Here is a 72,089-nt window from a genome sequence, read left to right as displayed (position 1 = left end):
GTGAACTGAAACTGAAACAAAACGAAGCCTATCATTAGGAATACTGACTTTTTACAACTTCAGTTCTTTTTTCACTCAGTAGGTGGCAGCAAACTACAAACAATGGTTGCATTTTACACTCATCCGTTTTCATTAGAGGCAGAACCCAGAAGCACATCCAGGTTTAGGTCTACTGCTTGGTGCTACACAGAAACAGGCTGAACAGACTGGAACTCACATGAATTTGGACGAATCGAAGTAAGAACGTCACTTCTGCTCAATTGAATTGATTATCATGACCCTCACTAATAGCCACCTTAATAAGTTAAGAGCAATGTGCCAAAGTAGTATAAATATTTTAACTTTTGGCAAATCCAGCAGGTTGATTAAGTGATTTCACATCATGTGTTCAAACGGCTTGTCAGTTTTTAATATATCCCATGTGCGCATACTTAAGCTTTAAAAAAATACAGTCCAATGACCTGATAGATGTTTGCTGAACATTGTGGTTTACATCAGCACTTAAATTAAATCATAAAGAACCTGTTTTGTGTGGGCTGTTCGATACCATGAAGCAAGACCTCTGAACATCTCACTTTTTACACACAAACACACACATCCAAGCAAACAGTGTTTTATGTGCTGTGAAATTTATAATATTATTTTATGCCATGTTAGACCCCTAATTAAAGATTGTGAATTATTATGTAGTTTTAGTTTGCATTATTCTCCTGAATTAGGAGAGGGTGATAACTATTGCATTTGTTAAACTGATTTGCATTACACTGCTGATTTATTGTGAATGGATGATATTGTTTCATGATGCATTATACTGCTGAGTTATAAGAAATACTGTTTGCAGAAAAGTCATCGCCTTATTTGTCTGATTAGAAGAGAACGGAACATGCTGGAGTTTTCTGCCCCATCTCAGCAGGAGCAGATAAACAGGGAGCCAAGGTCGTAGCTTAGGCGCCGTGTGAGAGAAAGCATGTGAATGTTTAGGCTTTTATGATAAGGTGGGGGCACCAGAGGCTATAAGAGTTTGATCAATGCTCCACCATTTTGAGATCTGAGGCTGTCTGCATACAGTGTCCATCTCCCACGCGTGTGATCATTAAAATCATCGTTTGACTTAACCCGGCCGGACCAGTGTTGTTATTGTGGTTTTTCCTCTTGTCTCCATCCCCAATTTTTGAACTCGTAACAGTGCTGTCGTCTAAAATATTATAAATTTGCCTAAAATAGAAGTGTTTAAAACTTCTATACAGATCCTGTGCAGCTGCAAAGCAAAAATAAAAAACTCCCTCCAGGCAGAAGCGGCCATTTTCGTATGTGGGGAAGACCCCCACAAAAACAGAGGGGACAGGCTGGCACCAGAACACCACGGATGTGCCCCGAGATGAGTGTGAAAATGTGATTATCAACAAGCCCACCTGGGCTTCAGGTAGGCCACACGCTTGTCCAGAGTTCACTTTGTCTTCAAGCTTTTTAATTTAAAACATAAACTGAGGCCTACCCCAAGCTGAAAGAAGGCAGATTATGTCCTCAGATAAAGCAAGCAATGAGGGCGAAGCAGAGAAAGTACCTGCACAATACATTCACATAAATCTAAATGGAATTTCTTTGAGGACACAAACATCTGGGGAGTAAACAGCTGTTTCAATACCTAATCACAGATGATGAGGACGAAGTCGAAGTCCTGCAAGGACTGCTGGAAACAGCAAAAGAAAAGGTGGTACGTCAGGAATTTCACAACAGCCAAGTTGTTGAATTATTATTGAAACGCCACAAAGAGGAAAAAAATAAGATGCAGCAATTTTACGAGGAAAATACTAAAAAAACTCGAAGACAAAGCTAATGCTGCAGACAGAAAGTTAGAAAAGCTCATAGAAATGTATGATTCCAAAATAGAAAAGCTTGAGAGAACAGTAAAAAATAGTAGAGGTGTGGCCGTCAATGCGGTTAAAGAACGCGAGGAACAACATCAATCCTCGCAGTGTTGGATTGACGGTGTTTTGTCGCGTAATACAAAGTTACAGGACCAAAATGAATTGATGGATAAAACCGTGAAAGAATTAACAGATGAGAAAGATCAAATGGGCAAAGTAATAGACAACCAAAAGGGTCAATGAGGTTCTCAGGTGGAAGAAAAGAGATTTGCTGACTTCGACGTCTTCCTCATGTTTTTCTTTAAGTTCAGCCAGAGTTTTCTCCGTCTCTGCGCGGAACTTTATGAGAGCTTCGTGGTCATCTTTTATTGAGTTTAACCTGTCTGAGATATTTGTCCTGTCATCAAAGACCGAACCCAGCATCTTATTATTCTGCAAAAGTTCATTGTTTTCTTTTGTTAGATCCTCGATCCATTTCTTATTGACTGTATGGAGTTTTTTGAAGTAGTCAAGCTCAGTTTTAAGCTTTTCAACCTCATCGATCATTGGATGCAGTCTGTGGTCGAACTGTCTGGCATATGTTTCAATACCTAATCACAGATGATGAGGACGAAGTCGAAGTCCTGCAAGGACTGCTGGAAACAGCAAAAGAAAAGGTGGTACGTCAGGAATTTCACAACAGCCAAGTTGTTGAATTATTATTGAAACGCCACAAAGAGGAAAAAAATAAGATGCAGCAATTTTACGAGGAAAATACTAAAAAAACTCGAAGACAAAGCCAATGCTGCAGACAGAAAGTTAGAAAAGCTCATAGAAATGTATGATTCCAAAATAGAAAAGCTTGAGAGAACAGTAAAAAATAGTAGAGGTGTGGCCGTCAATGCGGTTAAAGAACGCGAGGAACAACATCAATCCTCGCAGTGTTGGATTGAGGGTCTTTTGTCGCGTAATACAAAGTTACAGGACCAAAATGAATTGATGGATAAAACCGTGAAAGAATTAACAGATGAGAAAGATCAAATGGGCAAAGTAATAGACAACCAAAAGGGTCAATGAGGTTCTCAGGTGGAAGAAAAGAGATTTGCTGACTTCGACGTCTTCCTCATGTTTTTCTTTAAGTTCAGCCAGAGTTTTCTCCGTCTCTGCGCGGAACTTTATGAGAGCTTCGTGGTCATCTTTTATTGAGTTTAACCTGTCTGAGATATTTGTCCTGTCATCAAAGACCGAACCCAGCATCTTATTATTCTGCAAAAGTTCATTGTTTTCTTTTGTTAGATCCTCGATCCATTTCTTATTGACTGTATGGAGTTTTTTGAAGTAGTCAAGCTCAGTTTTAAGCTTTTCAACCTCATCGATCATTGGATGCAGTCTGTGGTCGAACTGTCTGGCATATGTTTCAATACCTAATCACAGATGATGAGGACGAAGTCGAAGTCCTGCAAGGACTGCTGGAAACAGCAAAAGAAAAGGTGGTACGTCAGGAATTTCACAACAGCCAAGTTGTTGAATTATTATTGAAACGCCACAAAGAGGAAAAAAATAAGATGCAGCAATTTTACGAGGAAAATACTAAAAAAACTCGAAGACAAAGCCAATGCTGCAGACAGAAAGTTAGAAAAGCTCATAGAAATGTATGATTCCAAAATAGAAAAGCTTGAGAGAACAGTAAAAAATAGTAGAGGTGTGGCCGTCAATGCGGTTAAAGAACGCGAGGAACAACATCAATCCTCGCAGTGTTGGATTGAGGGTCTTTTGTCGCGTAATACAAAGTTACAGGACCAAAATGAATTGATGGATAAAACCGTGAAAGAATTAACAGATGAGAAAGATCAAATGGGCAAAGTAATAGACAACCAAAAGGGTCAATGAGGTTCTCAGGTGGAAGAAAAGAGATTTGCTGACTTCGACGTCTTCCTCATGTTTTTCTTTAAGTTCAGCCAGAGTTTTCTCCGTCTCTGCGCGGAACTTTATGAGAGCTTCGTGGTCATCTTTTATTGAGTTTAACCTGTCTGAGATATTTGTCCTGTCATCAAAGACCGAACCCAGCATCTTATTATTCTGCAAAAGTTCATTGTTTTCTTTTGTTAGATCCTCGATCCATTTCTTATTGACTGTATGGAGTTTTTTGAAGTAGTCAAGCTCAGTTTTAAGCTTTTCAACCTCATCAATCATTGGATGCAGTCTGTGGTCGAACTGTCTGGCATATGTTTCAATACCTAATCACAGATGATGAGGACGAAGTCGAAGTCCTGCAAGGACTGCTGGAAACAGCAAAAGAAAAGGTGGTACGTCAGGAATTTCACAACAGCCAAGTTGTTGAATTATTATTGAAACGCCACAAAGAGGAAAAAAATAAGATGCAGCAATTTTACGAGGAAAATACTAAAAAAAACTCGAAGACAAAGCCAATGCTGCAGACAGAAAGTTAGAAAAGCTCATAGAAATGTATGATTCCAAAATAGAAAAGCTTCAGAGAACAGTAAAAAATAGTAGAGGTGTGGCCGTCAATGCGGTTAAAGAACGCGAGGAACAACATCAATCCTCGCAGTGTTGGATTGAGGGTCTTTTGTCGCGTAATACAAAGTTACAGGACCAAAATGAATTGATGGATAAAACCGTGAAAGAATTAACAGATGAGAAAGATCAAATGGGCAAAGTAATAGACAACCAAAAGGCCCAGAATATGGAGATCAAACGGAAATGTCAGAGTAATATTAGAGCTCTGGCCTTGGAAAAGAAAATGAAGGCTATGGTCGAAGATGAAGTTGATTCTTTGAAAAAGAAAAATGAAGACCTAAGAAAGGCCCTAAGCACAGAGCAGGAAAACCACAGAAAGACAGCAGAATATGCATCTTCTTTTTGTTTTCATATTTTAATCTATATTTAATTGTTTTGTGGTTTGCAGTGTTTTGTGTTGTTTCACTTTAAATTTGTAAAAGGAAAAAGCTGAAAATTTAAATAGTTAAAACTTGAAATGTGAATAGTTGATTTTTGTATTATATGATTTATTTATTACATTTTATGTGAAGTGAATAAAAAGTATATTTACGGTGGCCCCTACAGACAAAGCACATACAAACTTCAAATCACGTATGAACTCTGAAGCACGTACAAACCCTGAAGCACGTACAAACTCCAAAACACGTAAAAACTCTGAAGCACGTAAAAACTCAAAACACGTACAAAAGACAACAGAAGTGCTCCAGGATGCTAGGCGCAGTGTTGAGCTTTTGTTACCTAGTGGCTACACAAGCCAGCAAGTACCAACGACCGGATTTGGTGTGTGGTAGTAACAGGTAAATGAACTTTTTTTTTAAATTATTTGAATATATATGAGTGCGTGTGTATAAATACACAAACAATACACACATGCTTTTAATTGTGTAATTTAAGTGATCTAGTAGCTCTGCTTTGGAAGTTCAGTTCATGCTAGAAATGTGTTTTGAAGTTTGTACGTGTTTTGTCTCTAGGGGCCACCGCATATATTTATATATAAACATATATGAATAAAACCACTTTTTTTTACGCTAGTAATTCCTTTTGTGCATAATTTTATATTATTGTTAATAATAATTTAATTAAAGCAACAAAACAACCCGAAGAGCCGGTTTGGAGCTGAAAGAGCCAGCTCTTTTTAGTGAGCCCAACCAAAAGAGCCGGATCTCTAAAAAGAGCCGGAAATCCCATCACTATTAGGGTGGGTTAGGTTAGGGGAATGGAAATTCCTCCCTGCACAAGGAGGGCAGGAGTAGGTGCACGCTCCGCACCATGACCCTTCCCGAGACCCGCCATCCCATCTACCGTATCCGGCAATCCCCAGGTCCGAATTGAGGTAAGTACCGTCCTTTTCTTTTTCAGGTTCAGGTAAGTACCAAATTATGTTTAATTTTACCAAAGTTGTGTTTTATTTGTCCTGTTTTTTTAGGTTTCTAACTGTGTTTTAATAAAATTTGTCTTTGCTCAATGAATTTAGTCTCTGTGTCATTTTTAATTCCAATTTTTAGGCTTTTAAACTGTTTTTATCCATAAATTATCCAATTTTTAGGTTATAAATTTATGATATTCCAATTTTTAGGCCAGTAAATCAATATGTAAATGAAAAAACATCAAAAGAACCCCCCCCCCCCCAAAAAAAACAAAAACAAACTAAAACAACAAACAAAAACACTTTTTAGCGCTGACGCATGGCTGTAGCTACGTTTCGGCTGGGCTGTGCCTTCTTCAGGCTGTGCACATGCGTCGCTGGCCAAATTAAAATGAAGAAACTCTTCTCTGCCCCTCCTTTTATAGTGTGCTGTGTCTCCTCCCACTCTTGGGATTTCTGTTTTATTGGGGGTTTTTTTGTTCAGTATCTTTAATGTTTGTCCTGTGTTAGCTTAGGCTTTTTTTGTTTTTATTATTTTTCTGGCACCTCCTTCTGTAATGTCCTTTCCATTATCCATCCTTATTTTTCTATTGTTATGGCACCCCCTTCTTATTTGTCCTTTCCGTTAATTTTTTCGTGATTTTGTTCCTTTCCTGTGATTGTCCTATTCGTCCTGCTCTGTCCTTGTTATGAGATCCTCCGTGACCTTTTGTGCTATGTTGCGTTTTATTGTGTTGTCAAGTGGAATTTGTGCACACTTTCCCGAGGTTTCTTCCCATCATCTGGCACCTGGGAGTTTTTCCTTGTCTTCCTAGAGAGCCAGCTTGGCCTGGGTCAGGAGCTCTATCACAGCAAAACAACAACAAAAAAAAAAGACTTTTATGAAAGAACGACTTGAATTTTGTGTTATTTAAAAACACGTATTTAATTATTATTCAGTGTTGTGTGTGATAGCAAACTGCCAGCCTTAAACCTGAAAAAAACTCACGATTTTATAGAACTAGACAATGCATTTCCTGAAGAAAATGTCAATGTAATGATTATTTATTAATACGTTTTGTATTCAGTATTTAGTTTTATAAAGTAAATGCTGACCACACAAGTTTCCTTCTGGATTAATAAAGTTTTAAAAAAATATCTGTAAAGTGTTATGAAATATAAAAATGTTTTTGTTGAGAATATGTCCACACAAAATAATTAAATAGGGCATTTTCTGTTATTTAACAGAGGTTTTCTGTTTTATAATTACACTGCAGTTTGGACGATGAGCTTCTGGAACGTTTTTAGGCATTTGTTCACATTTTGCAATTTAAGCCCCAAGAAACAAAGATTTTCTTCTTTTATTCCAGCAGCACTCCATTATCATGTACACTGTAAAATCTAACATTGTGTTTAATTAAAAAATGTAAGGATATACTAAACTCAATTTTTATCAGTTTGTTTAAATAAGTTACCAGTAGTTTTTATTCAAAAAGCTGATCAACCCAGTTTGAGTTGTCTTGAATTGGAAAAACTAAGTAAGCTAGAAATTTTGCTTCTCAGTGCAGGCTTTTAAAAGATATGGTTTGAAAATGCCATGTCACTGCTATCCTCCTCACTTTGCACAGATCAGTCTGCATGTTCATGGCACCCACATTTTTTTATTGCATTAGTTTGAGCAAACCTGGGTTCAGATGGAGCAGCTTGAGCTCAAGAGATAATTTCTGTGATTTTTTGCGTGATACTCTGGCTTGGAAGTAAACTGTTTTTGTACCTTCTTTCAGTTTAGAACCACGTTTTGAACTTGCTAGCTAGCCAGCTTGTTAGCCTAGCATTAGCCTAGCGTTGCTGCTGCTTCTCAGCTCATGTTACGTAAAAAATTAACCCCACAACTTTAAAATTCATTAAAAAATTGATATATATGTTCGCTTCCGTGACTTTTTGATGGGTGAAGCAATGTAAGGGAAATTATGTCTTTTCTGTTTTTCTAATTTAAGCTTGAGTTGAATGTCTTTCACTCTAGATTTTAGATGACCTATCTCTTATACTTCATTGCCAGCCTTTTCGATAATTTGGTTCACTGGTCCAATGAGCTCCTGTCTTTGTTTGAATAAAGCAAAAGACTTTACCATACCATTGTACTTCTTTTGAAACTATTCCAGCTCCCGTTTTTTATCTAGTAAAGCTGTCTCTAGATATTTGCATCTGGTACATAGACAGTTCAGCTGTTTTTCAAGAAACTCCTTTGTTATTCCAACAAAGGGGATGCCTTCCACACCGTCTATGCATTTCTTTTTCAAGTTGAGGAACATATCCCTAAATTTCACCTTTTCTTTTCCCTGAAGTGAACTGCATGTGGAAATGCCTTTCCAAAGGACAAAATGCACTTTACAGTTCTTCTTGGAAGTAGTGCTCTTTCTTCTCCAGCCAATTAGCTTTGTGTATAAATTTTTCTCTTTGCTTTATTGTGGAGCGCAGTTTCTCTTCCAGCGCCACCTTTTCAGCCAGTGCTTGATTGTGTGCCTTTTTTACTTTATACCTGTCCACTGCTGTCTTTCTGTGGTTTTCCTGCTCTGTGCTTAGGGCCTTTTTGACGTCTTCAATTTTCTTTTTCAAAGAATCAACTTCGTCTTCAAGCATAGCCTTCATTTTCTTTTCCAAGGCCAGAGCTCTAATATTACTCTGGCATTTCTGCTTGATCGCCATATTCTGGGCCTTTTGGTCGTCTATCACTTTGCCCATTTGACCTTTCTCCTCTGTTAATTCTTTCATGTTTTTAACCATAAATTCATTTTCGTCTTGTACCTGTGTATTACGCGACAAAACACCGTCAATCCAACACTGCGAGGATTGACGTTCTTCCTCGCGTTCCTTAACCGCATTGACGGTCACACCTCTACTATTTTTTACTGCCGTCTGCAGCTTTTCTATTTTGGAGTCATACATGTTGATCACCTCTTCTAACTTCCTGTCTGCAGCATTTGCTTTGTTTTCCAGTTTTTTAGTATTTTCCTGGTAAAACTGCTGCATCTTATTTTTTTCCTCTTTGTGGCGTTTCAATAATAATTCAACAACTTGGCTGTTGTGAAATTGCTGACGTGCCACCTGTTTCCAGCAGTCCTTGCAGGACTTGGACTTCGTCCTCGTGTTTTTCTTTAAGCTCAGCCAGAGTTTTCTCCGTCTCTGCGCGGAACTTTACCAGAGCTTCGTGGTCATCTTTTATCGAGTCCAACCTGTCTGCGATGTTTGTCCTGTCATCCAAGACCGAACCCAGCAGCTTATTATTCTGCAAAAGTTCATTGTTTTCTTTTGTTAGATCCTCGATCCGTTTCTTATTGACTGTATGCAGGTTTTTGAAGTAGTCAAGCTCAGTTTTGAGCTTTTCAACCTCGTCGATCATTGGCTGCAGTCTTTGCTCGAACTGTCTGGCATATGTTTCTTTTTCTTTTTCACTTTTTTTAACCATTGTTTTCGAGAAATTAACATTTCTGTCTTTGTTAGGTTTCGAAGTCATTTCTGCTTTTTTATGTGCTGTATCACTCCAACAAAACGATAGCTTAATGAATTCCCTTTGACAGCTGTCCTCTATTTATAGACTTGAACATCAAAGGATGAAAGGACTGTCACTATGACATCACCACGTTCTGTGACGTAACAGGGCTTTGGAGCGTGATGTCACGGGGGTGGGCGTGGAAAGGATTTTGGGGGTCTAAACAAAGCGTGTCTTTTTTTAAAAACTTTATTTAACAAACAATGAGTATACAACATACGAACAGATGAAGTATACAACAGAACATGAACACAAAAAGCCAAGGGTGAAAGAAAAAGGTAACAATTATAAGAATACACGCAAAAATTCACATACATATATTGTTGTGAGAGCCTTTTTGTTGGTGCAGTCTGATATTGATTGTATGTGCATGTGCACATCCTTAAAATAATGACAGAAATATGGTGTTTTGTTAGTAAACTTACATTTATGGATAAAAAATTTAGCTAAAAGTATTAAGAAATTTATCATAAAAAACATTTCTCATACTTCTTGGGGAACTTAAAGAAACAGAATAAAACATTTTCCCATCGTAAAGAAAACTCCCTTAAAATATGGACAATAACAAAGCTGCTAAATTCCTTCCAGAATCTCTGTGTAAAAGAACAGTACCAAAAAAGATGTGTCACCGTTTCTGGATGATCCCCACAGAAAGTACAATTAGTATTTATGTCCCTTTTAAATTTGACCATGTAGTGACTGGCTGGATAACATGTATGTCGAATTTTAAAAGAGACTTCTTTCACCTTATTTACAATCAAATATTTATGGGGGACCATCCAGACTGTCTTCCGCTTGATATCTGGAACACTGATTGGAAAATTATATAGTGCAATAAAGTCGTTGTAAGTAAGTAGTTGTCCCTCTTTACTAACCAGCTGAGCCACCAATAGGATCCCATTTTGGAGCCAAGTTTCCAGGAAAAGTGATTTATTTTTCTATAAAATATCTCTGTTGTTCCAGATAAGGTATTTGTGAGGTGAGAAGTTGTGTTTATAAATGAGGGTCCACGCTAAGAGGACCTGCTTATGGAAGGATGAAAGCTTTACAGGGACTTTCTCAACATTGTAATTACAATTTCAAATAAAAGTAAAGCCACCAAAACGAGAGAAAATGTGGTATGGTATAAAGTTCCAGATAGAGGTAGGGTTTTAAGAAAATGTTTGGCCCAATTAATTTTGAAAGTGTTATTTAAAGTAGAAAAGTCTAAGACGTTAAGCCCACCTGATTCGTACTTATTCATCACAACAGTTTTTCTAATATAGTGCGTACGGTTTTTCCATATAAAATTAAAGAGCATACGGTCAATATCTTTACTACTTTTCTTATCCAGATGTAAGGAGAGAGCAGCATATGTTCATCAGGATATCCCTTCAGCTTTAGTAATTAACACTCTACCTTTCAAAGACAAGTCCCTTGTTCCAAGATGGCGCCGCCGCGTATGGATGCCCCGGTGCTTCAGTGCGTTACTTCTGTTTTGTTTTTGTGCATAACTTCTGTGTCTGGGCACTCCTCTGGATATTCTTACACTAGAGAAGAGCTTCTTAACTACAGGACTACAACACCTGTGGATTTACTTCCAATATTTGTCGCATCTGCGGCAGATTTACTGCAGACTCTGATCAGGAAAGTGAGACGCCGAAAGCGAGGAAAGCGAGCCGGCGCACTCGTGCGTCTGAGGAGTGCTGCGAACTGCTCTTCCTGGGATCTTCCTTTCCGACGTACGCTCACTCAGGAATGAGATGGACGAGCTGGCCCTGATGAGAAGCATGAACAGAGACGTTGCCTCCTCCTGTGTCTTGTGTTTTACGGAGTCGTGGCTCTGTGAGGACATCCCGGACAGCGCGCTCAAGCTGGAGGGCTTTCATCTGCTGCGCGCGGACCGGCAGGCCTCTCTCTCTGGTAAGACCACAGGTGGACGTGTCTGCTTCTACATTAATAGTGGCTGGTGCACAGATGTAACAGTGATTGCTCAGCACTGCTCTTCCTCTCTGGAATACCTTTTTATTCACTGCAAACCGTTTTATTCTCCGCGGGAGTTTGCTTCATTCATCTTGGCCGCTGTTTACATCCCGCCAGATGCGGATGCGCAGGCAGCTCAGTGCGCACTCGCGGAGCAGATACTGCACATGGAGCGGACATTCCCGGACTCTCTCATCATTGCTCTTGGGGACTTTTACAACACCCCCCTCCTCACCCCACACAAAAGAGGATTTCACACCACCTCCTCCCACCACAACCCTTCATATTCATGAAGCAGATGCGAGGAAGCAGTTTAAGAGTCTGAATGCTCGGAAAGCTCCCGGCCCAGACGGTGTGTCTCGTCTACTGGACGCAGCCGGAGGGTTCACTTGGTTGTTTGCTCTCAATAGAAGCTGAGCGCGTCTCCGTGTCTGTGCTGGTAAACGATACTGAGTCCCAGTGCTCAGTAAACTGTACACCTGACCGTTATTCTCCCACTGAATCCGGTGTGTCCACGGTCCAACACGTGCTCAACACGATGGTGCTGACCGGTGCCCAAACACACCAGAACACCAAATAAGTAAAATAACACAAACACGAACTTCTCCATGGCTCGTCGGGATGGCAACTGCTCCAAAAGTGACACATGAAATAGGCTGACATTTGAGTTTGACACGGGAGGTGAGGGGGTGTTTTGAATATGCTTGACTCCGTCACGAGGTTGCGCACAGCATCACCGGCAAGGGGGCTTGGTTTGAGAGGTTTTTGGCATCTGTGATGTGATTTACAACCATCCACCCATGTACAGCAAGAAGCCGCACTCACAACCGTGGGCATCAGCAAGTTGGTGAAATTTAAACAAAACAAAACAGCATTCCATCTGAAACTCTCTTATTGTACCCAAAATACAAATTTTAGTGATTACATGTGGCTTCATTAATTATGTTCAAACGGATGAATACATAACGCAAGTAATAACTTTATGATCAGTCAGTGAATGAAGGAGCTCAAGAGTGCAAATATAGTTGCAATAAAGTGACAAATATGCCCTTTTATGTCAAACAAAGACCGAAATAAGTGGCATCAGTGTGAGGATGAGAATGAGCGATCCAACCTCACACTGCAGATATCAGGGCAAAGCACAGTGGGGGGGTTGCAGTCTTCTTGGCTGGACCTTCTTCTGCAGTGTGTGATCTTCTAGGAGAGTCTTCATGCAGCATGCCTGCCAGTGTGGTCCACACTGCTTCTCTGTCAGTCTTGGGCACACTGCGTAGGTCTTTAAAACGTGGGTCCAGTGCAGTTGCGATCTGGAGCCATGCATAGTTGGTATGTTCCTGGCGGGAAGCAAGGTCTTCCTTAAACTTCTCTTTAAACCTCACCACATATGCAGGGTCCTCATCAGTTACTTCCATGACACGGCGCAGGTGGCAGAAGGCTGGTAGAACTACAGAGCAGGAGACGTAGGCCTCTCCTCCCAGCAGTTCAGTCACATATCTGCAGTGGAATACACACACACACACACACACACACACACAGAGAGATAAGACAGCAAATTAAAAAAAGCTTTTTAATACTAGGTAATATTAATAAAATATTTGATTTCATTTATTTTTTAAATAAGACATTTTCATAATAACAAAACTGATTTAAGATGTATGTTTGATACATTTAATCTAAACCTACAATTATGGTCACAATGACAGGCTCACCTGCAGGGCTCTAGAAGTGTCTCCAGTCTCTGGAGTTTGTCCCACTCTGGAGGCGTCAGGAGGACAAGTTTATGCTTTTGTTTATCCAGAGTCGCGGTTACTGCAGTTTGGTTGCGGATCAAGCGCTTCACCATCTCCAGCGTGGAGTTCCAGCGCGTAGGCACGTCCTGGGCCAACGGCTCCTGCTTGCGCTCCAGTGACACCTGCTCTGCGTTCAGCTCTGCTGTGTTTGCTGGGCTGTGCTTAAAATGGCCAACAATTTTGCGGCATTTGGCCAGCGCAGTGACAAAGCCACTGTCTGCGAGACTCACTGTGATGCATCTCTGTAGAATGTGCGCGGTACACGGCATGTGATTGAATGGCATGATGCGAGCCGCGGCGATCATATTGCGCGCACTGTCCGTGCCTACTGTTGTCACCTTCTCCTCAATTCTCCACCTGCGAGCAACAGTCTGGAACTGCTCTGCACAAGCCTCCGCAAAGTGCCGCTCTTCCGTTTTCATTATAGTCAGCGCAAAGGATGTCAGACCCCAGGCTTCAGTGATTAAATGCGCAGTAACTCCCAGGTAATTGTCATTACTCAATGATGTCCAGTGGTCTCCTGTCAGAGCCACGCATTCTGTGTGAACTAAAGCCTCTTCTTTTTTCTTTTTCTCCGTTTCATACAGTTCGTGGATTCGAATTGTTATTGTGCTTCTCGCTGGGGGCTTGTAGGACGCGTCCTGAGATGCAACCTTTAAAACATCCGCAAAGCCCTTGTCCTCCACAATGCTTAGCGGTCTGCAGTCCTTTGCTATCCATTTGGCTATATTGTCGGTCAGTTTGTCCAAAGAAGACTTACCGAGTGGCCTGCGTTCACTAAGAGTGGTCTGACGCAGGCCGGGTGAAGCTGCTGCCCCGACAAACGCGTGTTTGGCATTAAGGTGGTATTTTAAGGTCGAATTTGAACGGTGAAATTGAAACTCTTTACTACAGTGAGTGCAAATTACAACGCGTTTGTTTATTGTCCCATCTATGTTCTTCTTGTATTTAAATTCCCCATCCAGAAGGCCATCCGCTTCCTGCTTCTCCATTTTCAGTGGCGCGGTAAACAAATCAAGTGGAATTATGGGAGCGACTTATCTGCGTGTTGCGCTAAATAGTTAAATATTCTAACGTAATTAATTCCAAAATTTAATTATCGCAATTAACGCGTTAATTTCGACAGCTATAAATATAATATAATATAATATAATATAATATAATATAATATATCATGTTGCTATTTAATGTTTTTTGTTCGTGTTGCAGCTGCTCTGTGAGCCAAGCTTTCGTTGTCTAAATTCAATGGCAATATATCTCTGCACCACACGATGGCGATAGATTCTCACAGACAGTCTGTGCTCTGCTTCCGCCACCAGTCATCTTTAAATCTTTTTTTTAATTCAATGAAACCTTTATTTAACTGTCCATCTCGCGGCATTACTTAAAAAAAATCATATTTAAATACAAAGAAGATTAAATACATGAACGACAGTAAATTGATAAAATAAGAGCAAATAAATATATTTACAAATGATAGCAACATCAATGGAATAAAAGCATGAACAGCAGCAGAAGGAGAAAGAGGCCTGTATCTACATTATTACTCTGGCAGCTCTCAGTCTCCATACAGACAGGACACGTTGCAGCGTAATTGCAGACAGGTGCGTGGGCCTGAGCTCCACCCAGGCAGAATGACGAGTGGAAGAAAGCAGCAACACAATAAACATATGTAGCCTTGCGGAGCCGGCCGGGCAGACACCGAGACAGAGTGCAAAGATTTTATACGTGACAACACACACAAAAAAACACACACAACAAAAATCAGAATGTGTTTGTGATTTGGATTTTTATTTAAAGGTGAAACCTTTTTTCTTTTCTTGTTTTGCCAGATTAGACATTTTGATTCATTTCATTTAGTTTTTTTGTTTTACTTTGATGCTATAATAGATGTTTTTAAAATGTAGTCATATTTAATACTATATTGCATCATGGCAAAAAAACAGTCTCCTCAAGCTGCTTTATACTGTAAGGTCAAAACACTACAGAAAAAGCCAGAAAACCCCAACAATCCAAAGATCCCCTTTGAGCAAGCACTGGGCGACAGTGGGGAGGAAAAACTCCCTTTAGGAAGAAACCTCCAGCAGAACCAGGCTCAAGAAGGGGCGGCCATCTGCTGCGACCGGTTGGGGGTGATGGAAAGAGAATAGAGGGAGACAAGATGAAGTATACTTCTAATGGCCTATTCCAATTGGTGGTAATACATCATAAGAATTGAGGAAAGGTGGTGTTGATGGAGACTCTGGGGAAGGCCTTCGTCTGCCAGGGTGTTTTGGAGCCACTTGAATAAATTTAGTTTGCACTGGAGGTGGACGAGGTTTAATCTGTGGAAAGATCTGAGACGGAGTCGGAGTCTCCCCATAACATCTCCCCATCACGCCTCTATGGACCAACGGTGCGAGCTTTTGTCCTTTCTGTTTTTCTAATTTAAGCTGGAGTTGAACGTCTTTCACTCTAGATTTTAGATGACCTATCTCTTTTTCTTCATTGCCAGCTTTTCTGATCATCTGGTTCACTGGTCCAATGAGCTCCTGTTTTTGTTTGAATAAAGCGTATTCGGAAGACTTTACCATATCATTGTACTGCTTTTTAAATGATTCCAGCTCCCGTGTTTTATCTAGTAAAGCTGCATCTAGATCCTTGCATCTGATACGTAGACAGTTCAGCTGTTTTTCAAGAAACTCCTTCGTTGTTCCAACAAAGGGGATGCCTTCCACACCGTCTACGTATTTCTTTTTCAAGTTGTGGAATATATCCCTAAATTCCACCTTTTCTTTTTCTCTGAAGTGACCTGCATGTGGAAATGCCTTTTCAAAGGACAAAACGCACTGGTACAATTCCTCTTGGAAGTGGCGCTTTTTCTTTTCCAGGCAATTCGTTTTTTGTGTGAATATTTCTGTTTGCTTTTTTGTGGCGCGCAGTTGCTCTTCCAGTGAGATCTTTTCAGCCAGTGCCTGATTGTGTGCCGTTTTTACTTTATACCTGTCCACTGCTGTCTTTCTGTGGTTTTCCTGCTCTGTGCTTAGGGCCTTTTTTAGGTCTTCATTTTTCTTTTTCAAAGAATCAACTTCATCTTCGACCATAGCCTTCATTTTCTTTTCAAAGGCCAGAGCCCTAATATTTCTCTGACATTTCTGTTTGATCTCCATATTCTGGGCCTTTTGGTTGTCTATTACTTTGCCCATTTGATCTTTCTCGTCTGTTAATTCTTTCACGGTTTTATCCATCAATTCATTTTCGTCCTGTAACTTTGTATTACGTGTCAGAAGACCCTCAATCCAACACTGCGAGGATTGATGTTGTTCCTCGCGTTCTTTAACCGCATTGACGGCCACACCTCTACTATTTTTTACTGTTCTCTCAAGCTTTTCTATTTTGGAATCATACATTTCCATGACCTCTTCTAACTTTCTGTCTGCAGCATTGGCTTTGTCTTCGAGTTTTTTTTAGTATTTTCCTCGTAAAATTGCTGCATCTTATTTTTTTCCTCTTTGTGGCGTTTCAATAATAATTCAACAACTTGGCTGTTGTGAAATTCCTGACGTACCACCTTTTCTTTTGCTGTTTCCAGCAGTCCTTGCAGGACTTCGACTTCGTCCTCATCATCTGTGATTAGGTATTGAAACAGCTGTTTACTCCCCAGATGTTTGTGTCCTCAAAGAAATTCCATTTTGATTTATGTGAATGTATTGTGCAGGTACTTTCTCTGCTTCGCCCTCATTGCTTGCTTTATCTGAGAACGTAATCTGCCTTCTTTTAGCTTGGGGTAGGCCAACCCCACGACTCTCCACTGCTTCCACAAAGTAACCTCCGATAACCTTTGGGTCACTGTTAGTGTGTGCGGCCCGCAGCCAAATGATGTTGCGTGAGAAACCGTCGATGCATCCATTAATACATATCCCATATGGCTTTAGTTTGTCATAAGAGTCTATGTGCCACACAAAGTTAGGCCCCTGAGCAAAATATTGCCTCCTTCTGAGACGTGTGGTCTGGCGAACCTGGGAACCTAATGGGTCCAGTAAAGAGATGAGGATCCTGACGTCTTCTTTCCTGATCGCAGTGCCGTGTTGTTTGCACTTTGTAAACATCCACCGATAACCGTGATCCTTCCCAGGCCCTTGCAGTTGGTTCACAATAAAATCTATCCCGGCGTCCAGGTCGTACTTACGTCTGTAAAGCGACTTGGCTCTCAATATCCGGTTTAAATGTCTCTCTGTAATGATGGTTCCTTGCATTGCCAGGCTTTTCAAAATGCGTTTGTAGCTCATTCCCAGCCTAAAATAAAACTCAATCAGACTGTCTCTGTCCATGGTGTATAGGTTTAGCTTCTTTTAGCTTGGGGTAAGCCTCAGTTTATGTTTTAAATTAAAACGCTTGAAGACAAAGTGAACTCTGGACAAGCGTGCGGCCTACCTGAAGCCCAGGTGGGCTTGTTGATAATCACATTTTCACACTCATCTCGGGGCACATCCGTGGTGTTCTGGTGCCAGCCTGAAAACGGGTCTCACAGACCCGAACACCATACAAGGGTTAAAACAAAATATTAACCGACAAATAAACCCCAAAATATAAGTAAACTAACAACAAACTTTAACTAATTTAAAAATAAATAAATAAAGAACAAATAGCTCCAACAATAACAAAAATGTAATGAGTCATAAATCATGTAATACGTAAATCCTTAAGAGCTGACGACAAATCTGTAAAGAAATTCCATTTTGACTTTCATTCTATCGACAATTACTATTGATTGATTTTCATTACAAAAAAGATTTAATAGGTTCCTTTAAATAACAATAATAATAATAATAATAATAAAGAAGGAAAGAAGTCAAAAGTTATCTCGATGAATTATCAGATGAGTGCGTCATAAACTTTAACTCACCAAACTAGCAGCATAAATTATGAAACCAGATAAGGTTTTATCAAACTTAATTTAAATCTCTTCTTTCAGCCAATTGGAAACTGTCAATCACATGCTAGCTTTCTAAATTGCCACTCAGCCACCAAAACAAAAATGTTGTAAAAGGGCAGGGAGATGCAGAACTCAAGAGAAAAACTTTATCGCTCTGTTTCTTTTGAAGCTGATATAAAATTGTATCAAAAACTCACACAGATGCAAAAGATTTGGACGTTTTTGGAATTCTAGCAAGTGTGAAATGACTTGCTATTGTTGGGATTTCTGGTTTATATATTGGGGATTTTACCTTGCAATATAAGTCCTTTCATACAACACAATAAAACACAACAGAAATCAGAAGGTTTTTGTGATTTGGATTTTTATTTATTTATTCATTTTTTCTCTTCTTTTTTGGTCAGGTTAGTACGGTGGCCCTCAGAGGCCAAACGGACTGCAACTTTAGAAAACACCAGCGATAAGAAAAATGCTGTTTTGTTTTTCCTATTTCCGTTGTGTTTTGTGTGCTTTTGCAGCATTTTTCTTACTGCTGGTGTCCGTTTGGCCTCTCAGGGCCACCGTAGGGTTAGACATTTTGATTAATTTCATTGAAGTATACTTTAGTTTTATTGTTTTACTTTGATGCTATAATAGATGTTTATAAAATTCAGTTATATTTAAGATTATATAGCATCATGGCAAAACAACAGTCTCCTCAAGCTGCGTTATACTGTAAGGTGAAAACACTACAGAAAAATCCAGAAAACCCCAACAATCCAAAGATCCCCTTTGAGCAAGCACTGGGCGACAGTGGGGAGGAAAAACTCCCTTTAGGAAGAAACCTCCGGCAGAACCAGGCTCAAGAAGGGGCGGCCATCTGCTGCGACCGGTTGGGGGTGATGGAAAAAGAATAGAGGGAGACAAGATGAAGTATACTTCTAATGGCCTATTCCTATTGGTGGTAATACATCATAAGAATTGAGGAAAGGTGGTGTTGATGGAGACTCTGGGGAAGGCCTTCGTCTGCCAGGGTGTTTTGGAGCCACTTGAATAAATTTAGTTTGCACTGGAGGTGGACGAGGTTTAATCTGTGGAAAGATCTGAGACGGAGTCTCCCCATAACATCTCCCCATCACGCCTCTATGGACCAACGGTGCGAGCTTTTGTCCTTTCTGTTTTTCTAATTTAAGCTGGAGTTGAACGTCTTTCACTCTAGATTTTAGATGACCTATCTCTTTTTCTTCATTGCCAGCCTTTCTGATCATCTGGTTCACTGGTCCAATGAGCTCCTGTTTTTGTTTGAATAAAGCGTATTCGGAAGACTTTACCATATCATTGTACTGCTTTTTAAATGATTCCAGCTCCCGTGTTTTATCTAGTAAAGCTGCATCTAGATCCTTGCATCTGGTACGTAGACAGTTCAGCTGTTTTTCAAGAAACTCCTTCGTTGTTCCAACAAAGGGGATGCCTTCCACACCGTCTACGTATTTCTTTTTCAAGTTGTGGAATATATCCCTAAATTCCACCTTTTCTTTTTCTCTGAAGTGACCTGCATGTGGAAATGCCTTTTCAAAGGACAAAACGCACTGGTACAATTCCTCTTGGAAGTGGCGCTTTTTCTTTTCCAGGCAATTCGTTTTGTGTGTGAATATTTCTGTTTGCTTTTTTGTGGCGCGCAGTTGCTCTTCCAGTGAGATCTTTTCAGCCAGTGCCTGATTGTGTGCCGTTTTTACTTTATGCCTGTCCACTGCTGTCTTTCTGTGTTCTTCCTTCTCTTTACTTAGGGCCTTTTTTATGTCTTCATTTTTCTTTTTCAGAGAATCATTTTCATCTTCGACCCCAGCCTTCATTTTCTTTTCAAAGGCCAGAGCCCTAATATTTCTCTGACATTTTTGTTTCATCTCCATTTGCTGGGCCGTTTTTTCGTTGATGGTCTTCCCCATTTGAGCTTTCTCATCTGTTAAATCTTTCACCGTTTTGCCTATTAATTTGTTTTGGTCCTGCAGCTTTGCATTATGCGTCAAAAGGCCCTCGATCCAAAACTTCGAGGATTTATGTTCCTCCTCACGTTCTTTGACTGCATTGATGCTCACACTTTTACCAATTTCCATTTTCTTCTCAAGCTTTGCAATATATTTATCATAAATGCCTATGACGATTTTTAACTTTGTTTCTGCAGCATATGCTTTGTCTGTGAGTTTTGATGTATTTTCGTCATAAAATTGCTGCATCCGATTTTTCTCCTCTTTGTGGCGTTTCACCAGTAAGTCGACGACTTGGCTGTTGTGAAACTGCTGACGCGCAACTTTTTCTTTTTCCGTTTCCAGCAATGCTTGCAGCACTTCAACATCTTCTTCATGTTTCCTATTAAGTTCAGCCAGCGTTTTCTCCGTCTCTGCGCGGAACTTTATGAGAGCTTCGTTGTCATCTTTTCTCGAGTCCAACCTGTCTGAGATACTGGTCCTGTCGTCCACAACAGAAGACAGCATCTCATTATTCTGCCAAAGTTCTTTGTTTTCTTTAGTTAGATCCTCGATCCGTTTGTTCTTGATTGTGTCCTGTTTTTTGAAGTAGTCAAGCTCAGTTTTAAGCTTTTCAACTTCATCAATCATTGGCTGCAGTCTTTGGTCGAACTGTCTGGCATATGTTTCTTTTTCTTTTTCACTTTTTTTAACCATTGCTTTCAAGAAATTAACATTTCTGTCTTTGTTAGGTTTCGAAGTCATTTCTGCTTTTTTATGTGCTGTATCACTCCAACAAAACGATAGCTCAATGAATTCCCTTTGACAGCTTTCCTCTATTTATAGACTTGAACATCAAAGGATGAAACGACTGTCACTATGACATCACCACGTTCTGTGACGTAATGTCATTAAACGGCACCACGTTCTGTGGTAATAGGGCTTTGGAGCGTGATGTCACGGGGGTGGGCGTGGAAAGGATTTTGGGGGTCTAAACAAAGTGTGTCTTTTTTTTTTTTAAACTTTATTTATCAAACAATGAGTATACAATATACGAACAGATGAAGTATACAAAACAACAGAACATGAACACAAAAAGCCAAGGGTAAAAGAAAAAGGTAACAATTATAAGAATACACGCAACAATTCACATACATATATTGTTTTGAGAGCCTTTTTGTTGCTGGAGTCTGATATTGATTGTATGTACATTTCCACATCCTTAAAATAATGACAGAAATATGGTGTTTTGTTAGTAAACTTACATTTATGGATCAAAAATTTAGCTAAAAGTATTAAGAAATTTATCATAAAAATTTTTTTCTCATACTTCTTGGGGAACTTAAAGAAACAGAATAAAACATTTTCCCATCGTAAAGAAAACTCCCTTAAAATATGGACAATAACAAACCTGCTAAATTCCTTCCAGAATCTCTGTGTAAAAGAACAGTACCAAAAAAGATGTGTCACAGTTTCTGGATGATCCCCACAGAAAGTACAATTAGTATTTATGTCCCTTTTAAATTTGACCATGTAGTGACTGGCTGGATAACATTTATGTAGAATTTTAAAAGAGACTTATTTCACCTTATTTACAATCAAATATTTATGGGGGACCACCCAGACTGTCTTCCACTTGATATCTGGAACATATCGGTTCCAATAAGATGTTATATATGGGAGAGAGACGATATCTTCTTGGAATAAACTACGTATTCTCTTATTGCTGTTACCAAGTTCCTATGAAAAGCAGATTTTTCCTATTGGTGACTCAGCTGGATCGGGGAGAGTGACTGAGGTAGATATTGAGCTGTCAGTGTTTTTATATAACATTAAAGTCCCTGAGGGTATGGCACCAAGCACCATTGAGAATTCCTGAACACTGATTGGAAAATTATATAGTGCAATAAAGTCGTTGTAAGTAAGTAGTTGTCCCTCTTTATTAACCAGCTGAGCCACCAATAGGATCCCATTTTGGACCCAAGTTTCCAGGAAAAGTGATTTATTTTTCTATAAAATATCTCTGTTGTTCCAGATAAGGTATTTGTGAGGTGAGAAGTTGTGTTTATAAATGAGGGTCCACGCTAAGAGGACCTGCTTATGGAAGGATGAAAGCTTTACAGGGAGTTTCTCACCATTGTAATTACAATTTAAAATAAAATTAAAGCCACCAAAATGAGAGAAAATATAATATGGTATAAAGTTCCAGATAGAGGTAGTTTTTAAGAAAATGTTTAGCCCAATTAATTTTGAAAGTGTTATTTAAAGTAGAAAAGTCTAAGACGTTAAGCCCACCTGATTCGTACTTATTCATCACAACAGTTTTTCTAATATAGTGTGTACGGTTTTTCCATATAAAATTAAAGAGCATACGGTCAATATCTTTACTAATTTTCTTATCCAGATGTAAGGAGAGAGCAGCATATGTTAATCGGGATATCCCTTCTGCTTTAGTAATTAACACTCTACCTTTCAAAGACAAGTCCCTTTGCAGCCACTGGTTGAACTTTTTTAGGGTTTTCTGTATAATTGGAGTGAAGTTTGAAGAGCATCTTGATTTTTGGTCTTTGGATATTAACAGTCCCAAGTATGTGACTTCTTGTTTAACAGAGATATTACAGATAGTATTTGCAGGGCAGTCTTTAATTGCTAGTAACTCACACTTTTTTAGATTTAGGCATAAACCAGAGGCCTCAGAGAAATCACTAATCACAGTAAGGGCTGCAGGGATTTGGTTTGCATTCTTCAAGAAGAGTGTGGTGTCATTGGCTAACTGGCTGATGACGAGCTCCTTATCAGCTATGGTGATTCCTTGTACAACACTGTTTGAACTATTAGTTGCAAGAATTTGTGTACAAAGTAAAAATAAATATGGTGAAATAGGACATCCTTGGCGAATAGCACGTTTCAGGTCAAATCTCGGGGTGGAGCCGTTAATTATTTTAATAGAACTATTGCCATTGGCTTATCATTTTAACTGTAACACTGTTCAATCTCAACTTTGCACCTACCGTTTTCATCATTTATGTCACAAGCATTTGTAAGTGCAATTTGTTTGGAGGCACAATCGTCTAATTTTTGTGTGTGTGACAACATTTCTGCATCTCAAGAACGGTTTAGTTTGGACTACTTGCACAATTTTGCGCTTTAAACTGACCTGCAATTTCGTTTGACTAAAAACTTCACAGCAGACATTTGCCCAAATTTCTGGAAGCTTTCTGGGGTGAACACAGCCTCTCATCAGTTTAATATATGAAGTGCCAGATCTTTATTGCATGTCCACATCTCCACTCATGTGACTGAGGCCTGGTATCAGCTTGGCATCCTTTCATCTCTCTAGCCTTTTAGTTAATTATGCCTTACTAAAAACATGTACAACAGAGAGCACAATCTGTGATTAGGTATTGAAACAGCTGTTTACTCCCCAGATGTTTGTGTCCTCAAAGAAATTCCATTTTGATTTATGTGAATGTATTGTGCAGGTACTTTCTCTGCTTCGCCCTCATTGCTTGCTTTATCTGAGAACATAATCTGCCTTCTTTTAGCTTGGGGTAGGCCTCACTTTATGTTTTAAATTAAAAAGCTTGAAGACAAAGTGAACTCTGGACAAGCGTGCGGCCTACCTGAAGCCCAGGTGGGCTTGTTGATAATCACATTTTCACACTCATCTCGGGGCACATCCATGGTGTTCTGGTGCCAGCCTGTCCCCTCTGTTTTTGTGGGGGTTTTCCCCACATACGAAAATGGCCGCTTCTGCCTGGAGGGAGTTTTTTATTTTTGCTTTGCAGCTGCACAGGATCTGTTTTAAACACTTCTATTTTAGGCAATTTTATAATATTTTAGACGACAGCACATAAAACACTGTTTGCTTGGACTGAAAACTGACTCACAAACAGGTTAGAGGCTCCACCCATAGAAGACCTGCAGGGAAAGATTTAATTAAAGATGCATCAACAACTATAACAAAAAAAGAATCCTATTAGACATGATTTTAAAAAAACAAAACAGTTATAGTCCCTGTTTACAACACCACACAGGTTGGAAACTAATTCTTGCAAAAATAATGCTTTCTACACAATTGCCCCAAGGGATCAATAAACTATTCTGATTCTGAAAGTCCAGATCACAATCCACACAACGGTGTATTCTTGGTATCCTTGGGAAATGTGTTGGATAGGTCTCAAATGTGGCCGGAACTCACATCTACATCAGAAGTCACATGAGATGATAAACCGTACCTTGATTTGATTTATAAATCGGAGTGTTATGGTCAGACGAAGCAAAGATTGACCTGTTTGGCCACAATGACAAGAGGTAAGTTCAGGGCAGTAATGTTGAGTCTTTAAAACTTAGTAACAGTGTTAACCAGGGTGGTAGCATCAATAGCTACAAAAAGCATCTGGTTGAAGTACAACTTACTAAAGGACATTTAACCAAATATTACTGGGGGTGTATGTATATATTTGGGCCTATATATACTTTTGACCCTGTGTGGATTAGAGAAAATCCAAAATAAAGAAGTCTTTTTTTAAAAGTCATTAAAGATGTACGCTGTATAATCATCCCTTGAAAAAAACGTTACATTAAAATCGTTTATAATTATATTTATAAAGCACAAATTTTAACTTGCAACAGCCTTAGAGGTACATACGTTTGACCTCGTGTAACCTTGGATTAGAGAAAGTTCAAAACCAGTTCAAACTTGTTTACCTAATTTTTGTTCATTTTAAAGAAATTAAAAATGTGTGCTGTACAATCATTTCACCCAGGACAATTCAAAGAGATCATGAAATTAAAGTCCATAGTGAGTCCCTGTAAACTTCTGACCTCAGCTGTATTTATTCACACTCAGGATGTCTGCATGACTCTGAGTCAACTTCCTGTGTTTGTGATGCAATTTCCATTCTGAACTTCTGAAGGGCAGCACGGTGGCACGGTGGTTAGCACTGTTGCCGCACAGCAAGAATGTCCTGAGTTCAATTCCAACATCAGGCCGGGGTCTTTCTGTGTGGAGTTTGCATGTTCTCCCCGTGTCTGCGTGGGTTCCCTCCGGGTACTCCGGCTTCCTCCCACCGTCCAAAGACATGAAGCTTGTGGGGATAGGTTAATTGGATAACCCAAATTGTCACTAGGTGTGAATGTGCAAATGTATGTGAGTGCGAATGGTTGTTTGTCCTTGTGTGTTAGCCTTGCGACAGACTGGCGACCTGTCCAGGGTGTACCCCGCCTCTCGCCCTATGACAGCTGGGATAGGCTCCAGCGCCCCCCGCGACCCTGAAAAGGATAAGCGGAAGTGAATGGATGGATGGATGGACTTCTGAAGAATATGAACCTGACAAATACCCTACAATTTGTAATAAATAATAAAAAATAAAGTAAACTAAGAATTTTTAAATAATTAAAAAGAAAAACTGAAATGAGATGTAGAGCACACTTCTAATGGATCATGTAGCAATGAAGAAGATAGCAGCTGATTAAATAGGCACTAGTGGTTTAAAAAGACCTCTAAATATAAATGTAAAGCATTAATATAGCAAATTATCAAATTATGAGCTTTACGAGAAATAATAGCTTATTTCCTTATTTGTTAATCATTTGAAAGAGCGCATTTTGTTAAGTGCATACTCCAGATCAGACGGTGGCGCTAAAGCGACCAAAAGCTGTTTTTCTAACCGTCAATAAAGACAAAACAGAAGGAAGAAGATCAGCTAAAAGAAGAGGAGACACATTGACACATTACTGCTGCTCTGCTCAGCAGCTCGGCTCAGGTGAGACCTGTAAAAAACAGAACTACAAACCAACACTTGTTAGTATTTGCTAGAGATGCTAGCTGTTGTTAGCTTTAGCCTCAGTAGCCGTTATTTTGACACTGCCTGCGCAGAACAAGCTAGTGCTAAACCCAGTGTGTGCATGTGCAAGGTGTTCACCTGGCATACTGAACTGTACTTTTTAACCATGCGAATATTAATGTGCTAAGTGATGCATGTATTTAGTTAACATTTGCTTAATAAGATTGTCCGAAGTCTGGTGATATCAAGTTATTGGTTGTTGCTAGCAGGTGGGGCTTAAGTGGTTAAGAAGATAAAGGAAGATCCATAACTCCTACTGTTCTTATTACAATGAATTACCATTTAATTCCCCCGCTTTTTTGGCTGTATGTGTGTTTATTATTGTCATGTTGGTAGTTGCATTCAGATGGACTTTAAAGGTACAGTAAATAATTTCTTATAAGGTATTTACTGATTATTTTTTACCTGCAGGTAGCTGGTGATTGCCAAGTAATGGAGCGTGTGATGGGAGGAGGAATGCTACCGGTGGTTTTAACCGGTTTGGGAGTCGTATTGTTGTACCGGATACTTGTACGTCTCAGAAAAGGGGCTTCAGTCCAAGGTGCTGTAGTGGTCATAACTGGGGCCAGCTCTGGACTCGGGAAAGGTCAGCCTCCATTCATTCATTTCAGCTTACATGTGCAAACTCTCTAAACCATACTGCTTTAGTGCTAGTAGGCTTTTATTTAGATAATGTGCAATCTCATTCTTCAGTGTTGTTGTGCAGATGCCAACATGTAGTTGTAGTTCTTTATCAGATTTGGACATTGTACTGCCCGTTGGTTGTCTCGGACCAGTCTGCGTGCGATCAATGGGAAATTAGGATTTAAACATATATACGTATACATGAATCATTTTGTCCCATTTCAGACACCAAACACTCTTTGATAAATTCCTGGTCAGAGAGTGGATTCCTGATTTTTGTAGGAAACCACATTACAAATTTGTCACTTCTATTTTGAACATGAATGCTATTTTTTTACTTTACAAACACATGTTTGTGAGCGAATGCATCTCCTCTGTAAGTGTGCCTGATCTTTTGTTTCTGAGAGTTTCTAGCCCCGAAAGATGTCAGCTGACCTTTAAAAACAGGAAAGATTGATACGGAGTGTAGAGTTTTTAACAGGACGTAGACTTCTCAATATTTAATTACTGAAGTCAGAGGTAAAGCCATGTGTTTAGTTTGTGGAGAGCAGAGTGCTCTGTTTATGGATTACAGATTGAATCCCCTTTGTGAGACTAAACAGAGAGAGAAAAGAGCTGGACTGTTGCTAGCAAATCTGCGAAAAGCAACAGGACTTTTCACTAAGCCTCACACATCCAGGGATGGAGCAGGCAAGACCAGCTTTGTGATTTCAAACAAGCCATCCTCTGAGGAGTTTATCAAAGAGTGCTTGGTGGCTGTGGATGACAGTTGTGATGACCCAGCCCTGTTAATGAATTTTTTACATGGGACAACGAAAAGAGTTTAGCAGCCACAGGCTCAGTAAAAGGGACTACCAAGGTTTGTTTGTTTGTAAACAACTTACACCTGTCAAAATCTGACAGGGAAAAATGTGGGACTTTTAAAGCAGATGCAAGATAAAGTGACTGAAATGAAGCCAGAAGTAAAATTGCTTTTTTTCCCCGCTGAATCGTACAGCAGAAGGTGTTGTGCAAGTCAGTGAACCATGCTGTTGGTGTTGTAACTAAAACCGTTAACTTCAGTTTGTTGCACTGTTGATTCACTGGATGCACTTGTAGAAACTCAAGACGGACTAGATTCCTGTAGCTGAGCAAGAAAAAATAATTAAAAATAGCAATAGCACTTATTTTAAAATAAAGTTAAGTCTTTTAAATTTTGCAAAAATATGGACATTTTGTGCACAATTGTTTTGGGGAATGTTTATTATATCATGATAAAAATGTTAGCAGTTTTCTTCTATGCTTATTTCAGTTTTATAAAGTGCTCCTGGTAAGAATTAAAGAGATACTGAGCAGATTTGAGTTCAGCTTAGTGGTGTGGCTCTCTGCACCCACCCCTGTTTTATGCTCACTAATCTACAACGAGAATTCTGCATTGTAGAGTCTGCGCGGGTCTTCCACGCTGCAGGTGCACGGCTTGTGTGGACGTGACGCAGCTCGCCTGCAGCAGGTGGTCCAAGAACTAACAGCGAGTTCAGCAAACACACAGAAACTGGTATGTATATACACACAAAGGAGTAACACAATAAAGTCTGGTCTGTCTGAACTATAGCTTAGCCTCTAAGGATCCATTTGTAAAGAGTCGTTTTGTTTCGCTTTGGTTATCCACCAGATTCACACTCCCTGTACTGTTGTCTTCGACCTGGCTAAAACAGACACGGTGGAGAGAGCTGCAGAAGAGATCCTGAAATGTTACGGACAAGTGGACATCCTCATTAATAATGCTGGAATCAGTTACCTTGGCAATATACTAGAGACTCACATTTCAGTTCAGCGGGATGTTATGGAGACAAATTACTTCGGGCCCGTTGCTCTTACACAAGGTTTGTTTAATCTTGTTGGTTTCAGCGTACGGGATGTTTTCATTTATTTTGGCTTGTGGTTGAAAGAGCCGAGCTAAATGTGAAGTTAATAAGTCATTTATGTAGAGATTTGGGTGAAGATTATCATGAATATGAGTCAGCCCTCTCTCTTTCATTTCTTTCCTCTCTCCACAGCTCTCCTGCCTTCCATGGTTCGCCGGCACAGCGGCCATATTGTAGTGATTAGCAGCGTCCAGGGGAAGATAGCCATTCCTTACCGGTCAGCCTGTAAGTCGTCTTTGATTAATGCAAACAAACACAACATGAGTTTGCCAGCAGGAGGAGGGTAACTAAAGCAAGCCTCTGATTTGTCTCATGCTGGTCAGATGCTGCGTCCAAGCACGCCACCCAGGCCTACTTCGACTGCTTGCGGGCAGAGATGGAGCGCTACGGGATCCCAGTGACTGTGATCAGCCCCGGGTACATCTGAACCAACCTGTCGATCAATGCTGTCACAGGAGATGGATCCAAGTATGGAGGTGAGGCAGTGAGAGGATGGAACAAAAGAGTAACAGTAGCAAAAGCAGCATTTTTAAGAGTCAGCTGGTAACAGGTGATAAATCTCAGAGTTATTAAGGTGGTGTTGGAATGTGTGTGGATCTTTGATGCCAGCTGGGATTTTGTGTTTTCTTACTGATTTTTTTTTTTGACTACATAAGGAAAAGACTACAAGCCAAATGGATTTTTATAACTAAATAATAAAAGTAAGAAGCAACATAACCAGAGTAATTTATAAGTTATTGTAGGGTCTTTCTTACCTTACATTAAAAAGCACCTCGAGGCAACTGCTGTTGTGATTTGGTACTATATAAATAAAAGTAATTTGAATTAATTGAAGTAATCTGTACTCTCTTGTATCAATGATGCAACATGTCTCTTGTCTTTGCAACTACCGCTCAGTGTTGGACAGAACTACAGCTACGGGCTGGGACCCCAGGGACGTGGCGTGGGAAGTCCTAAAGGCTGTTCGTCAGCAAAGTAAAGACGTGGTTTTGGCCGGCCCTCTGCCCACTGCTGCAGTATACCTCCGCACACTCTGGCCTGCACTTTTCTTCAAGCTCATGTCCTCGCGCGCTCGAAAGGAGCAAAAACCTAAGGATAAGTGATGTTCGAGCTGGTGAGGTCTAGGACCTGAAATAAGCAAGACTTTGGAGGAAATGAGGAGATCTGTTTTATAACATCTGGGACAGAGCTGGAGTGGGTTTTTGTACTATTCATTGTTTAATGTCTAATTTACATGTTGATATTGTCTGTCATGTCTGAGAAACTTTTACCCTTCCCACCCAAAAACAACAAAAATTGTTGGCAAAAGCCTGCAGTATCACATTTTGCAGGCTGGTGAGAAGAGATGGTTTAATTTGAACTCCATAATTTGGGACTCCTGATGCAAACAGAACAGCTTAAATAAACCAAACTGTGGTAAAGGAATCATGTCTGATGTTTTGGCAGAATGTCTACCCACAACTGTGTCACTTACTCTCCTTTAAAATATCTACTGTGGTTACAAAGTCAACGTTTGCCAACAATTTCTCATTGAAAAATGGTGCAGCACCCGACCTGTTTCTGGGTCATATTTTCCATGCAGTATGCAGAGCACATCACTGAAAATGAGTCACTTCAGCACACGTACGTGCAGTCGAGTTTTTGTTTCCGGCTAATATTCTTTGTCACTTTAAAGTGTCGTCTGGATTGGAGCATGATTGTACTTTTATTGGGAGCAGCGAGGAATTCAGTGTGGAGTCTGTGCGGATAAACCACTCATCCATCTCTGGAGAAGCTGACAAACCTGTCAGAAACAAGCCCAAGGCCAAAGACCGAACTTTGTACAAGCTTGCATATGAACTGCTGTGTATCCCCCAAACACAGTGAATACAAGAAAACAGGCAGGTTTTTATAACTATCTTTATGCACAGAATAAAACACCTTTTACAAACTGAAAACAGTATTTTTTTTTCCTCCTTTCTTGGATGTCACCTTAAATTAAAACAGAAAAAACACTTGTCTCAGAAATATTAACAATAAATAGTCCAAATAATGATTTACATTATGTTACAAAAGCGCAGTGAATACTGGAATTTCCATTTGTACAAATACATCCTTCAATAGGATTCCTTATTAAGAATCATCTAGTGTGACAAGATCAAGCGTTTCCAAATGTTCACAAACTAACACCACAGGAGCGCTTACATTTGTTAGATCGTCTTACAATCTCGTTTGTGGAATGACAAAGAGGTCTAACAGTTTACACCAAACGGGTTCACACAGCTGCATAGAGATGATGCTGGTTGATCAAATTAAATGTGAAGGCAATGAGTCTGTACTGCATGAAAAATTCAGAGAAACGATGTCTGCTTCTGTAACATGCAAGAGCCACTCTTTAGTCATAGTGTTTTGTTAGCATCCACTAGTCAGAGGAAAGTAATTTGGGGGCATATAATAAAAAACAAAAATTAAAATAAATGGAGTCAACTATGGCTTTAGTGTTTCATTAAATTAACCGCTCGCTCTTATGGAGTGTATTTCTACTGGGAACTCAATAGTAGCCAGGACATTCATAATTCTAGTTTGTCAAACAAAATGAATGTGTGGCTGCAGCCAGCTCATTTGTTTGAACTAATTAGGACGGCAAGAAAGCAACAGAACTAAGGAAAGTAAATGAGCAACATTGTTAGATTTCCTTGTAATCGATGGCGTCGGCAAGAGAGCGCCCACCTGTTGTGTCAGCGTTACTGAAAACGACAGCAAAAGTAAACAAAGACACGCCCTCCTTGCTGTTGATCTGGCAGCTTCAGGTCTGGATAGGTCACCTTTTAAAACAGCGCAAGCCTGAATGTATGTTAACAGACAGGCACGCATCAGAGTGCTGCCGCTCACGCGCATCTTTTTGAGTTGTTCATCTCCCTTCATTAAAACCTTCCTGTGCAATTCACGCTCACATCTACAATACAGGAGGGAAATTCTCCCTATTGCAGCTTGCGAATGAGGAGCTGGGAAAGCGCCGAGTCAAAGGAAACGTTTTAATGTGAACGTTCCTCAAGGCTTTCATTCAGACGCAACAACCATGAAGAACAGTACATTACGCACATTATGCTGTTTGTGGCTATAAGCACTGTCAGCACAGACTCTTTAAAACATTCTGATTCAGTCTCCAAATACCACACGTGTGAAGAGGGCTTAAATATCTAAAAAGGTATTCCTGTTTATGCAACAAAATCCAATATTTGAACTTGCATCTCTGCACACAAAACTAATGAGAAATGAATGCAACAATAAAATAATTCCAATAACATTTTCAGCATCTGTGGAGCTACCCAAGTGGAGTCAACCAACAAGCTGCCATTTTTTATTTGTATTTGTTTGTTTTTTTTGTTTTGTTTTTTTTGTTTGTTTTTTTTTAAATGTGGGTTTGAGAAATGAAGAACCCGATTCCAAACACGTGTGACTACAACACAATCTGTAACACCTGAACTCATAAGAGATGAGGAACAAAAAGAAAAGAAAAAAGGAGGCCAACAGGAAAAATGAACTTCTACACATCACTTTGTTTTGTTCCACTTTTGCTACTGAACTATGCCAAGTATCTCTTTCTCACCGACATTACTTTTAATAAAAATCACAGTCCAGTGGCTGTTTGCCACCAGCTGATGATCTGAACTGCACATTTTGAGCGGTCAGCCTTACAGCCTTTAATACACACGCACACACAGATACATTCATGCACTCACACACCGAGAGCAGGAAGAGACATGAAAGATCAGATATTTTGTTCGGATATGGCATAGTATTTTCCTGTACATGAGGTTGTATCTTTGTAAACTCATTTGTTTTATCTAAAGTGTTTGTATTTAAAGGGAATTGTTCCTTAGAGAACAGTTCAGTGAAACCAACGCAACTCGCTTTTGAACAATGGTCACGGTTGACCACCTATTATTGCACTTTTACAAACAGGCCATGGATGGCTTTGAGGGGGGATGGGGTTGGCCTTTCTCCCCAGTCTTCTTTCTCCAAACAGGGAGAAGACAGAGAGGAAACCTCTCCTCTCCTCACTTACAGTACCTCTTGTCACCAACAACATGATGCTCTAGGTGAGCAAAGTTCTGCCTTGGTCTCTTTTTAGGAATGGCCTGCTTATCGACAGGTGTGAGAACCAGACGTGGTAAAAGTTGGGGTAATTTGCAGCTGCTGGCTGCAAATCGGTTTTGAATTTCTAGCAGTAGTCACTGCTTCCAAGTGTGGGCCCAGAAGTTTGTGTCTCTCTCTCCTGGAACTGTGGAAATGCCTGGAACTGGCTGTAGATTAGAGGTACAGATGACCATGGCTTGGTGGAGTCTTCCTCAGGGAGGTGGAATGGAGGGCTCAGTTACGGCGAGCTCCTGAGCCAGATCATTGAAGCGAGCGATGTAGTCTATGCTGCTCTCACTCATCATACAAGCAAGCTGAGAATCCATCTGCAAGCAACACCAAAGAGCTTTCAGACTGACAACAAGGGCAAATCCAAGAAGGAGAAAAAACCCCCAAAAAACAAGATTTTTCCAGACATCCCTCGAACAGTTTCATACTTTAGGTCAAGAGTGCAGGGGGGGAAAAGTTCATCACATCAATATCTGTCAATGAAATTAAATTATTTACTGAAAAAGCAGATGTGTTAGTCCAAACACAGGAGGCAACAGTCACCGGGCTCTATTCACCTCCCAGGCAGGTTTGGGCCCCATCCCAGGAAACAGGTTTAAGCTAACAAGTCTGCGTTTGTTAACCCTGAGATGAATCACTTAACACAATCTGAACTAAACCTGCTCACTGGCAGGTTATCTTTAACAAACTTAGAGCTTCTCTCTGCCTCATCCCCTCCTGCCACACCTGAACCAGCTAACTGACACTCCCGATTCATTTCTTCATAAAGTCGCTATCAAAGCACGCAAGAGAGCGAGAGAGAGCACTAAAAATGGAAACGTGTTCACAGACTGAGATTCAGATATTAAATGCTGTCAGCATTTCAAAAGGTATGGTGTCTGAATCTCAGGGTGTGACTCAACAAGTTTTTCATTAAAAATCACCTAAAATTTGGTGGATCAGCCCAGAAGCTGATCTATCCAAAAGGTACCATGTGGTCCCTAACACAACCGGCTCTGGGTCAGAGTCCACTTGCACAGCAGGACAGATCCAAAAGGGGATAAGAACCACATTTTCAGAGTGGATATAAATGCAGGTTATTTTTAAAATGGGAAGTGATGTTTTTACATTTACATTTTAGAGACTAATTAATAACATATAACATGTTGGTTGCTGAGATTCAGACTGTGTTGTGTTTGTGGCAAGTGTTGCTTCTCAGTCACAACTTTCTTTCATTTAATCAACAAGCATTTACTTACCTCTGCCACATCAGGAAGGCCACGGGATTGAATCATGAGAATCATGAGAATTGCAGTCCAGGAGGCTAGGACCGAGTAGAGCTGTGCCACTGGAGGGGCCAGTGGGGGTTAGGGTGGTCCGTCTGCCCTTATCAGGAGAGACCATGCTGGCTGCAAGGAAAATAAGAGCAAAAGACTGAGTAAATGGCCTTTCATCATACAGCTGTGTTAGTAATATTGGGGATTTTACAAACAAATCTTTGTAAATGTTGACTGCACGTGCTGCTGTATGCAGCATTTTTAGTGGGAAGTAATGATAAAAATACATCCACTTAATATTCTGTTCTTCTTGGCCTAAAATGTAACTTCTGGCACACTCTTGAGAAAGGAAGCAAAAAAACTCTTACAAAGGAGGCATCCCAGTGTGGAGTCAGACGAGTCGCTGGGGTACCACTGAGGGTCGTGGCTGGGTGAAGGGATCCAGCCTCTGGATGGGCTGAGCGAGGGAGACGAGGCCAGCAGTTTGGAGCCGTCGCTGTTGCCCAGCTTGGCTGGAGAGAGAGCAGCCTCCTCACCTGCAGTGCAGCAGGCAAACAGAAATGAGATATCAGCGATTAAACTCAGCAGGCTCAGATGTTTAGCTGCTTGGATGTCAACGTGCACTCTTTTCCACAACCTGCAGAGGAATTAATGCTGTGGAGCCACAAAGCTGACCTCAGTGGTAATTACAAAACCTTTCTAACCTACTCTCACTTTCCATTTCACTAAACAAACATCATCAAGCTTTATTTAGCAGTTTCTTGTCAATATGGCTCGGGTAAGACGTCTGCACGTGCACACACCGTAATGTGTGGAGTTGATGGCAAGCTCGATGATGGAGTCGCTGATCTGCGTTTGAGGTTCTCCGGGGGTTAGAGCCTCTTCAGGAGGGCCTGGGAGTGAGATATCAAGGAGCGAGGCAACGCTCGGGGGAGAGAGGAGTGAGTCTCCCCCGCCGGTGACTCCAGGAGACGGAGGTGGTACGCCATTCTATGGAAAGAGCGATTTAACTTAGCACATCACATTTTTTTAAACCATTTATTCAAGCATAGCTGACAATTTTCTTTACCAAATGGTGATCAGCTACGACTGGAAAACAAATGAGGTTACGCAGACTCACTGCCTTTAACTAAGCCAAGTGTTCCCTCACAAAGGTCCACTGTGAGCAAGGAAACGCTCTGATGGCGATACAAACAGCTTTATTTATCCCATCAGGGCAAACTGTTTGGAGCAGCTTGTTTTTAAACCGTAACAGACAAATAAACAGGTGATCATGAATATGACAACTGTATGCAAGAATAATGTCTACAAAGAAAATCTATAAAAATTACTAAATCATTTGTGAAGTCTTGTACGACAGATGCACAGTAAAAAGAAAAACATTATGCAAAACCTGGCCTACACCGCACAGATAAACAGAAAATCATTAGAGTGAGCAATAACTTTCATTAAAGTAAGATAAATCAAAAACTGACCGTTTTAAATGTAACACTCCAAGATGGTAATGGGCAATAGCATTTATTCTAATGCCACAGGCAAGGAGGAGACATCAAATGAAGGAGGGTTCTAGTCCGTGTGTGTGTGTGTGTGTGTGTGTGTGTGTGTGTGTGTGTGTGTGTGTGTGTGTGTGTGTGTGTGTGTGTGTGTGTGTGTGTGTCTGTCTCTGACCTCTGGAACATTTTGCTGGTGGAGTTGAGAGTCTGGCTCAGCATCAGCAATGGGAGTGGTGGCGAGAAGAGCGCTGTTATCCACAGTGGAAGAATCCACCTCCCGACACACTGCAAAAAACGATTTTCAAGAAAGTAAAAAAACCTTGTTTATGGACATTTTTTCTTATTTTTTGCCTAAAAAGAAAATATATTCTTAACAAGCAAGTTTTGGACAAGAAAATAAAGCTTATTCTAGGAAAATATGTCTAACTTTTCCTTAAAAGGATATTTCAGCTCATCTTGAGCTTTATTTACCAGTTACAAGGCATGACAATGGTTTGGTTGAATTTCCAGAATAAAAATAAGATTATTTTTCTCATTTCAAGAGTAAGGGCATTTAAACAGCTGCTCAGTTTAAGAAATGTATTTATTGACACTAAAGTTTAATATAATTGCTGTCAAGTTTGACACAATATGCAGTATATGAACAAAGGCAGGAACTAAAAGCACATGGTAAACATGAAATACAGGCCCATTTGAAAAACAGAAACAGCACAACTCATTCACTTTAGGCCATGTCAAACAGAATAATAGATCAGCATCAGTATATCTATACTATGGCAATGCTAAAATCGCATTCAACTGTCAGAATTGATAGGAAAACAACAACTTCATTTTAAAAATTGTCACAAAACTGTCCAAAACAATAACCTGAAAATACAGTTCATGCATGTAAAGCAGTGTACCTTTTATAAAACATATGTTGAGCTCACGTGTAGTCCAATTACATCACCCAGGTAATATTTCATGACCGCACATGTCATATCTTTGTGTGTGAAACTGTAATATGGAACGGAATCTCATATCATATCATTGTTGGCTGGCTTTCCACCACTGAATCAGTCCTGTATGCCCACATGTTACTCAGATTTCTGTTCACTGCTGATGAGGGTTCCCTCCTAGAACTGCAATTGAGATTGGTTGATTAATTGACTAGTTGCGGATAAGGAAATTAAATACAAGGTACACTGATAATTTCTAAAAAAATTTAATGTCAGAAATATACTGCATTTTATAATTTACTCTAAAATATGCATGTTTTCAAGCTGAGTTTAATAAATGGATATTCATTTAATGCTCATTGCTATTTGGCAGCTTAACTGTAGTTTAAAAGCCTTGAAAAATCCTCAAAAACCTAAAATGGGAAAGCTAAACTAAAGAACACAGGAAACATGGAAAATGTTGCAAAAACCTTACAACCTTGAACAAGGAACATAAGACATGAAAACATCAGGGAGGGAACACAGATGATAACACAGGAGAGAATACAGACGATCCGACAAAGAACACACTAAATATACACACACAAAAGGAAACGAGGAATTGGCAGACAGGCACGAAACACAGCTGACACTAATCAGATGAGAAGAGACCAGGAGGAAGCAAAACAGAATACACCGATGCAGGGCAGGGACTATCAAAGTAAAACAGGAATAAACACGAATATCGAACCAGGGACAATACACTGAAGACAAGGGAGGTACAGAGAACACCTAAACACTGGAAATAATTAACAAATAACTAGGAAACTAACTGACACAATGAATATTAATAAACACAAACAACCAAGGAGACTGCGGACCATGACAATCGGTTTATTTAAAACAAAAGTTTAAAAAAATACAAAATGTTGTTTTCTCTAGTAGAAGAAATTAAACACTATCAGAATATTCTTTATAAATAGATAGCATTGTTGTGGATTATAAGGAATAAGCATTAACATATCTACTGTTAAGCTGTAAAAACAAGTAGACATCTAACATGAATATTTTATATGATTATTTTCAAAGATATTAAAGTATATAGTCAGTCTCACCTTACAGATTTTTGTGTCCTAATCGATCCGCTGCATCGTCCATTGGCAAGGTGGTCGGAGTGTGTTCGAAGAATGTGATACCAAAATTAGCTGTAAACACGATATTCTTTGACACATCCATCTATGCCACAATCTTCACGGAAATCTGGACTATGGCTATGTACAGAATTAATATGACTCAGTAGGGATTTGAGGGTCAGACCCACAAAAACGATGTAGATAACACAGCGCCAAATCATTTCGTTTTACTGGTCTGTGAACTACTTTTCCCATAAAGTCAAGATAACCAGGATTATTCCATTATGGGGTAGGAATGGCTATCCTAATTCAGTGCCTTATAACAGCTGTAGTAAGTAACAGCACCCACACGTCAGTATTTACAGAACATAATCTAACTAAATAGTCAAATATTTAAATATATATCATTTTATAGGTATAAAAGAGCGAACTAAACCATTTCCGTACACAACCCCATACTCCTGAGTTGGTACAGCCCACCTTCCCGCCTCTAGCTCCGTGCCTAAGCGGTTGGATTGCAGGATTTTGGGGTCTGGGTGTAGATGCGATACAGTTGGTACAGTGTGAAGAAATTAAGGCACGCTATGGAAAAACTGGACGAAATAACAATTGCCAACCTGAAAGGTATGTGACTGTTTTGTTTTTTCTATGTTTTGTGTTCTGGTATGTTGCATGTTAAGTTGCTAGCATGGCAGGCTATACCCGGTTGTTAGCTTAGCTTAGCTGTGCGGTTAGCTTAGTTGCATTAGCATTTTTAAATATGCTAGTGCAGAAAGTTATGAAAGAATTCATGTCCAGTTATTAGTTTCAGTGTCTGTGAATTTATTCAACAAGTGTGCAAAGTGCCATAAGTTAATGCCAGTTTTACAGAAATTGTGGGAGTTTCAAATTTCTATTAGTGAAGTTATTTCATTATATACTTTAGCCCAGGAAGCAAAAAAAAACAAAACATTTATATGTATACATGCATTTAATTGATGTATCACAAATATATTACTTTTACCAGTCAATAGGAGGAAGGTAATTTAGAACCTGTGGAGCAGTGAGGAGGGAGAATAATGGAATAGAGTCATGGTTTTAAATGGTAAATATTAAATTATGTTTCCTATGTATCCTGTCTGTTACCCAAGCAAAGCTGTCAGCTGGCTTGCACATGAGGATAATGCAATGTAGTGATAATTGGAAACTCCTATTGCAGAAGCAAATGTTGGAGAAGACCTGCTCTCATCACTTTCACGAGATGACATCAAAGATCTGTTTCCTGGTCCTGAACATTGCCTCAGGCGTCGGGCTCTATGGCTTGCAGTGCACAAATGTGAAGAAGTAAGTTCTGTCCTATCGCTGTGTGACAAAACTGAGAACACACCAGCTTGTTTTATGCAGTTTCAAATAATTCCACCAATACTCACTTAACAGATAGACAGTAGAATCTTCTTTAGTTTTGATTTAAATCAAGTGGCCTACACATTTATTAAATATACATATTTTTTATTGTTCAACACTTTACTGATATTTTGTTGTACTATCTTTCATATTTAGAGACCTAAAGTTCTTGTGCAATTTTATGTGAAATTAGCCCTATGTACACTGTATTTTAGAACAAGACTGCTGCTGAAAAAACGCTAACAACTACTGGAGATGGTGACTTCTTCAGAGAGGAACCCAGCACTTACCTCCATCCAAAGTTTTTGGATGGAGGTAATGCTACAGTATCTTGATTTGTCTACATTTATGCTTTGCAGATTACATTATTTGCAATGTTTAATGGTGTTGCCCTGTCTTATTTTTCTTTTTTCAAACCAGTGGAACATGCAGCAGCTGTGTTCAGAGCCCTTCCCATGCTTTTCCCTTCCAGCACAGTACCACCTAAGAAGCTGGGCATCTGTAGTGAGGCTTTTTTCCATGTCCTAAAGGTAAGGCTGCAATATTCTATGTGTATATATTGTTGAATTTTGCAGTTACTCATGTTTTCATTTTATATATTTTACTGTGGAGTCAGTCAAATATTCTTAAAGTTCAGATCCCCATAACATGTTGATGTTAATAAAACCTACAAAAAAAGTTGATCTATTTTAAACTGTAATGCAACTCAAAAATTGTGTTTCTTACAGTCTTGTTCTAATACTCTTTTTTTCTGTCATGTAGACTTCAGAAGACCCTGAAGGCTACCTGCGTCAGCGACCCCTGGCTTGTCCAGTTCTGCTTGTCTCTGAAGGCAACTGCATGATAGCTGTTGGAACCACACCGGTGAGCACTTTTGACCGGAAGGATCTTAATGAGGGACTGCTCTATCTGATGGCATATTACTATGCCCTCCACCTCACATATCCATAGTGCATTTCCACGCTGCTGTCTGTCTTGCAAACTGAAATACTCAAAGACTCCATCCATGACCGAGATTCAACCCCCTCTTACAAGAAGGCGCTTGGTGAGTGGAAGTCATTCATTGAGTGAGTCTCCCAGATGACAGACTCCATCTGCCTTGTTTATCAGACTCAGTGTTAGTCAGTGAGGTTGTTTTTTTTTCTATAGAAAAGTTGTTCAAATGTAAAACACATGTTTGTTTGTGTGGTCGTTAAACTTGTTCTTCTAAAATGTTATGTAATATAGGATTTGAAATAGTGATTGTTTTAAGCTTCAGCAAAATTTATTTTTGATACCAGCCAAGAGTGTGTTATACTGTTATTATTCATTTTAAGAGTATCTGGAATATGCACTTCTTATATTGGCCATGTTACACAGTACCCTGCTGAAATGTATAATTTTAGGCATGATTCTCCTGGAACAGACCTCAGTGAGTTACTGACCCATTGCTGTGTCAATAAAAGCGCAAAATCTAAGAGTGCTTTTGCTGTCTTAATTTAAGATGAATTCCCTTATTTTTAGTAGCTTTTTGAAGAGATGGTGTCTTATTCTCAGGAATTTTTGCTGATTATTGTTCTCAGAGTCGAAACATAATTCTTATAGTTAGCTCAATCAAGAAAGAAACAATTCAGTTTTAAGAAAATTTGTCCTATAGTAAGGTGTTTTTTTTAATGTGAAAAATCTAAATTAAGGTGTAGAATCTTAAAGTAAGCAAATAATTCTTGAAAACAGCTTGTTCAAGAAAGCATAATACTCATTTTAGGTGCAGATTTTCTAAATATCAAAGTGTCTTTTACTTATAATAAGTCACATTTTCTTCAAATAAGCATACATTTTAGACAATTTTGTCTAGTTAAAAGGCATATGGCAGTTAGATTAATTTGCTAGTTTTAAGAATTCTAGTCAAGCAACTTTTGCTTACCCCATTGGCAGATTTTTTTGCTCAAAACAAGAAAAATTTGTCAGATTTAAGAATATTTGGCTTGTTTCAAGTATAGCTGTTTTTGCAGTGCAGGGACTGCCTGGGATGATGCCTGCAGACTTAGCTGCCAGGTCAATGGCACCTGAAAGTATTAACAGTTCAGGCAAACGAGAGATTTGTCATATCACTCCTGATAAGCATCAACAGCAACAGCATGTGAAGAGCAGAGCAGGAAGAAAAAAAAAAAAAAGGATGGTCCAAGGTCTTCTGGAAAAATGTTTTTGCTTCTGTCGTCTGCACAGAAATACTGTCTGTCACTGACCTTCTCAGAGTTCTAGATTTTGACACAGGAATCTTACACAAATACAACTTGGACCTTAAATATGTTTTTAAGCAATTTTATAAAATATGTCTGTGAAGGTTCTCAGTCATCCAGGTCATCGTAGTCAAAGGAGCTTACAAAGAAAAGCATCTGGACTTCTTTAAGTTACTTGAAGACGTTTCACCTCTCATCCGAGAAGCTTCTTCAGTTCTAGGGTCAAATGGTGGAGAGTCCCAGATTTAAACCTAGTGGGAGTATCCCCCCACAGAGGGACAAAAGGACCCCTGATGATCCTCTAATCGCCTGAGCCAAGGTGTGAAACTGGGTGCTTATAAAAGCAAAGTTGTTGACCCCATAAAAACAACAATATGTAATTTTTTTGCAGTATATTTGGTGTAGAGTTTATCAATATTTCAATAAAACAGAAAAATGTAGTAGATAACAGAAGAAGTCCATACTAGAGAGCTGGCTGGCCCCCGCAGAGCTGGATGTTGCTGGGGTTGTTTTAGTTTGGACAGAGCGAGAGGAAGGAGCTAGTCGGGGATGGATCGGCCGGAAAGATCCAGTTCCTGAAGGAAGAAACAGGAAGTGAGAGAGCAGACAATTACCAGAGGGTCTTGCTGAGAAAGAGAAATCGTTTTTAGCTGTGATTTCATTAATGCATACTGTAAAACTACGCCCTAAACATTTCCAGCCTCAGCTGACGACATATTCTATCGTTCTGTCCTGCCATCTGAGGAGTACCTGTGGCAGAGGAGTTGGAGAGGATGGAGAAGGAGCAGACGTGTTGAGGAGTGTCTCCTGTAGTTCTGGGCAGCAGTGTTCGCTGTGAACGAGAAAGAAGTGGCCAAACAAAAACACACTTAGGAAAACCCGCCTTCCACCCAACCAAGCCCAGAACTGATGAATGGATAATGATCTTGCTCTCACCTGAACTACAAGTGGTTTGCGAAGTTGTCTGTTCCGAGGTTTTCTCTGTCTAGAAAGGAAAAGATCTGACTGCATCTGTGAGAAAAAGAAAAGAAAAAAGCACATATTAATGCTCGTTAATACATGAATTATGTCTCTGTACAGTTGGCATAAACAAAAAATGATGCATTATTCTGGCTTACACTGATCGAGTCGAGCTGCTGTCTGAAGGCTAGCTCTGCCTCTTTGTTAGGGGAGAACATTCGGTTGTGCCGTGAGCTGTTGGGTGGCAGCGTGGTGGGTACTGCGAACACGCTGCTTTCTGATTCGCCAACTGCAGTAGAACCCAGCAGAGAGCGGGTAAGGTTGCGCCCACCTGAACAGGATTGAAACAGATGTGGTGCCACATCAGGAAAGGCAGCTATTTGAAGACAACTTCTAAAGAGGAAGCATCGGTGCTGCATAATTACTTCTCGCTGTTTAATAACTACAGCACTGTAAGTACAGAAAAGACTTTATCACAAAAGCCAGCAGGAGAGAGACATAAATACCTCCAGCACTTGGCAGCTGTAACTTGGGCATGCGCAAAGACGCCTGCGGCCGCCCACAGCTGGGGCTACGGGCGCCTGCAACAGGACCCTTCGCCGGAGGTGTGAGGACCTGGTTTTGCTCCTCCTGATAGGTCTTGAGGGGTGATGTGGCTGTGGAGCACAGCTCTGGAGCCTGAAGGAAAAGACACATGATATGCTCCTATCTCGAAATAGCACTTTCATTGAAAAAGACAAAAAAAAACCAAACAAAAAAAAAAACCTGTGGTGTTCATAGTACATAACCAGTAACATGTTTTTCATCAGCTGGCTTTGTACGGAATATAAACTCTTCACACTGCTGCATCTTAAAAATGTTTAATTTTAAGCCTTAATGCCACTGATAATTACACATTTTTCATCTTTTCAACTTGTAATTTAAACAACACACCAGGCCACAATCTTGGAAGACAGAAAAGGGAAAACTTACCAGAGGTTTGGGGTTGACTTCAGTGGAAACCAGCTTGAGTAAGCAGCGCAAAACTCGATTTGTCCTGTCGGGCTTTGGCTGCACTGAGGCTTGTCCCTCTTCTGAGTTGCTGGGTGGAGCTGTGACCGGCTGCCACTCGTACTCCAGCTGCAGCTTGCCTGGCTTCCCAAACATCAGGTACAGCTCGGCCAGGGTGACGTTCTCTGCGTCACGGGCGCTCCAGCCTTCCTCTCTGATCTGCTCAACGACCCGTTCTTTGGTCGCTGGTGGGGAAGCTTGCGACACGGCTTCGTCTGAGCCAGTCACTGGAGGTTTGACTGAAGGAGGCTGATTTGCCTCCGAGGAAGACGCGCTGGTGCTCTGCTCCTCTTTGTACTGCTCAGCGGAGCCATCGGCACCACTACATGACCTGTCCGTGCTTCTGGTCATGGCTAAACCACCACTGACCTCAACGCCAGTGCAGGCCTTTCCTGGATCAGAAGATCCCATCCCATCTCCCTCTTCTCTGACAGTCAGCTGAGAGGAAACTGGGACACAAGGGGACTGAAGTCTCTTCTCCTCTACCTTTGCAGAACTGTCTGCTGATGGATCAGGGTTGGGGGTTTCAGTTCGACGAGCATCACCCGTTATAGTCAGTGAAGCACCAGCAACAGCAGCGCTTCCCCGCCCAGATTTGCTGCCAGTTCGAGGTTGTGGAGCTGCATGGATGCCCAGGATCTGGGCAGCTGGCAACTCCTTGGCATTAGGTCGGCTCTTGCCACTCTCGATCCAATGGACAGTGCAGGACGCTTTGGAGTGAACCACACGTGCCACCCCAGGCAGTGTAGTCAATGTGCAGCTCTCAGCTGGAAAAAGAAAAAGTTCTTCCTTCTGAGTTATGCTGGGAGAGGCTGTGCTGGTCTGGTTGCCTTCTAGAGCCTCTCTCTCCATGAGACTCTTAAGCTGAGTTTTCAAAGTTAAGGACCAGTTTATATTCGACACAAGCTGGTACAGTGGGGCAAAAAAGTATTTAGTCAGCCACCGATTGTGCAAGTTCCCCCACTTAAAATGATGACAGAGGTCAGTAATTTGCACCAGAGGTACACTTCAACTGTGAGAGACAGAATGTGGAAAAAAAAAAAATCCATGAATTCACATGGTAGGATTTGTAAAGAATTTATTTGTAAATCAGGGTGGAAAATAAGTATTTGGTCACCTCAAACAAGGAAAATCTCTGGCTCTCACAGACCTGTAACGTCTTCTGTAAGACGCTTTTCTGTCCCCCCACTCGTTACCTGTATGAATGGCACCTGTTTGAACTCATCTGTATAAAAGACACCTGTCCACAGCCTCAAACAGTCAGACTCCAAACTCCGCTATGGCCAAGACCAAAGAGCTTTCGAAGGACACCAGGAAAAGTATTGTAGACCTGCACCAGACTGGGAAGAGTGAATCTACAATAGGCAAGCAGCTTGGTGTGAAAAAATCAACTGTGGGAGCAATCATCAGAAAATGGAAGACATACAAGACCACTGATAATCTCCCTCGATCTGGGGCTCCACGCAAGATCTCATCCCGTGGGGTCAAAATGATCATGAGAACGGTGAGCAAAGATCCCAGAACCACACGGGGGGACCTGGTGAATGACCTGCAGAGAGCTGGGACCAAAGTAACAAAGGTCACCATCAGTAACACACTACAACGGCAGGGAATCAAATCCCGCAGTGCCAGACGTGGTCCGCTGCTGAAGCCAGTGCATGTCCAGGCCCGTCTGAAGTTTGCCAGAGAGCACATGGATGATACAGCAGAGGATTGGGAGAATGTCATGTGGTCAGATGAAACCAAAGTAGAACTTTTTGGTATAAACTCAACTCGTCGTGTTTGGAGGAAGAAGAATACTGAGTTGCATCCCAAGAACACCATACCTACTGTGAAGCATGGGGGTGGAAACATCATGCTATGGGGCGGTTTTTCTGCCAAGGGGACAGGACGACTGATCCGTGTTAAGGACAGAATGAATGGGGCCATGTATCGTGAGATTTTGAGCCAAAACCTCCTTCCATCAGTGAGAACTTTGAAGATGAAACGAAGCTGGGTCTTCCAACATGACAATGATCCAAAACACACCGCCCGGGCAACAAAGGAGTGGCTCCGTAAGAAGCATTTGAAAGTCCTGGAGTGGCCTAGCCAGTCTCCAGACCTCAACCCCATAGAAAATCTGTGGCGGGAGTTGAAAGTCCGTGTTGCTCGGCGACAGCCCCAAAACATCACTGCTCTCGAGAAGATCTGCATGGAGGAATGGGCCAAAATACCAGCTACTGTGTGTGCAAACCTGGTAAAGACCTATAGTAAACGTTTGACCTCTGTTATTGCCAACAAAGGTTATGTTACAAAGTATTGAGTTGTATTTTTGTTATTGACCAAATACTTATTTTCCACCCTGATTTACGAATAAATTCTTTACAAATCCTACCATGTGGATTCATGGATTTTTTTTTTTCCACATTCTGTCTCTCACAGTTGAAGTGTACCTCTGGTACAAATTACTGACCTCTGTCATCATTTTAGGTGGGGGAACTTGCACAATCGGTGGCTGACTAAATACTTTTTTGCCCCACTGTATATGCCCCAGAAAGCAGCATGTTAGAGCAGTACATTTCTAATATGTACACTAGGAATGAAAAACACTCTGAAGAGTTTTGCATACATATTGCACTGTAATGTTTTTTTTAAAAAGGATACAATCCACTGGTCATGATAAGCCCACTTCTGTTTCAGATACTCTATGAGGCTGGAAACTTTCCTGTGGAGCTCCACCACCATCCTGAGAAAACAGAAAAAACATTTGATGTCAACTTTGCAAAATACAACACTACCAGGTCGAATACGTCTGACATAAACTACTTCTACATTTTACACTTAGACTACTGTGGATCAAATTTAATAGAGTTTTCTAAAACCGAAATAATCCTGTGTGGGAAAAATCAAAACGCCAACTACGTGCTCCAAAAATAACTAAAATAAAACAGAAATGTTCATTAATGTATAGTTTTACTATATTTGTTTTGTCACGTTTGCAAACAAATGCATACTGACATTGCTGTAATTCAGCCATTTTCACAAAGTCTTTACCCTTCTTCAACCTACCCATGATAAATAACCCTTATTATCATAATAATTAAACAAAAAAACAAAAAAAAACCCCTAACACTGAAACCAGTAAAAACGAAACTGAACCTCAAAAGAAGCAAACCCAGTCTGAACACTAACTGAAAACTGAACTGAGAACAAAAATTAAAAATGAAAGAAATAGAGTTTAAACTTTGAACAGCATCATGTCTGAGGGTGTTTACACTTTTCAAATTTCACGAGTTAGCTTAAAAAAAAAACATATACACACATATTTAATTTGCACAAAAAAAAAAAAAAAAAAAAAAAAAGAGCTGACCCAGAAAACGGTGGAAAACATGCAAACCATCAAACTGAAATAAGCAGTCTGAAGCCAAGAAGAGGTTCTTAAATTAGCTCAGGCTTTGTTGCATCACCATGGCTTGAACTAATAAAATAAATAAATAAAATAATAATAGAAAATGAATTAATGAAGTTATGACATCTCTCCGACTCTTGGATGTTATGCTTTTGAAAATATATTGTGGTTCTTATCCATGTCAGACCTGAGGCGAGGGTTGTGGGCAAGACTCTGAACTCGGGCCCAGGAGTGGTTACTGCGTGGCTGGAGCTCCACTGCCACCTTCAAGGGCAGACGCACCGGCTTCTGGTCCTCTTCATCACTCACTCCTGCAGGACACAAAATTACAGATTCAGCCACTATAAGAAAAGCCCAAAACCTATAAACTCAACTATGCTCTCTCACTTAATCAACCACGACAAAATGAAAAGGCAGCCATCAATCTCGGTGGGATCCATTCACAGATTTACATACAACAATGACAAGAGACAGTCTTTTTCTACCCTTGATGAAAGCAAATATTTTCAGTAAGTGTGATGAGTGGGTGTTATTGAGCAGAGGGGTTGATGACAGCTGGTCAGAACAGTCATCTCCTTCATCCTCCTCACTTTGCACCCAAAGTTACCATGGAAACACCACCAGCCCACTTGATGCCATGGTTTTTGTAAAAAAGCCCCGCCCCCGTGAACCCCCCAGTCTCACCATCAGTGAGGTTTTCAGTGCTTGTTCTGTAACGCGTGTGCTGGGTTTCTGCAGGCTCATACTCACCATCTGGATCACAAAGTTTCTTCAACGCTCGGCACATTGGAGCTTTGATCCGCAGGTTCCTCCCCTTAGAGCGCACGGTGGTGGCCCTGGTGGAACAGAAGAATCTTTATTCATATATGTTGTAAGCTCTAAACCTTGCCGTGCCACAGAGAAAGCATCTGACTACATACTGTCAACTCAGCCCTCAGATTTGTTTTTCATACTAGCAAAGTGCTAATCTGTATCTTTCCAAATGTGATCTAGTGCATCAGTTTAAAGTATCACAATCCCAGATGTGTACGTAAACCCACTAGCCAAAGCTTCTGCCACAGACTTACCCTTGCTGGATGAGTTCGTTCAGCTTTGCCACATTCTTATCATCCATCACTGTCAAAGACAAAACACAAGACAGCTAGTTAAGACATGCTCCTCAGGGGCAACTGCCCCGAGCCACAGGGATCATCTGGAGTTTAATCACATCCCCTGTGTCCACAACCAGCAGAACAAACAGCAAAACACACGCAGTCTACATTGCATCCAAGCGCTTTCACAGCCCTCACTTACATCCTCCAACTTTTTTGCGAAGCTCGGCGTAGCAGATGAGGCCGTACAGTTCTTGAGAAGATTTCTTTAACACCCTGGAGTACACTGAGAAGGAAAGGAAGCACAAGTCACAACACTGGTGGAGGCCTGTGCGTGCTACATAAAGATAACATGAGAGTAACACTGGGTGCTTTTTGTAGGGGAAAAGAGCTCCAGCTTATCTGGTGAACTTCTTTAACATATGTTTTGCTTGCTAAAAAACAAAAATGTCAGTGTGAGTTCTGTTGTAGGAAAAAATAATAATATATGTGGCTGTTTAACAGCATCTCTTCTTTACTTCTCATTCACAGTGTCTGCAGTAAGTAGCATAACTGAAACAACTAAACACAAACCTAAAATAAACCAATTAAGATCAGCCTAAGACATCACCTTGTTGTATGAGTTGTACACATTTTTATGAGGCGTCATTCGATAAAGTCATTACAGTGTACAAACTTCATATTTGGGGATCAAAAATTCCAAGGTGAATTAAGAGAGAGAGAAAAAAAGCAACTCACCGTTAGCGAAGTCGATGTGTTTGGAGATCTTGTGCCAAGTTCGGTAGTAAAAGTGGCGGACCTGTTCCTTGTTCTTCACCATATTTGCTGGCTTGCCTCTCTTCTTGTACTTCATTGCAATGTTGTTCTGGATGGCCTCAAAATCCTTCCCGTGCTGGGAACAAAGGAGGGCAGCCGTGAATCTACGACGTCAAAAGATCTACACATGGTAAACTTTTAACTTGGTAAAAGGTTGTTGCAAGCTTTACCTCATAAAGACCCTCAAAAAAGCTGTTTTTGTCCTCGGCGCTCCAGGATTCCCACTGCCGACGGGCTCTTTTCTGGTTACCAGCTTGTTCTTCCTTCTCTGTAGACCCTTGGCCCTTGGAGGTCTTGGATACTCCCCCCGTGGAGCTGACCACAGGCCCGGTCTGCCCCACCACACCCTGGGAAGAGGAGCCATTCTCTGCCCCTGTTTTAACACAGAAACATTCAGAGGAAAGGCACAACTTAAATATCAGCTCACCACCCTGGCTGTTTTTTATGTCATAACGAAAAAAGGTTGATCTGAGGTGTGTGATTTGCGAGATGTTAAAATACATGCACACAAAGCCACCCACTGCCATTACAGCGCACAGAACCTGCAGAGCTTCCCTCTCTGTGGTTAAGCTCTGGCAAGGAGACAGGAAAAGCAATCAGTCCCTATGGTCAGGTCTACATTACACAGTTCCAAAACCAACTCATGGTGGGCTCCACTGGCCAAGTTTTCTGGCCCAGTACTGTGCACAACACCAGGAGACATTAGCAGGAGCACCCAGAGAGTTGCTGTTGCAGTACTGTGCTACATTATAAAAAAAAATAAAGAAAGAAAAAAAAGTGTTGTTTTTTTTGTTTTTTTTTAGCCCAAATGGGTGTTAATTTACAAACACAAGCATGTGACTGGCTCACAGACAATAACCTAGATGTGTCGCCTTCAAAATAGAAGTGCACCGATATAGCATCACATAAAAATAAGTGAGGCTTTCTTAGTCAGACAGTCAAACGTTTGTGCTCAATCTAAATATAGTTTCTGACACAATCAGAGCTTTTCTGTTTCAAACAACAAAAATCCACCAGTCATACCTGTCAAAGGATACACAAGTAAATAATATTGTTTCTGATCTGATCAATGGCTGCTGTTTTGTGGACAAAGCAATTTTAAAAGGAAAAATGTACAAATTAAAATCACAGATGTATAATGTACTGAAATATTTTTCCAAATAAATTCCACTTTTCAATGAGGAACACACAGATTACTGGGTGGCATAGCCTCATTAACAAACTCAAAAACCACCACCACCTTACTAAGTCTCAGCCCCACCCAAAGCTGTCTGTGCCTCCAGAGGGACAGGTAGTGTGGAAACCCAGGAGGTAATGCCTCGTCTGCATAGATAAACTGACACCAACCAGCTCACACTTAGCAAATACAATACTATTAGTGATTGGTAGCCTACAGGGGAATCCTTCATTGTGTTTAAAAGTCATCCTGAAAGCCTTAAGTCATCTCTAGCTTTGATTCATTGTTTAGAAAGTTCCTGATATCAGTCACCCTCTGAGTTACTACAGAGGCTCATTCAGATTATTTGCAAAACCAAAACTGAATAATGGCAAATAAATTACAACCTCTGCTTTACTGGTATTTGTTGTAAAATGGGGGTGATAAAAAAAACAAAACAAAGGTAGCCTAGGCTAAATCTGTGGGTCAATGAAATGATTGGCTGAAAACTGCAACATCATTCTAGTCCAATTTCCTATATAGTCCCAAAAGAAAATAATAAGAAAAAAGACAAAAGAACTGTAAGCAACCCTGTTCAGTAATGTCCCTTTCCTGTCCTGATATCAGGTCCATTTTAAGCCCGTGATTTAAACAGACACAGTTGAAAGGTACAAATGTGCATGACACGAATTCAAACGTGGTGCAGATGTGTGTCACAGGTTGATCTGGCTGTAGGCTGTGGCACTTGGCCAGAGGTGTCGCTGGTTGACTCGACTCCATGTTAGTGCACAAAGTAAACTGCTCGCTGTAGTTGTGAAGCAAAAACGCTGAAATCGGAGAAATAAACCGTGCGAGCGGAACGATAACGACGACAAGAGTCTCCCGATCGTTTACTCTTGCTGTCCTGTGAACAACATCGGCGTGGTGTTAATTGTTTGCTGTTTTCGCGATCGCGTCGCGAATGAGGATATCACCAGATAAACTCGCCACATTTTAAACATTTTGTTGTTCAACAGCATCAAGACTGACGGAGTGTGTTTGAGATAACCTCACAAGTGTCACAGATGACACATTTGGCGTTTTTTTGCTGGTTTGTCGGTAGCAGCTCCTGAAACGCAAGACTGCCACACATCTGTTCGACCAACGCCAGTTGATCTAAACGCCAGTAGATCTGGAACACCGCCAGTCCGAGTGTCAGGTGAACTGAACTTCAGGTAAGAAGTTATGACCTGCAGTCTATCTGGGTCAGATATAAACCAAGTTTAGGTGGAGTTTATTTTCGTTGTGCTGACTTTTTACCCTCAGTTGCAATAACTAGTACTGGTTCTAGCCAGCTTGACAGAGTTTATATACAGCTGGGTGGGTGCTATGACGTTACTGATAGTGAACTTTATTTTATTCATAAGGTTAGTTAGTAGAGTTGCCAACGGCTCTTTAAAAAAATGGAATGGTCCCTCATTCAGAGAAAATATTACACGTTTCGTATTGAGCTGAGAAGGAACACAGTTTGTCCCGGACTTTCGCTATAATGAAAAAAAGACACAAAGCTGGAGTTATTCTGTCGTTACGCTGCACAGCTGCCTCTTCTCCTCTCATCCTCTCCCCTGCCTCTCCTGTTGCTACTTCAATCATGAAACTGATCAATGATCAGCTGATTGGCTTTTCTCCCTTGTTTATTTATCGCCCACTTTGCGCCAGAAAGAGGAAACCAGCAGATGTCGCGCTAAACAACAGCAGCACATTTAAGCTTGATCAGCTGTTGTTAGAATTTATTTGATATTACTTTCTAGTATCAGCTGATGTTTGCTGGAGTCACAGCTGTAAAAGCTGCTGGTCATGATATCGGTTTGGATATGTGGTGAGAGGGAAACATGAAGATGAAACCAGGAGATGTCCTTACTGAATCATCAGAGCTGAACAGGTGATGGAGAAACAGGTTTACCTTTTAGTTCACATGAATGAGTTGAAGGGAAGTTATGAACTGTTTCTGAGACACAAATAACACCAGGATCCTTTTTTATGTAGCTGACAGCTGGCAACTGTGCAGGGGTGGATCTAGGAAAGTTTTGCCAGGGGGCCAGGTAGGGCATTAACAGGGAAAGGTGGGGCACAAAGAAATACTTTTCTTTCTTATTCTCATTTAAAATATCTAGCTTTTATTAAATAATTATCTAAATCTTACAACCAAAGTTTTTATCTGACGTAAAATGTATAGAAATCATACATATACCAACAAGACAGTGTACATCACTGTCACAACAGCATTTGTTTTCAGTCAAAGTCTTTATGGCTTTAATACCTGGTGGGCCGGTCTCTAGTCAAAATGCCTGATTTTCTGTCCCGGTCCAGCCCTGCAGGTTAATACTGGCAGTGTCACCATGCCAGCTGACTGTATTTCATCATCAGCCAGTGTTGTTCTTGATCAATATTACCAAAGTTTACCATAAGGCAGCATAGAAAGTATTTACTTGCTTTCAGGTTTTATTCAAATGTTAGTCTTTTCAGTTGTTTCCCCACTTTTTTCCTGTTTCAAAATCAAACACCAGTTTGTGAGAAGATTATCTTCTTTTTTTTAATAGGCATTGGTTTTGCATTGGCATTGGCTAATTTGTCAATTCTTTGTTACAAATGTTCGTATTTTAATATTCAAAAATGTTTTTGCCCAAAACATATGTGCACTATATGTCAGTAAAAATATTATGCAAATATTGCTGTCCTTGAATGCTGAGTAAACACTGACAAAGCACTGATTGTATCTCTTGTACTTTATCAACGCAGTATCTAAAAACTTTGCACCATAGTGGTTAAAATCTCATTCTAATAAGAATTAAAAGCGCATTCGGTTATTAGGTTTATAGGATTATTGAATTATGGTTAACGGTTGGTAGATTTTTTTTTTTAAAACATTATCTGCCAATTACATCTGCCACCCTTCTCCAAATCTGTGCCCCTACCTGGCCCCCCAACAAAAATTTTCTAGACACGCCACTGGGTCCGGGTGGATCTCCACCAGCAGCTCAGCAGGCGAATCCGAAAACTGACACTGACGGCCAAACTCGCAGCGGTGCTTGGAGTAAGCATAAGTGGACCTGGACCTCACCGGACCTGGAGTACCTGATGATTAAGTGCCGGCCATTCTGGCTACCGAGGGAATTTACAGCAGTGATTATTACGGCTGTTTACATTCCCCCACAAGCCGACACTGACCGAGCACTCAGGGAACTGTACAGCGCGATCAGCAGTGAGGAAACCGCACACCCAGAGGCAGCGTTTATCACAGCCGGAGACTTTAATAAGGGAAACCTGAAGAAAGTCTCACCCAAACTCCACCAACACATCCATTTTAACACTCGTGGAGACCGGCTACTCGACCACTGCTACATCTCTTTCCGGGATGCGTACAAAGCCCTCCCCCGCACCCCATTCGGCCAATCAGATCACCGCTCCATCCTGCTCCTGCCCGCCTACAGGCAGAAGCTGAAACAGGAAGCTCCAACCCGGAGGGCGGTGCTGTTTTGATCACGCGGACTGGGAAATGTTTCACGTGGCTGCTAGGGACATTGACGAGTACACAGACTCAGTCTGCGGATTTATCAGGAAATGCGTGGAAGATGTCGTCCCATCCAGAACAGTTAAATCCTTCCCAAATCAAAAACCCTGGATTAACGGAGATGTTCGCGCGGCACTGGCGGCACGGAGCACCGCCTTTGCCTCCGCGAACACATCGGACTACAAACACGCACATTACCAACTCCGGAAGACTATCTAAGCAGCCAAACGTGAGTACAGGGACAGGGTGGAGCAACAGTTCGACAACCCTCGGAGTATGTGGCAGGGACTAAACACGATCACAGACTTTAGAGGGAAAACCAGCACACCGCAGACCACGGCCTCTCTGTGTGAGGATCTAAACGTATTCTACGCTAGATTCGACACAGCGAACACCATGAGACCGGACAGTGTGCGCACCGCGGATGACGTCAGTGCGCACACTGTGTCTGAGGAGGATGTGCGGAAGTGCTTCAGGAAGGTGAACGCACGCAAAGCTACTGGTCCGGACGGGATTCCCGGCCGCGTCCTCAAGTCATGCGCGGCTCAGCTGGCTGCAGTGTTCACGCACATCTTCAACCTTTCCCTCTCTCTGTCTGTAGTCCCAGCCTGCTTCAAAATGGCCACCGTCGTCCCTGTACCCAAATCCTCCACCATCTCCTCATTGAACGACTGGCGACCTGTAGCCCTGACCCCCATCGTAAGCAAATGCTTCGGTCACTGGACCCTCTACAGTTCGCATACCGCCACAACAGGTCCACTGATGATGCCATAGCCTTGACACTACACACTGCCCTGTCACACCTGGAGAAGAGAGACACGTATGTGAGAATGCTGTTTGTAGATTACAGCTCAGCATTCAATACCATCGTTCCCTCGAAGCTGGACAGGAAACTGCAGGATCTAGGACTGAGCAGCTCCCTCTGCAGCTGGATCCTTAGCTTCCTGTCTGACAGACGCCAAGTGGTCAGACTGGGCAGCATCACCTCATCCCCCATCACACTGAACACTGGTGCCCCACAGGGGTGTGTACTGAGCCCTCTCCTGTACTCACTCTACACCTACGACTGCACAGCCACTAACAACTCCAACATCATTGTGAAGTTTGCGGACGACACTACAGTGGTGGGTCTTATCACCAATGGTGATGAGACGGCTTACAGGGAGGAGGTCAGCGCCCTGACCCACTGGTGTCAAGACAACCATCTCACACTCAACGTCGCAAAGACAAAGGAGCTGATAGTGGACTTCCGGAGGTGCAGAGAAGTACACACCCCCATCACCATCAACGGCGCTGCTGTGGAGAGAGTGAGCAGCTTCCGGTTCCTTGGTGTACATCTGGCTGAGGATCTTACGTGGTCAGTACACACAAACAAAACAGTGAAGAAGGCGCAGCAGCGCCTCTTCTTTCTCAGGAGACTGAAAAGATTCGGCATGAGCCCCCGCATCCTCAGGACCTTCTATCACTGTGCCATTGAGAGCATCCTCACTGGATGCATCACCACCTGGTATGGCAACAGCACCGCCTACAACTGCAAAGCTCTCCAGCGAGTAGTGCGGTGCTCTGAACGGATAATTGGAGGTGAGCTTCCCTCCCTCCAAGACATCTACAGGAAGCGGTGCCTGAGGAAAGCGGGGAGGATCATCAAGGACTCCAGTCACCCCAGCCATAAACTGTTCAGACTGCTTCCATCAGGAAGGAGGTTCTGCAGCATCCGGTCCCGTACCAGCAGACTGAGAGACAGCTTCTTCCATCAGGCCATCAGACTGCTGAACACTTCATAGACACCTCAGCTTCACTACTGGAACTTTAACATTATGCACTCCATACTGTACAGTAACGCCACTGTTTTGCACATGTCTCAACTCTGTATATTTTTATATATTTTATTTATTGTTGACTCTATTTAATTTGTAAAATATGTGTACACACACACACACACACACACACACACACACACACACGTAGAAAAATATTTAGTATACACATCCAGAAATGCATATACTATTATATATTGTACATATATTTATTAGTTTCAGATGTAGCCATTCTTGTATTTTGCTTGTTTACATTATTGTATTTTGCACAACTCTGTTGCTTGTGAAGCTCGCACACAAGAATTTCACTCACATGTGCTGTACCAATGTACCTGCACATGTGATGTGACAATAAAAGTGATTTGATTTGATTTTGATTTGAAATTATTTTTGGAGTGGCACAAATAATTTGTGTGGCATCAAATTTGATGCAGAACAGCTGATTGTTCTGTAAATAGTTTGAAATGTTTATTTAAAAAAACGCCTTGGCTGCATTTTAAGTAAACAGCTGCAAAAAACTTTGTTTGCATAGATCAGTTACTTTTTTGAAGACGTAATTATATAATTAATTGCCCAACATTGGTCATTATATACTGTATTTTGCAGACAGAGAGTTACAGGACTCTCTCCCAGACCACAGACTCATACTCATAATACAAGTCAGAGCTTTTTTTTTTTTTTTAAAAAAGAAAGTTGCGTTTTCAAAATTGGAGTTCAAGTTATTTTTACTTCCAATAGTGTTAACATACTACACAGGTCATGAACAAGTTTTTTTTAAAATTTTTGTTGTAAGTGGGCTAAAGGAGTTAATTAAAAAAAAGTCTAACATAAATTTAAATGTTGTAATTTGATTATTTTAATAAACCATGTAACTTGGATGGATTCAATGCTGACGTGACCACAGTGCACACGCCTGCTGTTGCTCACAGTGGTCCAAGGGACCGCTCAGAGAGTTTGTGTGTTCGCTCAGACACATGAAAAATTAGAGGGAACATTGGACCCAAGCTTCGCCCCCACAACAGGGTCCTCAACCGTCCTGGAAGAAAGTCTAGTGTGGTATTCTACTGATCAACTGAGCATGCCACCTTTCCCAGTTTGTGTCCATAAACCTCTTTGTGTGCTCCCCTGTTGATCTTCTCTCATTCCTACACTGCTCTTTTGATGGTCATGTGATCTGTACACCTAAATACAGCCCAGTTATTGTTGTTGTTCACACCTGACGCCTGGGCTCATAAGTTGTCCTCAATATCTTGCATTTCCATCCCCCGTTTCTGACTCCCTGCCATCTGTCTTCTCCTTGATATTCTTCTATAATGAAACCTGCAATCATTGCAATCACCAATGAGTCAGCTGAATGGCTAGCTTATCACTTTAACTGAAACACTGTTCAGTCTCAACTTTGCAGTTACTATTTTCATCATTTATGTTACAAGCATTTGTAAGTGCAATTTGTTTGGAGGCACAATCGTCTGATTTTTGTGTGTGACAACATTTCTGCATCTCAAGAACGGTTTAGTTTGGACTACTTGCACAATTTTGCGCTTTAAACTGACCTGCAGTTTGGTTTGGCTAAAAACTTCAGAGCAGACATTTGCCCAAATTTCTGGGCGCTTTCTTGGGTCAGCACAGCTTCTCAGTTTAATATATGAAGTGCCAGATCTTTTTGCATGTCCACTTAATTTCAGAATTTAAGAAACAATCCATGTGACTGAGGCCTGGTATCAGCTTGGCATCCTTTCATCTCTCTAGCCTTTTAGTTAATTATGCCTTACTAAAAACGTGTAAAACAGAGAGCACAATCTGTGATTAGGTATTGAAACAGCTGTTTACTCCCCAGATGTTTGTGTCCTCAAAGAAATTCCATTTTGATTTATGTGAATGTATTGTGCAGGTACTTTCTCTGCTTCGCCCTCATTGCTTGCTTTATCTGAGAACATAATCTGCCTTCTTTTAGCTTGGGGTAGGCCTCACTTTATGTTTTAAATTAAAACGCTTGAAGACAAAGTGAACTCTGGACAAGCGTGCGACCTAACTGAAGTCCAGGTGGGCTTGTTGATAATCACATTTTCACACTCATCTCGGGGCAGACCTGTGGTGTTCTGGTGCCAACCTGTCCCCTCCGTTTTTTGAGTGCCCCCCCCACATATAAAAAGAGACGGTTTATTTTATAATATTTTAGACAACAGCATATAAAACACCATTTGCTTGCACTTGTGTGTGTGTGTGTGTGTGTGTGTGTGTGTGTAAAAACTGAGATGTTCAGAGGTCTTGCTTCATGGTATCGAGCAGCTCACACAAAACAGGGTCTTTGTATTTTAATGTAGGTGCTGATGTAAACCACAATTTTCAGCAAACATCTATCAGGTCATTGCACTTTTCTTTATTTTTAAAGCTTAAGTATGCGTACATGGGATATATTAAAAACTGACAAGCTGTTTGAACATATGATGTGAAATCACTTAATTAACCTGCTGGATTTGCTAAAAGTTAAAATATTTATACTACTTTGGCTAATGGGTTTTGCACATTACTCTTAGTTTAGTAAGTGGCTATTAGTGAGGGTCATGATAATCAATTCAATTGCGTAATGGGCTGACTAAGTATTTCCAGACTAAGAGAAAAAGTCAGTGAACATATCCGTTGGTTTAGGTGTAGGCTTAATCCATTTCTGAGAAAACTGAAGAGCATAAGTGAGGGTTAGTATGTGTTAATGATTTCAGTGTCATGCAGGGGAAAGTAGCATTCAGTGGAAGCTTCTCGGTGATTGTTTTAAATCCAAATATGACCCTTATTTGTGGCGCATGTTAGCATACAGTCAGCTCAGGAGTTAGTATCAGTCATGTGGTTGTCACGAGGTTGCGCACAGCATCACCGGCAAGAGGGCTTGGTTTGAGAGGTTTTTGGCATCTGTGATGTGATTTACAACCATCCACCCATGTACAGTAAGAAGCTGCACTCACAACCGTGGGCATCAGCAAGTTGGTGAAATTTAAACAAAACAGCATTACATCTGAAACTCTCTTATTGTACCCAAAATACAAATTTTAGTGATTACATGTGGCTTCATTAATTATGTTCAAAAGGATGAATACATAACGCAAGTAATAACTTTATAATCAGTCAGTGAATGAAGGAGCTCAAGAGTGCAAATATAGTTGCAATAAAGTGACAAATATGCCCTTTTATGTCAAACAAAGACCGAAATAAGTGGCATCAGTGTGGGGATGAAAATGAGCGATCCAACCTCACACTGCAGATATCAGGGCAACGCACAGTGGGGGGGCAGGGGAGGGGGGGGTTGCAGTCTGCGCGCACAAGAGGGCTAACAACGCTGTGAGTGACAGAATCCACCCAAACTGAGGAACAGCTTCTTCCCCAGAGCTGAAGCCTGCACTGTTTGCACTATAATATAATATAATATGTTGCTATTTAATGTTTTTTGTTCGTGTTGCAGCTGCTCTGTGAGCCAAGCTTTCGTAGTCTAAATTCAATGGAAATATATCTCTGCACCACACGATGGCGATAGATTCTCACAGTCTGTGCTCTGCTTCCGCCACCAGTCATCTTTAAATCTTTTTTTTTATTCAATGAAACCTTTAACTGTCCATCTCGCAGCATTACTTTAAAAAAAATCATATTTAAATACAAAAAAAATTAAATACATGAACAACAGTAGTAGAAAATTGATAAAATAACACCAAATAAATATATTTACAAATGATAGCAACATCAATGGAATAAAACCATGAACACCAGCAGAAGGAGAAAGAGGCCTGTATCTACATTATTACTCTGGCAGCTCTCAGGCTCCATACAGACAGGACACGTTGCAGCGTAATTGCAGACAGGTGCGTGGGCCTGAGCTCCGCCCAGGCAGAATGACGAGTGGAAGAAAGCAGCAACACAATAAACATATGTAACCTTGCGGAGCCGGCCGGGCAGACATCGAGACCGTGACAGAGTGCAAAACTTTTATACTTGACAACTGTTAAGAGTTCAAATATTGAGGAAGGAGAGTAAAAACAACCATGGTCCAGAAGAGCTTGGTCAAACAATTGATTTTAATGAACACACGCGTGGGGGGAGTAGTCGGAGTTTCCTGTCACTCTGACTTTGCACAGAGTGTACTCAGAATCAACAGAATCAGCACATACACACTTAAGATTATAACAAGCATTCAATCAAAAGCATTTATTATAGATTCAACTCAGTTTAAATTGGTTATAACTGCACCTGTAACAAAGGCTAATTGGGTGCCAATATGTTTAAACATCTGAATGCAATATCAGTGCTGTAGATTATATTATTAATGCAATGGTAATGATGATGATTATTAACAATAGCAGCAAAATAATTTCCCTGATCTCCACACTCCCTCTTTTGACCCACTTTCCCTAAAAAGAGGGTCACTACACTTTACTTGTTTCATTTCTCTGACATCCATCCTCTGGCTCAGCAAATCAGACAACCTCATGTCATCTAGGTGGTCCAATAATAAAATGCCAGCTCCCACTTGAGAACACTCCATGCGTAAGATTAGGTTTTTTCTGCGTCCCTCTCTTGTGGTCCATCAGGCCTCGGGCCTCCAGGATCCTCACCCCCCTGTGGTCGCCGAGATCTTCTGCAAAGGAAACAAAACAGCTTTTCCTGCGCCTCCCTAACTTATGTTTGGGACTCTTTAATCAAAAGCATGATCCTAATTATGTTCTTGACTTATTGACTTGTATTTGTACACACACACACACACACACACACACACACATATATATATATACACACACACTCTTCAACGTTACTCATCATTTTAAGCGCTGCTTTCACGTCCCTGCATGTTTCCTATTGCTCGCCTTATCTGATCATCAACATCCTGTACACAAAACTGTCGCTGCTGCAAGTGCCTTAACTCTGATCTAAAGTCACCTTTCACAAGAAAATCATTATAAGCGCCTATTCTACTAAAAGATCCAAGAGAGAACAACCATTTTAATCAATTAAGTTTAAGCATATAAGCAATTACTCATGCATACATTTTATCATAGCTAAATGCTGCCTAAAAACAACTCCTGTGTGTTAACACCAACTTCATTTTAACACTCACATTTCCTATGTTATAACCCGTTTTTGGTATAGCCTTTTTATTTCATTTTGCTCCTTACCCCTGGAGGGTCTTGGGTCGATTTGTGGCTATTTTCAAATTTTGATTACATGCCATTTGCACAGTGTTGAATGGACTATAGCCAAATTCTCCAAAAAAAAAAAAAAAAAAGTTTGATATGATTTTATTTCAAAATTCAAGTCCGACTTCCTTCAATTAGCTTCAGTGGCTAAGCTACAAATAAACTTACACTATTGGGCTTAGGGTCGATTTGTGCCCCATTGAAAGCCATTATAAACGCTATTTTTCACTGCAGAATTATTACCGTTAACATCTGGGTGACGGCTTAGGTTTCGTTTTTGTTTTGGACAAGAGGCCTTAGAATTGTAATTTTATTTGTCCACCGGGTGGCGCCCTTGCTCCACATTTGACCCGGGGCTGGAAAACAGCAAGAGCAACAGCGGGCTGCTTTGACAGACCTGCGGGAAATGAAGCCTCATTTCCGGCGTGCAGCAGCGGCTTCGCCCGCTGATCGGGCGGGACCATTTTCTGTCCCTAGGACCGTTAGAGTAACAATTTCTGCTTCAGTTTTACCATATCTAAATGATCAAAAACCCCAAAAGTTATAAAATAATCCTAAAACCCATTTCAAATTAAACCTTAAATTCCCCCTTTTTTGACACATCTCATGTGTCAAACTAAAAATGCTCCACCCAAGCTTAGGAAATTAAAAGAAAAATACAGTTAGTCATATCATCCCTCAAAACACCTCAGCAATCCTCCTCTCAGGTATATTTGCTCCGACCCTGCAAACCTGTCTTTAAGGAATGAAATCCATTTAATCATCATGTCACATCTTTTCGAACTCCCGGCTCTATCCACAGCCTGCATCCTTGGAACTTCCTAAAAACAAAACCTGAACTTCACATTCCATACTCAGTTTTCCCCTTTATGATCCAATCTGTGTTATAAAAATAAACTTAGAACAGTTATCAGTCATGTGTTTCTTCAGTTAATGGTAACATGAGTTATATCAAAAAAATGTTTCCCCTTTAGCATTCTCCCAACAATATACTATAATACCATAATCTAACCCCAGTCAATAAAACAGAAATTTTCTCAAAGCAAACATCAGCAACCCAAAATCAACATCGCCAGAATTAAGCCTTCCACTCCCCTTGCTTATGGCAAAAGCAAAGCAAACCCTTTCTCTTGCTGGCATGGCAAGTGGTTTGTCCACATTTATTCATCCCCACCTTCATCCAGTCACACACACATCCACACCATGTATTCACACCAGGTATTGCTAATAGTGGAGCCTCCCGCGCAAGTAATCAGATTCTCCACTCTCAGCAAAATGAGCTCATTCATTTGTTTTATTTGTCATAGTAAAATAGTTCTTTATGCTTTTGGACCGGATTGACTCGCTATTATTGTCCCGATTCGTATTTTGAAGAAAAGACAAACGACTACAAAGTCCCAATAAGGTGCGTCAAAACAAGGATTTTATTGAAATATATATTGGGGGGGGAGAAGTAGAGCACGATCACTCAAACAGCGGCGATCTTCCCCGAACAATACTTGGGGTGTAACATACATATGATGACCAGTAATATGCGTCACCGCAGATGAAAAACAACATGCATGTTCCCCCCCCAGTTGTTCTGCAAAGCCCACCATGGCGTCCCTGGTAAGGTTTGAGAGCCTCAGCAAATTATAATGAACATAATTAATGCGATCAACATTTTTATTTGGAGTTATCCATAGGAACACACTTTCAAATCCTGCTGCTATTTGGTTAACTAATTTATATTCATCAGGAACTCCCCTGGGAACTCCAATCGAGTCAATCCAGGTAGGCGAGTCAGTTCTCGGGTCATAAATCTGTGTACCCGTTGTGCTTCTTTCCCTCAACATGCGTCTCCTACATCTGACTGTCAATGTACGCGTGTCATGTTGTGGAATGGCTTTTACCCTACTCCCTATTAGCATCAATGGTGCTCCTAACCGCACCATAGCACATGTCCCCACACTCCCCAAAGGAACATGCACCAAAAGGGTGTGATGTCCACAGTAATAATACAACCCACCTCTAGCCCATGTACCTATTATGGTGTTTGGGTCACTTACATTATTTGTGGTCCTTCCCGTGAGCGTCCTCTCACACCAACTAGGGTCAATTTCTCCCAGAGTGTATTTCACGGCGTCCGTAGAAAATTCAAAACAGGTGTAATTATTTTGTTTAGGTATGAATGAACCTGTCTGCGTACGCTTGTCAATTGGTGGATATAAACTTGACAGTGTGATGCAGTCACCCGTGGCCACAGCTTCTCTAGTTAATCTCAACATGCAATTATAACCCCACTCATCCTCTGGATACAGAGGCGCAGGCTCAGTAAACAAACGAGGTCTAGCTGTAGCACAGGCAACACAATCATCTACATGCTGTTCCCTAGCATTTTGAGCCACCCAATCCAGCCAGAGATTGCTGTCACTGAATCCGGTGGCACGTTCAATTAAATCTTTTCAGGCGAGTGTAGTCAACTGCAACTACCTTCCTATCTGAGTTTTGGTTAATTTTTATCAGTGATGTCCCATTGTCCCTTACTACAGGCCTCATTGGTTTAGCTTTACTAAGAAAATTAACTTTTATTAACCTTTTTGGATCTATCCCTACAGTTTCCACACCCAGAACTAAATATAAGGAATTTTGACGCCACCAGTTCCCCATTGACAAGGTCAATGGATTCTGGGCCGGACTATAATCTCTCTGAAGTTTTAGCTCATTCTCTGGCCCCTGCTCTGACGCCTCCCAATCTTCCCCAGTGTAACCTTTTACCTGATCCCAGTTCCGACACCAATTGGCATAAGGACGACTTCCCCTTTCACAATATGTGTTCACAGCATAATCCCAACACACCCACACATTAAATCCCCTCCAGCTACTGTCAGCTCCCTTACAGATAAAAACGTTGCACAAATCAAACGTGAATGAAGTGGTGGACCCATTAACATAGTCTAATTCTAGTCCACCATATATGCTGAGGCACTCATCCCTTTTACCTGAGACTTCACGCTTAACCTTCCTTGGCAACGCAATCAATTTGGACTCTGAAGCGGGTAGACCTCTGCGTCTGGGCAATTCACCTGTCTGCCAAAAAACAAAGAAACATTAGAACACTCACGCACGCCAACACCCCAGTTATTTTCCAATCTCCCCACAAGCCCATGGTTTTGGTTCCCCTACTCTCCTCTAACTCTAGGCTGGAGCCCCAGCCTATCACGCTTCACGCCTCTTTGGCACCTCCTCTTTGAGTGAAGAGACGCCCCGGATCCTTCTCTTCTTTCTTCGACTTCCCAGGTAGACTATTTGGGGATGAGCTTGTCTCCACCAAGCTCTCGTCTGCCACTGCACATTGAGACCAATGGAACCAGGTCTGGCCTTTCCCCTTCAACTGGACCGCTGTTGTGGTACGAGCGTTCACTTCAAATGGCCCCGTCCACCTCGGGTCTTTCCACTTTCGCTTGATGACCTTCAGCCACACCACCTTGGCGTCGGACCTGTCCACCGTGGTCACTCCTGCTGCAACCTGTTGTGTGAAACTAGACACAAGAGCTTTTAATTCTTTCCAATATTCTGCATGCGTTCTGTTACTTTTTATACTCTCTTCAGCCGGGACTGCCGTCCAGGGACCTGGAAACTGTCGTCCTGTCAACAGCTCGTACGGCGTGAAGCCTGTGGATTGGTTAACAGAACATCTTATGATCATTAATGCAATGGGCAGGGATGCGACCCAATTTAGCCCCGTCTGAGCACAAATTTTGTTCTTCAAATTTAGATTCATCCTTTCTACTTTCCCTTGGGACTGAGGATGATACACAGTTCCAAACGTGTGTTGCACCCCCAGCCTCTGTTCTGCCTCTGCCAAATCTTTGTTTTTAAAATGGGTCCCATTATCTGACCGAATTCGCTTGGGGAACCCATACCTCCTTTTAGACAGGGACTTTCAATCTGATCAGGTCCCCACTGGTAGCCTTCTCCTCAGCCAGTTGTAATCTGGAAAGCCCACCTTATATTTGCTCTCCCGAGAATTTGTCACCGCTGTTATTCACTGTTGCAGGCCTGCTTAGAACAAAAATGAGAAAAAAAAGAGCTGATTATTAGCTCATCAAAGCACCTGACAGGTTTTCTTTAAGTGCACTGTTACAAAAATAATGGGCCCCTTCTTAGACGTCCATGTTTAATAAAACTCCCTCTATTAAAAACAAAAACAACCCAAACCTAACTGACAGAATCAACCCATCTCCACAACAACCTCAAAAATCTTAAACAAAAAGTTGTGCCACCAGAGTCCTGACACTCCCAGGTCAACTCATGTAATTTCACCTCCTCAATACACCGAAAGTCTTGTTAAAACCACACAATTTGCACACAACAATCGCCCCCTTTATGCACTTTAACATACTTAGATTCAGCATAAGATAACCCCATTACAACAACGTATCAACACTAAACTATAAATTTCCTATCCAAATCTGCTATGCTTCCTCTCCTGAAAGAGAGGCGCACACACACACACACAGTCATCTCTCAATAAGTTGCTGTGACAAGACAAATACATGTTCAAACATTACCACCTTGTTAAATTATTTTATTTCTTTCTACAGTGATCACTGGTTTTGATCACTCAGTACGAGGGCACTCCTAAGTCACTCTTTTAAAACTACTTCAATCACTTTTTCTTTTTTCCATAATTCACTCCCTTGTCATATAGCTTCTTTTGAGTTATTCCTCAACTTCAAACTCAAGTGCATTTTATTCTTTTTTTTTGCCTGTCCCGTTTGGTTCTTTGGCCATCAGAATTATTGTCTGAAGGCGAGAAAAGATGCCCAACGGATTTACTTTACCAAATTGACCATCCCAGCCTTGCCGTAATGGTCTATTTGATTCATCTTTTATGGTTTATTTTCACTCGCTTTGCCCATTTGAAGATTTAACAGATGAGAGAGCAGTTTGGTCCTGTAACTTTGTATTACAGGTCAAAAGACCCTCAATCCACACTGCGAGGATTGATGTTGTTCCTCGCGTTCTTTAACCGCATTGACGGCCACACTACTATTTTTTACTGTTCTCTTAAGCTTTATTTTGGAATCATACATTTCAATGACCTCTTCTAACTTTCTGTCTGCAGCATTGGCTTTGTCTTCGTTTTTTAGTATTTTCCTCGTAAAATTGCTGCATCTTATTTTTTATTTTTTATATTTTTTATTTTCACTCGCTAGATACGGGACTGACTTGAATGAGGAAAAGAAAAGGGAGAAAGGAAGAGGGGGGAGAAACAGTGGAGAAGAGGGACGGGGATAAAGGGCAGAAAAAACCTCGCGTTTTATGGTGACTCCTGAATTTCCTCCACTTCCTCCTCATCCTTAAAATACTCCGGATGAGTGTCCACAGCATTGTTCAGTCTGATGGCATCCTCCATGACCTGGACAACATGATACCATTAGAATGACATCATAGAATGAGGGGTGTGACCAGAGCCAGAAATGCACTCATTGATCCTTTTGTTGATTTATTGCTATCATACACTACTAATCAACTAATCGAAGTGCAAGTGTCACAGTCTGTTATTTATTCTCCCTCCATGCAAGGCAACATCTAGGGGTGGTGCTGTGGGTTCAGCATGGCTGGCAGCCATTGTTCAATCATGCCTCCCCTATTTCAGTTGGAACGCTGGGGCCTGGAGGAGAGAGCTGCGGACTGCCATGCACCATGAGCAGCCGATGGGAGCGAGAACAGTCGCAGTTCTTGCTTTTTCTGTTGGGGGAGGCCCAAATAGTGCCATTCAACCTTCAGCAGCAGCAGCAGCAAGGGGCTGTTTTTACAATGTCTGCCAGGTAATTCTACACCGACTGGGTAGAGGGCATCAGAGGGCCACTACTGCCATTTCTGAGGAGGACAGATGGAGCTGGGGGACAGGCCCTTCGCATATGCTAATGCACAATGCAATAGCCAAAGACCACTGGAAATTAAACCAAGGGGCAAAATATACAGCCCAAGGCTGCGGTTCGCTCCTGCGTGTGTAACGGAGCAAAGGTGATTTTATTTTTTCCACAGTGTTTTTAAAGGAGGGAAACCTTCCTCCAAACGGACAGAGCAGTGGAGTCGCCAAGGGAAAGCACACAAATTAAAAACTGTGGAGCCTGCGGCTTAATTTGACTCAACATGGGAAACCTCACCCGGCCACGGAAAGGATTGACAGATTGATATTTATAGTTAAAAATATAAAATGAATTAAAACAACCCTGGCCAGGGGACAACACAATAAAAATCAATAAAACACAACATTAAAAGTCCAGTGGCGTCCGCCACGGTACACTAAAACAAAAAAACAACTCTTTAAATGAACAAAAAAAAAAAATCATGGAAAGAATTTCCACGTGATTAAATTGCTTTATTTTAGCATTATGCAATTCTGTTACTCCAACTTAATGCACTCAAGTCGGACCAACTTAATTAAAGATTGATTCATCAATGTATTTACTGCATTTTGATCCAATATATTTTAATAGTGTTGATCCAACAAAGAGTTTTGTTCCAACTCAATTCAGGTTTTCTCCAACTAATTTACTAAATTTGGTCCCAGCTTAAGTTAATTGAGTTAAACCAACTCATACAAATTAAGTTATTCCAACACAAGTCTTTAATGCTAATAGAAAACACTTTAATCACATGGAAATTCTTTCCATGATTATTTGAAGTTAATTTAAAGAGTAATTTTTTGGAGCATTTAACAAAGTCTAGAGTCTGGTTAACATACATTTCACTATTACATCTAAAAGGTAAATACAAATTTGTCATACACATCTTTTTGTTTTCTCCAATTTCTAGCAAATTTCAGGTTCAGTGAATAGACCAGACCAAGCAACATTGTCACTGCAAAAACTACATTGCCCAACTCACCCATCACTTCCACCCCCTCTAGAACAATCATAACATCCTGAGGGTCATCGCTGGCTCCGCACCCTCTGACCGAATGACACAGATTCCAAAGACTGTCTCTGCTATGGCAGTGGCCATGCTTTCTATCAACTTCCTGTGACAATAAAACAAACAAATTTAAAAAAAAGATAATGATTTCTCACTAATGTCCATTGCAAACAGTTTTAAAAGTACATCTGTTTTACATTAATGTAAAATACCTAAAAGCTTTATTCATTCAAGCCTTATAATAATGTAAATGTAATCAAAAATGACTGCCCGATATTTTTCCTCACTCAAGAGAAGTTCATTCAATACCTCAACAATGTTCTGTCTTTCAAAATCTTGAGTTGTGATAGGGGTGACTGTGGCACAGGAGGTAGAGCAAGTTGTCTACTGCTTTAATCCCTGGCTTCTCTAATCTGATACTAAAACTATCAATGGGTAACACACTGAACCCCAAGTTGCTCCTGATACATCCATTGAAGTGTAAATGTTACATAAAAATCTTGTATGAATGAGGTTGTTATAATGATATTATAATAATGATAGTATAAAACACTCAAGAATGCTGCGTGTAGTTAGGGCTGCTCAATTAATCGAATTTTAATCACGATTACGATCTGGGCTTTCAACGATCATTAAAAGTGACTGAGCCGATTATTAGCCCCTCCCTCGTGCTTTACTCTCGCGCTGCTCCGTGTGGCAAATCGAGCGCACCTCTTGTTTCCAACACGCGTCACAACAATTAAGAGGACCCGAGGGAAGCTCGGAAAGCTAAGCAGAAGTTATTTGGAGAGGAGAGTGACTGCCGTTGGTTGAAAAGAGGGGTAAAAAAAAAAAAACAAAAACAAAAAAAACTTCAGTGGTGTGGAAACATTATGGGTTCGCCGAGTCAGACATCGTGTGTAAACTTTGCTACGGTGTTGTAGCTGCACCACTGCAAAGTTCACTAAACAGATGTTTACATTTATTTCTTATATTGCAAACATTTGCACTGTTATCAGTATTTGCACACTATTTTATATTATTTGTTAAAGTCATTATTCAATACATTGTTATTGTTAACCTTTACAGTCAGAGCGGGCATGCTCCGTTTTGCGTAACTATTTTTAAATCCCTGTAGAACCGGAACCGCGTAAGCTAGCGCAATAATTTTTTGCATATGAAACCAGAGGAGTTGTACTTACATCTTATGCTATCAGCTTGTCCTAGGTCACGGTTGCAAAAATTGCACAAAACGCACTAGCAGGAACAAACACATAATATTCCAGAAACACGCTTTGCCGATTTGATCAGCTGTTCGCAACACTTCCCACATTGAAACAGACGTCAGCGCGAACTATCGCACGTCCGCCATTTCCTGCCAGAAACCCGAAGTGACGTCATCTTCGCGGAAACTGTAGTTTTTTTACTTGTAGGCCTTAAACACCTATACTGGTGTTTTTATAAGTCATGTTAGACTTTACTGAATAGTTTCTGGGATGCTTAGAACTCATATTGCACTGCTGGAAATAGTTTATTTTGATGCACATGCTGTTTTCTTTGCAAATTTGAATCATAGGATTGTTTTCCCTGCAGTATATAAAAATTGCTTTATCTCCAAAATAAAACTATGAAGGCACTCAAAATAAATTTCCTGTTGTTGTAAACTATTTTTTGCATTTAAAGTTTTGAGGGATAAACCTCTTAAATTTCTCCAAGTAGAAATATATGTAAAAAACGATTTTCAATTTTTTTGTAGTTTATTGCACTTTTTGCAATTAATCAGAATCAGAATACTTTATTGATCCCTGGGGGAAATTATTTTTTGTTACAGTGCTCCATTTTAATGTAGTTACTATGGACTTAATGCATACATATTATTAAAATATGGGCTATAACAGTTGTATTGATGTATAGCAACTTGAAATGCTCCCAATGGCACTATAACATGTAAAAAAATAATATAAGCTCTGGCGGACTTTGTTCTATAGTAGGTCTTAAAGGGTTAAATAAATATCGTCAAATAATCGAGACCTCAATTTCAGTGAAAATAATAGTGATTATCATTTTTGCCATAATCGAGTAGCCCTACGTGTAGTATCCAGTGAGAAACTTAAAGCTCTTACTTTTCCCATTTTAAAAGCTATTTTTTTTTACAGCCACCGGTAATTTATAGGAAAACCCCATCCCCTGAAACTTTTTGCATGTAGTTCAAGCTTATCTTTGATCATCTCCTTAGTTAAGGATACAGGCAAGTTAACATACCAGGTAATCCTTCACCAGGAATTTGTGAGAAATACAGAGGCTATTGTTTTACAGTCTTAATCTTTTCAAATAGTATTCATGCATTTTAGACAATTCTGTCATTCTAATATTGTTTTTTACTTTGTATTAATTTAATCATGCCATACCCCCAATTCAAGAAAGTTTAGATGATGTGTACATAAAATCAGAATGCAATGTTTTCTTGGTCTCAAAACTATGTCACTTACAAATGAATATATTAAATTTTTAACATGGGAATGTGATAATTTAAGAAAAATATTAGCTCACCATGAATTTGATGAACGGGCCTGCCAGCTCTCCAGACCTTTCACCACCTGATAAGATTAAACATTTATTATCTTTACAGGAGGGAACTGCAAGTCTAAGTTTAAGTAGAAAAATATTTAATTTAAAAAACAAAAAACAAAACAGGAAAACATATCTGTTCATGTTTTGTCTTTCCTCCTCAGTGTACTAAAAACACAAGTTGTTAAATAAACCACTCTCCATCAGTTGCAACTTACAAATTTCAACAACCCACACGTAAAATGTAAATTTATCACAACAGTCTCTGTGGTAGAGCCAAACTAGCTTATGTGCAGAGTTTAAGTTATAAACAATATCTATATTTGGAGTAGCTAAGTCTTTCATATTAGGCTATCATGCTAGCATGACATTGTGCTATATTCTTGCACTAATGTGTTAGCTAGCTATCCATCCATCCATCCATTCGCTTCCGCTTATCCTTTTCAGGGTCGCGGGGGGCGCTGGAGCCTATCCCAGCTGTCATAGGGCGAAAGGCGGGGTACACCCTGGACAGGTCGCCAGTCTGTCGCAGAGCTAACACACAGGGACAGACAACCATTCACACTCACATTCACTCGCACATTCACACCTAGTGGCAATTTGGATTATCCAATTAACCTATCCCCACAAGCTGCATGTCTTTGGACGGTGGGAGGAAGCCGGAGTACCCGGAGAGAACCCACGCAAACACGGGGAGAACATGCAAACTCCACACAGAAAGACCCCGGCCTGATGTTGGAATTGAACTCAGGACCTTCTTGCTGTGAGGCAACAGTGCTAACCACCGTGCTGCCGTGTTAGCTAGCTAGAATGGCATAAACAGATTAAAAAAAACAAAACAACAACAACAACAACAAAAGAACAAATGTGAATAAATAGAACTGAAAAGAATCGACAAACTAATGATACCTTTGTGCAAAAAGTATTTTCATCAAGATGGATGAAGATAGATTCACTCTTACCTTTCCAAGATGACTGTGGAGCAAACCATGTGCTTTCCTGCCTCTTGTTTAGAATCTCACGTGATCTTGTGATATCGCGAGTCTTTAAGGCAGCTAACCACTCTTGTTAGATTTTATCATGTCATATCAACAAGAATTTAAGAGGTGCTAGTTGGTGAATTTCATGTAGATCTTATATGATTTTATTACGTTCACCTTAGAAACATAAATTCATTGTGTTCAAATTACATGTTAGAGTCTTGTAAATGCAATAAACCACCAAATTTCACTTTGAGTGTATAAGAGTCACTAAGAATTAAAAATCCAGTGAAGCGGTGCAGGAGGGAAACCCGGCGGCGTCCTCGCCTTCCTCTCCGCGTTCTGCGCCCCGGTGCGCTAAAGAAAGGAAGGCAGCGGTAGTCACTATTCTTTTAGGCAGCTATAATTCATTAAAGGGGACAAGTCAAAAGACTTACCCCGGGTGGGCAGAGCTCTTAACTCTGCCCGCCGCTTCTTTGTAACCGCCAATCGGCACCGGCCCGCCTCGCCGCCTCTAATTCCCTGCAGACACGTAATCTGGCCTCCTGTTGCTGCAGCAGTCGGACCGCTCGCTCCGTGTTGCTGGCACTGTATCCTCCTCTCCTGAACGCCAAGCTCCACCAGCCCTCCGGGCTTGCAGGCGCCGCCGCCTGACACCACTCACGCCTGCCCGTCTCTCAAGCCTCTTTCTCCATGGTCTGCCAGGCCCTCTTATTGGCCTCTGTGACCTCCCAGGTGTGATCAGGTTTATAATCAGGTAGGGGCGGAGTCTTTCCAGGACAAGTCACCAAATAAATACCATAAAAAACATGCAGTAAAACTCATAAAAATAAACCAGTGTACAATATTAAAATATTGAAAAGGTAAAACACAGCAAAACATGCATAGTAAAAAACCCTAGATAACTTGTCCCTTTCCACCCCGTGACACGTGACACACACCTTGACTTTGGGAACAGATTGATGTGATTGCTGTGATTGATGCGATATTTGGCCACATTGCTATAACGACACCACTCGATTACTTCACACGCATGCTACCAATAATCCATAAATTGCTGCTTAAGGAACTAAGGACAATACATTTAAATGCAAGTTCTTTTTTCTAATGTGTTGTACAACTATCAAATTCATTTTTTTATGTTACATAGTAATATGGTCCTTACCGATTGTGAAACTAAATTAATTCGTTTCATAGATCTAATCCATACTGCTCCTTTAAGGCAGCAAACTCGCTATATTCTATTCATTATACCAATTAATAACACCAGTGGTAAACAAAAACACTACTTTAAAACAACTCAGTGCAAATAGGCATGCATGTTCATTTGCTTTCAACTCACAACAACAACTCAACTTCCAAACCAAAACACCAACACAAAGGAGTGTGAGTTTAGACAGCACCAGTTAGCTAATCACATAGAACTGTAATCTTTGACATTTGTTTACCAAGTGAACAGCTTTAACATTTAAGCAGCTGTAACTGTTAGTGCAAACACTGTGTATTTATAAGGAAAGAGCTTCAAGTCTCCAGATCTACTAGCTAACAAAAGACACATTACGCTTTCACCTGCTTCTCTGCTTCAACAGCAACAATGTTCCTCTTACGTCAGAGGCACAGCTACAGCAAGTGTAGAGCCAAGCAGCCTCACCAGCGTAACCAGTGTTGCTCTTTTAGCTTTGAATGTTTTAACTTAAATGCACTAACAACTTGTGTAATAATTCTAACAAAAGGTTTCTAACTTTTATCTGTTTGTAACCCTGGGCTACACAACATCCATAAACAACATGTATCCATTCAATATCAATCCAACCAACAAACCTGCATTAACCCAACTATCCATAAAGCCAGCAACCATCCAGCCAACATG

General features: G+C 40.8%; 2 long non-coding RNA genes and 2 pseudogenes across 9 annotated transcripts; 2 read left to right on the top strand and 2 right to left on the bottom strand.

Annotated features, from left to right (window-relative positions):
- The first annotated feature begins 25,337 nt into the window (after positions 1–25,337).
- On the top strand, positions 25,338–30,186 carry LOC145428308 (peroxisomal reductase activating PPAR-gamma-like; annotated as a pseudogene). The gene is made up of 7 exons (XR_013908585.1): positions 25,338–25,640; positions 26,133–26,307; positions 27,766–27,879; positions 27,997–28,207; positions 28,382–28,474; positions 28,573–28,725; positions 29,147–30,186. The product of XR_013908585.1 is annotated as a peroxisomal reductase activating PPAR-gamma-like (transcript).
- On the bottom strand, positions 30,131–48,825 carry LOC145428309 (protein cramped-like; annotated as a pseudogene). The gene is made up of 19 exons (XR_013908586.1): positions 48,254–48,825; positions 48,006–48,159; positions 47,470–47,553; positions 47,244–47,292; positions 46,927–47,012; positions 46,364–46,487; positions 45,432–45,513; positions 42,711–43,652; positions 42,245–42,416; positions 41,897–42,069; positions 41,715–41,789; positions 41,529–41,610; positions 41,243–41,353; positions 40,554–40,604; positions 35,302–35,411; positions 34,437–34,623; positions 34,002–34,169; positions 33,616–33,765; positions 30,131–32,694 (listed from the first exon to the last, which is right to left on the bottom strand). The product of XR_013908586.1 is annotated as a protein cramped-like (transcript).
- On the top strand, positions 37,415–40,016 carry LOC145428310 (uncharacterized). Of its 5 annotated transcripts, XR_013908589.1 has the most exons (5): positions 37,415–37,800; positions 38,183–38,260; positions 38,375–38,499; positions 38,980–39,089; positions 39,322–40,016. It is a non-coding gene; the product is annotated as an uncharacterized LOC145428310 (long non-coding RNA). The 5 variants fall into 5 exon arrangements; XR_013908590.1 differs by lacking the exon at positions 38,183–38,260; XR_013908588.1 differs by having other exon boundaries at positions 38,183–38,499.
- Positions 48,826–58,649: 9,824 nt separating the features above from the next.
- Positions 58,650–71,023, bottom strand: LOC145428307 (uncharacterized). 2 transcript variants are annotated; one of them, XR_013908584.1, is made up of 6 exons: positions 70,657–71,023; positions 70,202–70,576; positions 69,222–69,268; positions 66,666–66,798; positions 62,765–65,187; positions 58,650–59,227 (listed from the first exon to the last, which is right to left on the bottom strand). It is a non-coding gene; the product is annotated as an uncharacterized LOC145428307 (long non-coding RNA). The 2 variants fall into 2 exon arrangements; XR_013908583.1 differs by lacking the exon at positions 58,650–59,227 and having other exon boundaries at positions 59,337–65,187.
- Positions 71,024–72,089: the final 1,066 nt, after the last annotated feature.

The sequence above is a fragment of the Astatotilapia calliptera genome, chromosome 4 (genome assembly GCF_964374335.1).
Source record: "Astatotilapia calliptera chromosome 4, fAstCal68.1, whole genome shotgun sequence".
Taxonomy (NCBI): domain Eukaryota; kingdom Metazoa; phylum Chordata; class Actinopteri; order Cichliformes; family Cichlidae; genus Astatotilapia; species Astatotilapia calliptera.
The sequence above is the reverse complement of the archived record's forward strand: the minus strand, read 5'-3'. Positions and strand labels throughout refer to the sequence as shown.